Source organism: Schistocerca americana, chromosome 5 (assembly GCF_021461395.2).
Source record: "Schistocerca americana isolate TAMUIC-IGC-003095 chromosome 5, iqSchAmer2.1, whole genome shotgun sequence".
NCBI classification, from domain to species: domain Eukaryota; kingdom Metazoa; phylum Arthropoda; class Insecta; order Orthoptera; family Acrididae; genus Schistocerca; species Schistocerca americana.
Window position 1 is genome coordinate 676,110,290 of NC_060123.1, and position 72,089 is coordinate 676,182,378.

Genomic DNA, 72,089 nt, shown 5'->3' on the forward strand with positions numbered 1-72,089 from the left:
TGAGCAAGAGAACCCAGCCCTTACTACTCTTCCCGCCACTCCTTTTGTTCTTCGCCATTGTCGAGAGGGCAGGCTGTTAAATCAATTTTTCCTTCCCTCCGCAAATTTACGTTCAATAGTATCTGAATGAGCGGAAATAACGATCTTATTTTCTTTGTATTTATGCAAGACCTCGTTTACGCCTTTTTTTAAAAATAAAGAGGTTATACTAATGTCTATCTGCGTTCATCAGTTCAATGAACCACGCCTCCCACGTAAGAGCAGTTTGAAAATCCCCATTAACCCTTATGATCAGCAAATAAATAAAGTCGTTGTTTAGTCTGTCTCCGTAAGGTCGGACGGACTTCGCGCTTTTCTTTGTTGGGGTGGAGTTTGTTCTCGCGCGCCCGTTGCGACCATTGCACTTACGGAACCGCTTATAATTAAATCAGATTCTTCCCTTCCGAATAAGGGAAAAGTCATGGCTCACTGGGAGTCATGAACAAAATTCCACTTGATGTGGTGAAAGTCGTTTGCCATATTCTGAATGGGTTTTAAAGAGTGTGGTTTGTATAACTATCACTTGTACAGATTTATTTCTTGTAAGAAATTCTTCCTGCATGCTGTGCACCACTTGCGTGAAGCAGAATTTTGGTAAAACCACTCGTGGACTTGCATCACGATGATGCTCCCGCTCGTATCTTCTTAGTGATTTTGTGACAAAAAACAAAACCATTGTATTGCATCAGCCGGACATAGCGCCCAACAACTTCTTTCTGTGTCCAATGCTCAATCATCAAACCACGTCGTTTGGTCACCACAAATGACATAAAAAATGAATCGCTAAAGAAGCTGAACACCACAACAGGAAGAGATTTCCACAGGTGCTTCCAAGATTGGAAAAAGCGCTGGAACAAATGTATTGTGTCTGAGGGGGTTACTTTGAAAGAGACAGAGTTGATGTTGATGAATAAATAAAGGTTCTTTAATAGAAACAACTACTCCCATCAGTTTTCGATTACACCTCGTACGTTATGGAAAACTGGTTGATATTGCTAGGGTAAATACGTTAACTAACTGACGTTAACCCTAGGATGCATGATGCCGAAAATACACATGAATGCATATGCAGGGCCTCCAAAGCCCTGCCCTAATTTAAAATTTTCCTCTTTTCATATAATCATTCTTTGGAGTTAAATTTATTTCTGTCAAATTTATTGTCATATTGAAAGATTCCTAAGATACAGTAACAGGATCTGGTGGGCCCGATTAAATTTCATTAATTTAAAAAAAAACTCTAAGAGTGAATTTTTATTAGTTACATCCATTTACATACAACATATACAAATAATTTTATTAATTAGCTTATAAGTTGCAGTTAACATTTTATAACATTTATTACAACCAATTTCTTCACTTAAAACATACCCATTATTCACAATATTATGTATATAGGCAATATTTTGACAAAATGTTATTATTCATTGTTCATATAAAATTGCATTTTTCTTAGTTTTCAACAAGTGACAAACAAGCAGCACAAAGAACGCCACTATGTTCCTTACAAATGTTGGTTTTCCACTCAATGCATGTCATAGCACTTTTCCTGTCTTCATTATATGGACAATAATTGCATCTTCTTCTCTTTCCTGAAACAGGTAGTTGGTTCGACAATATGACATCTTTTTGAACACCACATCTTTGCATGGCATCAACGATTTTCTTTGAAAGATTAGGGATCTGAATACGAAGTTCCATTAGTGGTCTTACCATTTCCTCTGCTAAATCTCTTAGGAACAAATGCCTTTTATCACTTCTTCCACTATGGTATGTCAGATGTTGGGCGGAAATTAAAATTTCACTGTTCATTGCTGCAACGTCCATCATATTCATCCATAATGCAAATGGCCATCTTTTTGTTTGTCTCTTGCAAGTGTAATAACGAATTTTCTGGTCTATTTGATCTACTCCACCCTTCGTAGAGTTATAGAACTTTATTATATCTGGTTTCTTTTTTGCATCAGTTTCATCAATGTTTCTGTCGTGATGCATTGTGCTAATGAGAAATACAGACTCTTTCTTTTTGGGAACATAACTCACCATTGTAATGTCACCTCTAAGTGCAAACAAAGAGGAATGAATCGCTCTTGAGGCAGATGGTTTCATCTCATTAGGAATTTCTCGTTTTTTTTTTGTTTGACTGTTCCCACCACTGTAATTTGCTTATGGAGCATCTCTATTGCCAGCTGAAAGACACTAGTAAAGAAGTTGTCAACAGTAATATTTTTTAATGATCCTTCAATGCTTTTAGCAAGATCTTTCACCACATTCAATCCAATATTTTTCTCAATATGTTCATGGGGCTTACTTACCGTGTAAACAATTCTGTCTAAATCATATGCAGATGTAGCATCACATAACCAAAATATTTTTATGCCATACTTGGCTGGTTTAGAGGCATATACTGGGTGAAGCTGCATCTTCCAAGGAATGGGACTAGCTGTTTCTCAACTGTGAGCAAGTCATTGGGAATCATTCTACTTCTACACTTGTCAATAAATACGTAGTTCCCATACAGCAAACAGCTGCAAGTTTGTCATCTCCAGATCGAGCTTCACAGGTACTCCTGTCATCAAATCTAAGCATTCTCCTTATATCCACGAATCTGTTTACTGACATGGTGGCCTTATACGTAGGATTGGCCTTTTCATCCAAGAATAATGCTATAATAGGGACATTGTAACTCTTCTCAACACCAGAAAGCAGTAAAAGACCAAGAAAACCCTCCATTTCAGCAAGTGAAATGTTTTTCCACGTTTTACCACTTAAAGCAGCCACTCTTCTGCCTTCAATATTTGTGTAGTTGATGATTTCCTCTAGTATTTCCTTGGAGATGAAATGGTCTCAGGCATCCTTAGGTTTACAGGTTTTCAAACACGGGCTGGACCAGGTGACTTCTTTACGATATTATGGACAGGCGGCGTATGAAAAGTTGCAGGAGGATCTAATTTTCAAATCGTTCCATTCCGACTAATGTACGTGTCGTCTTCTATACGTTTTTGGGGTAGTTCCTTATTTTCAGACTCTGGTGAAGTAATATTATCGGAAGGACTGCCATCTGCCTCAATATTCACATCTGCAGGTTCATTCGCTGATTCTTCACTATTTGCATCTTCAAAAATATTTCCTTCCTCACAAGAATCATCATCTTCAAACCACTGAGCCACAACACTTTCAAAATTAGCTGCATTTGCACGTGTGTCAAAGTCATAGCAAAAGGCCTGTCTCTGGAACAGCAGCTTGTGCAGCACTAAACGAGTCATACTCGTAACACTATGGGGCTTGCAGCAACAAACAAACTACAGTAACAATGAGGCTGACAATAGCAGCACAGGATAACAATACTATGCAATAATAAAGCGTTTGATAGCAAAAAAGATTAATAATACACCAACATCGCCAATATGTGAAAGTAGTGTGTATTATTTTTTAGTTATACTATTACTACTACAGCTACTGCTGCTGTTGGCACTCCTGTTGCTGGAAATACCACTACAGTTATTGTTGAATTAATAACTGCTCCCAAACAAATGTTGAAGACAATATAGGCTAAAGAACATTTATAAATGTGTGAGGGCTTCTGAAGCCCTGCTTACGCATTCATGGTGTACGGGTAAACGTATCGAATTATACAAAAAACTTAAAAAGGTATCTCGTTCAGGCTTGATAGCAGGAATGTCACAGTGTTAGTGAAAGAGTACTGGAAAGCAGTTTGAAATCAAACAAAAAATTGCAGAATTTTTTTAAGAATGAAGACATACAAGGGCCTCGGAGGCTCTGTATATGCATCCTAGGGTTAATCATGTAAAACCTTCGCAAGTCCATACAGGTACAGTGGGACGTAGTGACACCATAAGGTAAGTTACAAATGACGTCGCACGGTAAGACCACGGCACCACAAGAATGACGCGTTGTCAGAAGGGATACAAGTTCCCGATTTCCTGTAGACGCAGTTGCGGTACGGATAACAGGTACTGTGCGCCACAGCGAGCGAGGGAAATGGAGCAACAACTGGAAACCTGTTCCGAAGTTGAAGCAGGCGAGACATTGCAATTCTCATGAGCGAAACATCCAAAGTGAGCATAGATTTACTGTGAAATTCTAGCGGTATACGGACCAAATTCAACGCTGCGTCTAGTTGTAGTGAAAGGATTGGCAAATTGTTCATTCAACGTGCAGGATCGTAGAACCACGTCGCGTGCCTTTAGTCAGGGAATGGGCTTGATTACAGCAAGACAAGTATCCATATAAGTATTTATTTATTTATTATATTTCAGCTCGTTACTTAAACTTAAACATAGAATTTATTCATTTCTACACACATTATTAATATCAAAGGCAAATTTTTCTTCTACACATTGGCAAAGATCCGACGATGTCTGGGAAACCAAATACCGTGAGCACAGGGACCAGAGTCCCTACTTCCCTCGGGACGGCACTAAAGGAAGGTATGCCGACAGTGGTAGTTCCAATGAGACAACACCGAACCTAGATGAGGCATCTCACCGACTTTTCAGACGAGTCCCCGTTCTCCATACAGCATCCCGATGGACGTGTATGTGTGATTGTGTGTATGGAGGCTTCAGGGGTGGCGCAAATGCGTTCTGCATCGTCGTACTGATGAAACAAGTTGCATGAGGATACGGAATGCTACTGTATACACAGTCCGATCACTTCGGGTCCGCACAGCCAGCGATTTCGACAGCAGGCGTGCCGTGTTATGGCTGATGGCCATGTTCTAGCTCTGATGTCACCGTGACGTTACCATTAAACAAGATAATGTACGATGGCATGTTATGTTGCCCGTGCTGTCTTGAACTACCTCGATATAGATGGTGCCCAAATTTTGCCCAGGTCAACCAACACGTTTTTCATACATCTCACCCATTACAACATCTTATTATGGATCAAATGAAACTCCGTGGCTCCAGAGACCTATTCCAGTCATGTCTCAAACTTCTCTGACGTACATATATATGCAAACTGAAGAGACGAATTAAAGTTTGTACCAAGGCAAAGATTACTAGGGTGGTTAACGTAGTTGTGCAAAGCCACTGTGCCATGGTCACTATGGTAAGCGGTTAGCGCTGGTGAGCGGGAGATCTGGATTCGAAACCTGGCCTTATCAAAAATTTCGTTGCTTCAGTCTACATGTATACCTAACGGATGTTTGAGACCTGAAAATATCTCTTAAGCCATATATTTTCATTTGATGAAGCGTCCATGACTGTGTTTCAGGCAGGATCCCACGTTTAGTTCGACGCTCAGGTGCTATTCCAATATATTTGGAGAGCCTTTGCAATGTTGTTCGAGTTTAGAGGGAATACGAAGTGGGCTGAGGCGTAAATGAGAATTTTGAATGAGGGCAGTCTCTGTAGGTGTGCAAAGCTAGTATGCCAAGGTGACGAATGGTTAGCGCATATGCCTAGTGATCAGGAGATCCAGGTTCGATCCCCGGCTATGGTGCAGATTTTCATTGGTCTCTTCAGTCTGCAGATATACGTCATTTTATTCTGACTTGCTGACAGACTGGCATGTCAGCAGGTAGTAGTGTTGTTCCTCCTGAATGTTCACGTGGTTGAGAGGTGAAGGCTATACACTGATAAGCCATAGCTTTATGACCACTGCCCACCCGACACTGGTTGCCACCTGTTGCCGCTGTCGGCACGTGACGCTGTAACAAAACTATATAAGTGGAAGAGACACGGACGGGGCATCACACTATCAAAGATATGCACTGAAAACGGGGAGATCCATAAAGATATGCGACTTTCACAAAGCGCAAATTATTATTACGCAGAGCCTGTGAACGAGTATCTCGTAAACGGCGAACCTGGTCGAATTTTTACGAGCTAATGTCTTGAGCATCTACTGGAAGAGTCACGAAGATAGTGAAACTACAACTAGGCGTTAAATGGTTGGACGTCCACGATTCTTCACAGAACGTGTGGTTAGGAGACATGTTTGCTCTGTAAAGCAGGATAGGCCCAGATCTGTTTCATCTCTGCCGCAAGAGCACAATGCTGGTGCACACACAGATGTTTCTGGGCACACCGTTCGTCGTGCATTCTTGAACATGGGACTCTGCAACAGACCACGCCAGAATGTTCACACGTTTACCCAACAGCATAGTGAGTTACGGTTCCAGGGGGCTCGGAACCATCGGGAATCGACCGTCGATCAATGTAATCGTGTCGGGTCTTGTGGTTAAGGGGCTCCGGAAAGGCTCAAAATCATGAAAAGTTCAATTTTTACTTTTTTGCGTTTTCTGAATCTGCAGACTATTACCTTTTAATAGATATATAATTTATTCAATTCCGAAGACTACAACTATTTTTAAATTTTTTTGAAATGTGTTCTACATGGGCGTGACCCACTGTGGCGCTGTTAAACTGCTGTCAAATGGTGTTATTATTAACGTCCGTGTTCATCAGGTACATTTTAGTGATGTGAGATAAAGTATGTGTTGTGGCTAACCTGTGATGGTTCAATATATATCGCTAGTATGATTGTCGATTGTTTCATGTTTATTTACTCTGTCGTTATCTCGAAAATATTTGTAATTAATTCTGTTTCTTGAGTCTCTGTTTTGTTGAAGTATAATAACGAGTAAAAGTAAAGTTATTAGAAATCCTCTGAAGGCTTTTAAGAAAAGGAGAAATGTTGGAAAGCCAAAGGTATGTGTTATTACTGTAAACAATAAAGACGATAACCAAGTGAGTGAACCTAACCTCTCAAGTACACCTGCCCATAGCAGTCAAAGTGGGAAAGAAAATACTTCACAGAAGAAGCTTGGTTCAATGAGTGAAAACTATAAATGTTTTATGGGCGAATCGGATGTGAATGAAATATTTGATATGTCGATTCTCAAAGGAATTTTTTCAAACTGTGTAAGATGTATTCATTGTAGTGAAGTTGGTCTGGAACTCTCCATAATAAAGCACGTAGGACTTGCTAGTGAAATACAACTGAAACGTGATAAGTGTTCATACATGACCACCTTTTGGAACAGTGTTGCAGTAACTGCAACTGAAGAAAATGGTAGCAAAATCTACGAACACAACTACGAGCGATGCTTGCTTTAGACAAGGAACGCCTTCGGGCTGCAGACAGGGCTGTAAAGAGTCTAGAAATACAAGCAAGAGTAAACAGGAGGAAGAACAAGAGGAAGCTGGAGGAGGAGTTTGCAGAGGATGAAGATAATCCATCCTATGGACCTGGAATGCACTAAAAAGTTAATCCAATCTTTGTCGCTCGATTCCCAAAACTTTTATTTTCTCATACTAATTACATGTTTTCTAAGGATCTTCCAAACATATTTGTTTCAAACTTTCAGTAAATGTTACACAGTACCTTCTGCATAATTTAACACAGCCTTTTTCCATAAAACTGTATATTTTTGAATATATAAAAAAAAAATTGCAAAAAAATGTTGTGAATTTTCATTACAATTGAAAAAAATCATCTTTAATAACTGAACTAAAATTTTGTAAAATCCCTGTGTTAAGTTGTAGCCCATATTCCAATAAATAATCTGTAGAAAGTTCAACTTCCTACCTCAAATACTTTGTGAGGAAAGATGTAATTTATAAGCGTTATTTTAACATTGCAAGTATAGGGCGTTCCGGAGCCCCTTAACTACATTTTTGCTGCACCAGGTCGCTGGTCGTCTCCACAAACGCCGTCATCGAGGTGGACAACGGCAGCTCGAAACGTGCAGCGCGCAACGGACGAAAGCTGATGAGAGCAGTATCACGATATGGACGATATGGAAGATATTCACATCCGCTTTCATGGGACCCGTGGTAGTAATCGAAGACTCTGTAGCAGCGGCAAACCACCTGCATCCCATTGTTATTGATTTCTTCCCCGGCATCGTTGTCGTCCTTCAGCAGAATAACTGTCCATGTCTCGGAGCCAGAACCGTGCTACAGCGGTTTGACGAGCATTATAGTGAACTTACACTGATGTCTCGGTGACAAAATTGGCCCGATGTAAATCCTGTTGAACCCATCTGCAGTTCTTCGGGGACCAACACCACATACGCAAATCAGCGGCCGTTTTCAGAATGAGATTTTCACTCTGCAGTGGAATGTGCGCTGATATGAAACTTCCTGGCAGATTAAAACTGTGTGCCGGACCGAGACTCGAACTCGGGATTTTTGCCTTTCGCGGGCAAGTGCTCTACCATCTGAGCTACCGAAGCACGACTCACGCCCCGTCTCGCAGCTTTACTTCTGCCAGTACCTCGTCTCCTACCTTCGAAACTTTACAGAAGCTCTTCGGCGAACATTGAAGAACTAGCATTCCTGAAAGAAAGGATATTGCGGGGACATGGCTTAGCCACAGCCTGGGGGATGTTTGCAGAATGAGATTTTCACTCTGCAGCGGAGTGTGCGCTGATATGAAACTTCCTGGCTGATTAAAACTGTGTGCCGGACCGAGGCTCGAAATCGGAACCTTTGCCTTTCGCGGGCAACTACTCTATCAACTGAGCTACCCTAGCACGACTCACTTCCCGTTTCACAGCTTTATTTCTGCCAGGTTCGCAGGAGAGCTTCTGTAAAGTTTGGAAGGGAGGAGACGAGGTACTGGCAGAAGTAAAGCTCTGAGACGGGGCGTGAGTCGTGCTTGGGTAGCTCAGATGGTGGAGCACTTGCCCGCGAAAGGCAAAGGTCCCGAGTTCGAGTCTCGGTCTGGCATACTGTTTTAATTTGCCAGGAAGTTTCAGCGGCCCTTTATTTACACGAATTAAATGACCTGTGCGTAGACATCTGATGCCATGTACCTCCGCAAACATACCAACAACGTGTGGGATCGCTGATACGCGGAAAAAGAAGCTATTAAGCAGGTGGTCAGAGCGTTCGGCTCATCAGGGTATAAAAGGCAAACTGGGAAACTACGTGGACAGACCAGAAGTCGATCCCGCCACCTTCCGGTTTGCAAGCGCGCACTCGATGAACTCTGGCAATGAACTGAAGTAGCATGGTATGACGTGGTCATATTTATTGCCTGGGCTCAGTTCTAGTAGACACCCACCCGTGTTAGCGCCGTTCTTGCTACCACAGTTGGCACCGCTGTGTAGTAAATTTCGCATCCTGGGTATCTCGAAATCGTCAGCAAAGGTAATCGCGCATTCTTCCTACAGTACCGTGTACTCTCAGTGAACACTATTTCTTCCTTTGCTATCTGTCTGAGTGTGAGACAGAAATAAAATCCGTCGACAGACAACGAGTGCGTGGCTAGACCTGAGGCAGGGGCGTACCCCCTTTAGCTGCCCGGCGCCTGCGCTTGCCACGCCACGCAACCCGCGTGACCCTGCCGCAGTGCCCACACGTGCTCTCTGGGGCGTCTCCCGCCTCAAAGCCAGATTAATGAGCCCGATAACGCGGAACGCTCTCTCTTGTTGTGAGCGCGTGTCAGCCGAGGCCGCTACCTGTAACGGTGGGGTCGCTCCTCTAATTAGTCGCGGCAACCACTTTCTCCTCTTATGCCTCACTTCGCGCTGAATACTGTACTTCGTAAAAGATACAGGGCCTGCAGAGTAGGCATCTTTTTTGATGTAAGAGAAAACACCAGAATTAGACTACCCCACCTGAGGAGCATTAATAACATCCGTATGTCTGGTGCTACCCGATACTGATAAAGGTTTCCTAAAGTATTTCGCCATTATATCGCTTTTTTCTGTATGTTCCATGTAAAAGAATAGGTCCCCAGTGGCGGGACTGCCTTTTTCAAATCATCTATACGGGGGTGTAGGTTAAAATCCCAGGAATCATACCCCACAACATTCGTCCTGGTGGGTCTTCGAAGGAAAAATCGGAATTTTATGTGACGTTCAGTAGCGTCAGAAACTGTGTGTGGTGTGTCTGATAACGTATAATTTTAATTAACATTGTGTTTATACTGGTTGCTGGTGAAGAGGAATGTTAGTTATTAGTATTTCATTAATGATCTCATTCATAAGCAGCCATATCACAGTCATCACAGTCTCTCAAGAAAGTTATAATTAAGCTTTACTTGTTTAATCAGAATCGGATGATGACTCTCGTGCGCAGCCTCGATGATTCGAAGCGATCTGCAATCCTGTGTAAATAAAATGTCTTGGTTTTCTTGCGTTGCGTAGTCAGTCGGGGAACCTCAGATCAAGCGGAAACTTTGCTTTGATAGAGTTTAACTATCCGATGAGATAATAGAGCTCTTGGATCTAATAATTGCAAGTTCGTTTCCAATTCATCGGAAGTTCCCTTTTGATTAGCAACGAAGCGACACCTCCATGCAAATTTCCAATTAGAGAATACATATATAATGAAATTCCTTACACATCTTTGATGTAAATGCTCAGTATATATTTTCTTGAGTAGCATACAATATATTTTCAATCTCTTTCTTGCAGTAATCTCGATAGCAAAATTACAATTATTCAATGCGGCTATTCGGCACGGAGAAGATCCTAGAAGACCCCCCAACACGCCAGAGAGAATATATTACAAAGAGTAATTATGCGCTCATGGAATAGTAATAGTACTGTACTACTTTGCGCATCGATTCTGCGAGTCAAGTAGGAAACGTAGTTCACTCCTAGAATTGTGCAGGGATAATTAGTAGAATATAAAGAGATATTACAAGCGTAAGACCTTTACATGCAGAAGGTCGTGATTTCGGAACTCGTTGAATGCTTTACATCTTTTTAATTTCTAAATCTTTATCGAAATGAATTTGATGACTGTTTTCATTCATTTAACTGGTTCAAATACAATTTTTTGTTTCTGTTCCTTTGTCATATCATTTTAATCATTGCCTGAATTTTTTCATTCATTTTCATTTTTATTTAGATCATTTTCTTTGCACTTGCAATTTTTGTGAATGTGAATTTAATTATATTTATCTATTATAATATTTAAATATTTGAATATGCCAATATGTTGGTTCAAAACAAAAGATCAAATAATTTATTTATAGTGACTGCACGATGGTGTCAAAAATATATTTTTCGTTATAATATGTACATTTTTTTGGTAATCGTGATACAGACATTTAAAACGTAGCCTAAATTCCTATTGCATTATGGACAAAATAACACAGATGGAGATTTAAAGGCAAGAAGACATTATGAGTGAAACAAAGTTCAGGCATTATGATGAATACAAATAATGAATGCAATGACACAGACGAAAAAATATGTTAATAAAACGAAAGAAGTGAAACCGAAATCAGTATATAATATTAATTAAAATTACACAAATAAAGATTTCAAGAGGAAAAAGACTGATAAGAATTAAGGTGGGATCGAGTAAAGAAGTTGACATGATAACTAAAACGATGTGACAAAGGATACAAATAAAAAATTACATTTAAATCAGTTGCTTGAATAAAAATAATAATCAAAGACATTTCGATCAAACTTCAAAAATGCAAATATAAACTGGTCTATTACACGATGCAACCAATCATATGCTACTACTTTTTAAAAGCTTTTGAGCATTACGCAAAATTTTGAATGCTTTTTTCGTCTATTACTTGCGGACGAGAGCCCACCAGGGTGAACGGCTGCAGGGTGTAACATGTGGGAATTTAACCTACATCACTGTATAGATTGTTTCAAAAAGTTCATTCCACCGCTAGGGACCTCTCCTTGAGAGGAGTTAATGGTAACTTTTTAATTCGATGTGACTCATTTTTGAAGATGAATCCTTAGGGACATTCAATATACATCATTAATATACTGTTCTCGCTTAGTCCATGAAGCTTTTTAAGATGGTATTCAATTCATATGATCAATTCTACATCTATACAATTATACTTCGAAAGTTGTAATTATATAATATCGAAATTGATTGTGTGAATTAACTACTATCAACAAATCAGTTATATGGATTCTCCAGCAAGAGTACATTAACTCAAAGTAATTCAATATGTAAAGTAGGCAAGCAGGAAAGGAAACCCAGAATAAATTGAAAAGGAAGTTAAAGTACAGGGAGTAGAAACAAAAACAGTAAGATTTGATGATGACACACTGATTTTATCAGGGACGGCAAAGAATTTGGAAGAGCAGTCGAAAAGAGTGGATTGTGTCTTGAGAAGTTCATTGTAGAGGCGGCTACACAGCCTGGACGATTGACTCATACCACCCCCCTCCCCAAGTTTTTACTGTACCTATTCCTGACAATGTTATTTTAAACTACAAGGTTAGTCTGAAAATACCACACAAGGACGAAAAGTATCACTGCCAATAAATAGATTTAACAGTTTCCAAAGAAGACTGTCTTATTTGGAGAAATTGATAACCGGTTGCCGTACCAGGCGCCCACCATGGAACGGAATGAATTTTAGTTGTCATGGCAACAGGTTAAAAATGAACATGAGGTGCTGCTGTAGCAGCTCAATTAACGAATGAGCCAGTAAAAAAAAGTTGAGAAGTTATAAAGGAACATCGAATGTAAAGTTAACAGTTACCAATTTGTTTCTGAATGTATTTGTCGATGTGTAGCCTTGTACGGCATCGTGGACGTTAAAAAGTTTTGACAAGAACTCAATGAATGATTTTGAAATCTGGTGCTGCAGGGGAGTGCTAAAGACTAGATGGGTACATTGAAGAACCAACGAACAAGTACTGAATCGAATTTCGGAGAAAACAATTTCGGAACCTGACTAAAAGAAGAGACCGGTTGACGGCACATTTACTCAGGCACCGAGTAATTGTAAACTGATGTGACAAAAGCCGAGCGATACCTCATAATGTCATGCTCGGGGTAGTACAGCAATTCGACGTGACATGGACTCAACAACACATTGGAAATCCTCTTCAGGAATATTGAGCCATCTTGTCGCTACAGCAGTCCATAATTCGGAAAGTGTTGCCGGTGCAGCATCTTGTGCACGAACTGACCACTTGATTATGTCCCATAAATGTGCAATCGGATTCATGTCGGGCGATCTGATTGGCCAAATCATTTGCTTGACTTGTCCAGAATGGTCTTCAAATCAATGGCGATCAATTGTGGCCCACTGACATGGCGCATTGGCGTCCGTACAAATGAAGGCGATGAACATATGGAAATGGCCCTCAAGTATTGAAGCTTAATATTTTCCAGCCAATGACCAATGATCGGTTTAGTTGGACCAGTCCATTCTAACACAGCCGACACTTTTTGGATCTGCATCTCTTGTCCAGGAGAACTTCTGTAAAGTTTGGAGGGTAGGAGACGAGGTACTGGCAGAAGTAAAGCTGTGAGGACGGGGCTTTAGTCGTGCTTGGGTAGCTCAGTTGGTAGAGCACTTGCCCGCGAAAGGCAAAGGACCCGAGTTCGAGTCGCGGTCTGGCACACAGTTTTAATCTGCCAGGAAGTTTCATATCAGCGCACACTCCGCTGTAGAGTGAAAATTTTCATTCTATAAACGTCCCCCAGGCTGTGGCTAAGCATTGTCTCCGCAATATCCTTTCTTTCCGGAGTGCTGGTTCTGCAAAGTTCGCAGGAGAGCTTCTGTAAAGTTTGGAATGCAGGAGACGAGGTACTGGCAGAAGTATAGCTGTGAGGACAGGGCGTGAGTCGTGCTTGGGTAGCTCAGTTGGTAGAGCACTTGCCCGCGAAAGGCAAAGGTCCCGAGTTCGAGTCTCGTTCCGGCATACAGTTTTAATCTGCCAGGAAGTTTCAGCTCTTGTCCTTTCTTTCCGCAGTCACACTGTTTTTTCCTTTTTACCCTCTGTGCCACCATCAGTGGGTTTTTGTTTATTGAAAGCAGTAAAAAGTGAATATTTTATGTTACAACTGATTTAACGAAATGTGCTCTAAAGAAAGTTTTTGTTAGTTTAGCTTCTTATCATGATCTTAGATTATACAGGGTGTCCCGCTCAAACCCCCCTGGTTTCAAGGACCCAGGACAGAATAACTACAGTAGATACGACTGTGAGAAATGCTCCCGGTGTAGAGCATCTCAAAGAATTTATATTCCTGCATCAGAAGTGCCAAGTATCGTCGCCAGTGTGCAGCATGGTCGTATAAAGTGAAAATGGCGACTCAACTGCAACATGCACAAGCAGAAACAAAATCGCCGATTACTGTGCAAAGAAATTATCGTCGTGTGTATGAATGTGATACACCTGATGTGAAAACAAGAATGGTATAGGAAGTTTCTGGCTACAGGAAGTATTATGAAACATTCTGTCGGTGCACGTTACTGAGTTTCAGAGGAGATAGTGGAGGACGCCAGACAAACGTTTCTCAGAAGCCCACGTAAGTCAATTCCTGAAGCATCTAGGCAAACTGATGTACCTCGATCAACATTGCATCGTGTAGTACACCAGCGTCTTCGTATGCGTGCTTACAAAGTGAAAATTCTGCAACATCTGACGCTGAGCGACAAACAACACTGACAACAATTTGCTGCGGATATGCTGCAGCGTATTGATATGGATGCCAGCATCCTGGGATGATGTTTATTCTCAGATGAGGCAATCTTTCATCTATCAGGAAGGGTTAATAGACATAATGTTCGGATTTGGGGTTCGAAAAATCCGCACATTGTCATTGAACATGTTCGTGATAGGCCTAAATTAAACGTCTGGTACCGGCCTATGCACGACAGGATTGTTGGACCGTTCTTCTTTGAGGAACAAATAGTGAATGGGTCAGTGTATCTGGACATGTTGGAGCAGTTTGTGTACCCTCAGATACAAGACTTGCAACCCAGTATCATTTTTCAACAAGATGGAGCTTCTCCGCTTTGGTCAATGGCTATTCTCAACTCCCTGGATAGGAAATTTTCCAGTCATTGGATCGGACGCGGAGGACCCATTGCCTGGCCACAACGGTCACCCAACATAAGGACGCTTGATTTCATAATGTGGGGATTTGTGAAGGACCATGTGTATGCGACCAAAGTGGACGAAATTCCTACGTTGCAACATCATATTACTAATGCGATTGCAACAGTGCCGGCCGCGGTGGCCGTGCGGTTCTGGCGCTGCAGTCCGGAACCGCGAGGCTGCTACGGTCGCAGGTTCGAATCCTGCCTCGGGCATGGGTGTGTGTGATGTCCTTAGGTTAGTTAGGTTTAAGTAGTTCTAAGTTCTAGGGGACTTATGACTTAAGATGTTGAGTCCCATAGTGCTCACAGCCATTTGAACCATTTTTGATTGCAACAGTAACAGAGGAAATGTTCCAAAGAACTTTACAAGAAACTGAAAATAGACTCTATATTCTTCATGCTACAAATGATTCCCATGTAGAGGTGTATTGATGATAAATAAATACATTTTTTGAGATGCTCTACAATTTGGTGCATTTTTCATTGTCGTATCTAGTGTTTTTTTCCCCTGGGTCTTTGAAATCAGAGAGGTTTGAGTGGGACATGCTGTATAGATTTGCAGGCCCAACTGTATAGTGTTCTACACTGGCAGTTTGTCATCAGCAAACCAAATGACATAAATGTTAATTTCATCAGCGAGTTAACATATCCCTTGATTTTTAAAACACAGACGACACACACGAGGGAGAGAAAGTATACAAATTTCAAATTCGGCGCTAAATTCTCTCGGGAATAAACGAACGCCGATAGGCTTAGGAAACACAATAACATAGTATACACCGCGTTCTGCTAAGTAAAAAGGCGTTTATAAAGAACGAAATCACACAAAGTAAATTAATACGAGGGTTGGAACTTTAACAGTGGCAACTATTTATTTACAGCTCGTACAAAATAATTACGTGTTCGAAAGTTCTACTGACCTTCAAAGTAGTCACCAGTAGTGTGTATAACCCTTTGCAGCGATGTGGAAGTCGTAGGATACTCTTAGCAGTGCGAGTTGTGTTGACAGTTCGAGCGGCGCCGTCGGTTACCCGACGAATTTGTAGCAGTTCTGAAGCGAATGCCGTGAAGTGTTTCTTTCAGTTTAGAAATCGAGTTGAACTTACGAGGGCTTAAGTCAGGGGAGTGCAGTAGATGGTATAGAACTTAGCAGACCCATCAATCAAACAAATCAGTTGCAGCTTGCACTGTACGTGCTTGAGCATTGTCCTTCAAAATGATGGTCAGGTCCTGCAGAAAGTGTCATCAGTTCTGTCTCTACGCTGTTCATTTTTGGAACGCAACCTACGACCAGCTTAGAGACAGAAGCGATGACACTTTTTGCAGGACATTACCATCATTTTGCAAGACAATGCTCAAGCACGTACAGTGCCAGCGGTTACTGATTTGTTTGACTGATGCGGCTGCTAAGTGCTATACCACCTACTTCACTCCCCTGACTTCAGCCCTTGTGAGCTCAACTAGATTTCTAAACTGAAGGTAACTCTTCACGGCATTCGCTTCACAACTGCTACAAATTCATCGGGCAATAAACCGCGCCGCTCTAACTGTCAACACAACTGGCGCTGCTAAGAGTATCCTACGACTTCAACATCGCTGGCAACGGGTTACACACAATGGTGGTGACTACTTTGAAGGTCAGTAGAAGTTTGAAACACGTATATATTTGGTACGAGCTGTAAATAAATAGTTGCCACTATTAAAGTTCCAACCCATGTATGTGTGTGCAGAGTCCTTGGAAACTAGAAGAAGAAGGATCAGTCGCAACAAAACGTAAGAAGTGACAATTATATACGCAAAGTATTTTGACACGCCAAAATCACGTTTCTTAAATATCAAGGAATGTGCTAATTCGTCGAAGAAATTGATATTTACATTGTTTGGTTTGCAGATGACGAGCTATCAGTGCAGGGCACCGTAGAGTTGATCCTCCAAAACCATAACGTAAGATCACGGCAAGAAACAAAACTAACAAAAACTTCCTTTAGGCCTCACATTGTTAAATCAGTAGTAAAATAAAATATTCGCTTTTTACCGTTTTCAATAAACAGAAACCCACTGATGATGGCACACAGGTGCTGAAACATGTTAGCGTAAAAAGGAAAAAGTGTGATTTCAAGAAAAGTCGGTACTCATATCCTATAACAGCGACACCGAAACGGAGCGCCCACCAGCTTGTCTAGTGACCAGTTGACAACCTTGATCCATGGTAGCGTGAGGTGTGCGCCACACACTAACCCTACCAGCAGCTCTTATCAACTGAAATCGGGGCTCATTTGACCGGGATACGGTTCTCCGGTCATCTAGGTCCAACCGACATGGTCACGAGCCGAGGAGGGGCGCTGCAGGCGATATCGTCCTGTTTATCAAAGACACTCGCTTCGGTCGTCCGGTGCCAGAGCCCATTAACACCAAATTTCGCCGCAGTTTCCTAACGTATACGTTCGTCGTACGTCTGACATTGATTTCTGATATAAAAATGGTTCTGAGCACTATGGGACATAACTACTGAGGTCATCAGTCCCCTAGAACTTATAACTACTTAAGCCTAACTAACCTAAGGACATCACACACATCCATGTCCGAGGCAGGATTCGAACCTGCGATCGTAGCTTACAGCTTGAACATTTAGCTATTTTTCGACATGTCGATGAGTTTTTGTAGACGCTGTGGCAGTTTTTGTATGCCCATGTCATACCAGCTCGCCGCCATGCTGTTCAGAAAGTTATGAACCTCTTCTTTCACCTCGTCGTCGGAGCTGAATCGCTGGGACCACAATTAACGCTGACAGGTACTGTGAGACTCTGAAAAAACTCAAACGGGCAACTGAGAACCGGAGAAGTGGAATGTTGAGCAAGGGCGTACACATTCTCCACGACAACGCTCGCCCACACATCGCTCGGTAAAACCGTTGCTCTCCAGCAACAGTTTCAGTGGAACGTAATCGCCCACCCACCCTATAGTCCTGACTTGGCGCCCAGTGACAATCGCTGGCCGGGGTGGCCGAGCGGTTTTAGCCGCTACAGTCTGGAAACACCTGCAACAGCTACGGCCGCAGGTTCGAATCCTGCCTCGGGTATGGATGTGTGTGATGTCCTTAGGTTAGTTAGGTTTAAATAGTTCTAAATTCTAGGGGACTGATGACCTCAGCAGTTAAGTCCCTTAGTGCTCAAAGCCATTTGAATCCAGTGACTATCACCTGTTCCCTAGGTTAAAAGAACATTTGGCCAGAAAGCTATTCAGCTCCGACGACGAGGTGAAAGAAGAGGTTCATAACTTTCTGAACAGCATGGGGGCAAGCCAGTATGACATGGGCATACGAAAACTGTCCCAGCGTCTACAAAAATGCATCGACAGAAATGGTGATTATGTCAAAAAATAGCTAAATGTTCAAGCTGTAAACTGATGTAAACCATTGTAGAAATAAACAGGTCTATGTACTGATAAAAAAATAGGAGACCTTACTTTTGGGGTTACCCTCGTATATATGGACAGTGACTTCCTGAATGTCTAGTGATCGGAACCAACGGACACGTGGGCCTGCTGACCTACTCGCCTAATCGATTTCTTTGAACTTCGCAGCCTCATATCTTGCACCTCTGCCATCTTCTCTTCAGATGTGGATGTGGGTGGTCTTCCTGATTTTGGAATATTATGAACGTTTCCGGTCTTTCGAAACTTGAAGATGATGTTCCATACGGCACTGCGGTTTGGCATCTACAATCCTGGGAACTTTGCTGCAAATGCAGCTTCTACTGCTGAGGTAAGCTTGTCTCCAATGCGAAACACATGCTCCACAAGAAACACTCTTTGTTCAATCGTCAGCATGATGACTTGGATCATAACGATGTCACACAAGACGTTGGTCAAACCCGACCTGCGAACAAATACAAATACCTGGTCAAATATGCTTCAAATATGTTAAAAAATGGAAAATATTGTATTCAAATGCCTCTGAGCACTATGGGACTTAACTTCTGAGCTCATCAGTCCCGTAGAACTTAGAACTACTTAAACCTAACTAACCTAAGCACATCACAGACATCCATGCCCGAGGCAGGATTCGAACCTGCGACTGTAGCGGTCGCGCGGTTCCAGACTAGCGCCTAGAACCGCTCGGCAACTCCGGCCGGCTGAAAATATTGTATTAATAATCAACAATCACGTCAGTAATTACATAGCGCACCACATCACGGCACTGCATAGCTAGTTTCTGAGCACCCGTTATAAGAATGAAATATATGAACATGAGAATTTAGAAGGTTTGTAACCCCTGAAAATACCATACACACGTATATTACACAATAAATATCTGACACTGTGAAGCTCAGTTTTAATTTAGCGTTTAATGATAGCGCTCTTATATCCCCTAGATTGATTAAGGAACATTCGTACGATAGAAAATAGATACATAAAATAAAAACAATATTCGAGTTTCGATGAAGGGGCACCGAAGTGTAAAGCCGAGCCGCTACCCACTGTGCCACAACTTGGATTGACTTATCACTTGCTAAAAGATGCATAAATTACGGTGGAAACTGAACGTCAGTTTCTCAGAAAATACGGATAAGCCGAGATAATTTCTCGCTTATTTTGTCCCGTCTCCTTGGGAAGTAGGCTGATGGCACTTTCGGCGTTCCCTTCGCAGGAGTTTCGTTAAGGCACTGTTGAATCAGTGCTGTATTCCATGGAGTAGCTGAAAAGCTGCCATTACTAATTGGTATTTTCACGTAAGTGGGTGGCAGTGGATTAGAGTCCCACTGCTACTGGATGCGAGTGCAGTATGCTGTGGTATCGGCTGCGCCATCGATCTCGGTGTGCGATCTCTGGACCCATTGTGTAGGGTTTGTGTGCTGCGTGGAGACGGTCGAGTCGGGCGCATCACGGATGAGGGCGCGGCTGTGCAGAGCGGGGCGGAATCTTAAAAATTAATAAGGGGAGGGTTGCACGCCACTGGCGGACGGCCGGTTCTTTAAAATTCACTCGCGCACGCAGCCACTTCCGTGAGCGCTGGAAGGCGCGGCGCTGCACGCGGAAACTCATTAAAGCGGCCCCGCATAAAGGCGGCCATTTTAAAGTCAAATTTAAAGGCGCCGCCTCCGCCGCCGCCGCCGCACCTGCCGGATCGTCCGTTCCAGGGGGGCGTGGCGCCCCTAGCTGCACGTCTTCCGCTCCAGATACTCCACTCATGAATCCAATCCCAGATGCCTGGTGCGCCACTCACCAACTGCGCCAACTGATACCACATAGCAGAGTACCGCCAGAACTCGTTCCCGATTGCTCAGTTCTCAAGTTTCAAGGCAGAAGGCTTTCACTGAATACTCTTTTCCAACAGCTCTGTAAACAGAAATGGATGCGTTTGGAGTGGTGCTGTAATCGAGAAGCTTGGACTACTGAAGAAAGACACCGAAATTTTTCGGTGACGTGTCGTTGTTCTGCACTACCCCGGATGACCATTGTCGGGGAGTATGGCGGCGAAAGGCACAATGGTTTCACTCCTGGCCCCATGGTGTGGGTTGCCATCGGGTATGACTTCAGGTCACGGCTGATAACAATTGAGGGGACTCCTACAGCAGAACGGTACTTTTTGCTCGCGCATCATGTCATTTCTGGAAACCCAGAATCTACTCTGTAGGAATCAACATGGATTCCAGAAACAGCGGTCGTGTGAGACCCAACTCGCTTTATTTGTTCATGAGACCCAGAAAATATTAGATACAGGCTCCCAGGTAGATGCCATTTTCCTTGACTTCCGGAAGGCGTTCGATACAGTCGCGTGATAATCTAAGTAAGAGCCTACGGAATATGAGACCAGCTGTGTGGCTGGATTGATGAGTTTTTAGAAAACAGAACATAGCATGTTGTTCTCAATGGAGAGACGTCTACAGACGTTAAAGTAACCTCTGGCGTGCCACAGGGGAGTGTTATGGGACCATTGCTTTCCACAATATACAGGGTCTTACAAAAAAGGTACGGCCAAACTTTCAGGAAACATTCCTCACACACAAATAAAGAAAAGATGTTATGTGGACATGTGTCCGGAAACGCTTAATTTCCGTGTTAGAGCTCATTTTAGTTTCGTCAGTATGTACTGTACTTCCTCGATTCACCGCCAGTTGGCCCAATTGAAGTAAGGTAATGCTGACTTTGGTGCTTGTGTTGACATGCGACTCATTGCCCTACAGTACTAGCATCAAGCACTTCATTACGTAGAATCAACAGGTTAGTGTTCATCACGAACGTGGTTTTGCAGTCAGTGCAATGTTTACAAATGCGGAATTGGCAGATCCCCATTTGATGTATGGATTAGCACGGGGCAATAGCCGTGGCGCGGTACGTTTGTATCGAGACAGATTTCCATAACGAAGGTGTCCCGACAGGAAGACGTTCGAAGCAATTGATTGAGGTCTTAGGGAGCACGGAACATTCCAGCCTATGACTCGCGACTGGGGAAGACCTAGAATGACGAGGACACCTGCAATGGACGAGGCAATTCTTCGTGCAGTTGACGATAACCCTAATGTCAGCGTCAGAGAAGTTGCTGCTGTACAAGATAACGTTGACCACGTCACTGTATGGAGAGTGTTACGGGAGAACCAGTTATTTTCGTACCATGTACAGTGTGTGCAGGCACTATCAGCAGCTGATTGGCCTCCACCCGTACACTTCTGCGAATGGCTCATCCATCAATGTGTCAATCCTCATTTCAGTGCAAATGTTCTCTTTACGGATGAGGCTTCATTCCAACGTTATCAAATTGTAAATTTTCACAATCAGCATGTGTGGGCTGACGAGAATCCGCACGCAGTTGTGCAATCACGTCATTAACACAAATTTTCTGTGAACTTTTGGGCAGGCATTGTTGGTGATGTCTTGATTGGGCCCCATGTTCTTCCACCTACGCTCAATGGAGCACGTTATCATGATTTCATACGGGATACTCTACCTGTGCTGCTAGAACATGTGCCTTTACAAGTACGACACAACATGTGGTTCACGCACGATGGAGCTCCTGCACATTTCAGTCGAAGTGTTCGTACGCTTCTCAACATCAGATTCGGTAACCGATGGATTGGTAGAGGCGGACCAATTCCATCGCCTCCACGCTCTCCTGACCTCAACCCTCTTGACTTTCATTTATGGGAGCATTTGGAAGCTCTTGTCTACGCAACCCCGGTACCTAGTGTAGAGACTCTTCGTGCTCGTATTGTGGACGGCTGTGATACAATACGCCATTCCACAGGGCTGCATCAGCGCATCAGGGATTCCATGCGACGGAGGGTGGATGCATGTATCCTCGCTAACGGAGGACATTTTGAACATTTCCTGTAGCAAAGTGTTTGAAGTCACGCTGGTACGTTCTGTTGCTGTGTGTTTCCATTCCATGATTAATGTGATTTGAAGAGAAGTAATAAAATGAGTTCTAACCTGGAAAGCAAGCGTTTCCGGACACATGTGCACATAACATATTTTCTTTCTTTGTGTGTGAGGAATGGTTCCTGAAAGTTTGGCCGTACCTTTTTGTAACACCCTGTATATAAATGACATAGTAGATAGAGTCGGAAGTTCCATGCGGCTTTTCGTGGATGATACTGTAGTATACTAAGAAATTGCAGCATTAGAAAATTGCAGCGAAATGCAGGAAGATCTGCAGCGGATAGGCACTCGGTGCAGGGAGTGGCAACTGCCCCTTAACATAGACAAATGTAATGTATTGCGAATACATGAAAGAAGGATCCTTTATTGAATGATTATATGATAGCGGAACAAACACTGGTAGCAGTTACTTCTGTAAAATATCTGGGAGTATGCGTACTAAACGATTTGAAGTGGAATGATCATATATACTTAATTGTTGGTAAGGCGGGTGCCAGGTTGAGATTCGTTGGGAGAGTTCTTAGAAAATGTAGACCATCAACAAAGAGGTGGCTTACAAAACACTCGTTCGACCTTTACTTGAGTGTTGCTCATCAGTGTGGGATCAGTACTAGGTCGGGTTGACAGAGGAGATAGAGAAGATCCAAAGAAGAGCGGCGCGTTTCGTCACAGGGTTATTTGGTAAACGTGATAGCGTTACGGAGATATTTAGCAAAGTCAAGTGGCAGACTCTGCAAGAGATGTGCTGTGCATCGCGGTGTAGCTTGCTGTCCAGGTTTAGAGAGGGTGCGTTTCTGGATGAGGTATCTAATATATTGCTTCCCCCTACTTATATCTCCCGAGGAGATCACGAATGTAAAATAAGAGAGATTCGAGCGCGCACGGAGGCTTTCCGGCAGTCGTTCTTCCCGCGAACCATGCGCCACTGGAACAGGAAAGGGAGATAATGACAGTGGCACGTAAAGTGCCCTCCACCACACACCGTTGGATGGCTTGCGGAGTATAAGTGTAGATGTAGATGTAGATGTATACCTTGAGTCCTCATCCGTTAACTCTCGTGCTACAGTATCCTGGTGACATTTTCCAACAGGACAATGTTCGTCCAGATATGGCACGTGCCTGTACGAACAGTCATGTGATGTTGGGGTAATCCAGTGGCCAGCAAGATCCCCAGGTGTGTTCCCGACAGACCATCCGTGAGACACGCTCGGGTATTAACTTCGCCCGCCCGAGAATCAGCATACAGGATATCCAAGCTGTGGAGGACTAGTTACAACAGGTTTGGGCCAGTTTGCCTCAGGGAGGATACAACTCCTTCATGACCCTTCCGCATCCGAATCAGCGTATCCATCAATGCAGAGGGTATATATCGTCAAATTGATAAGTGGGACCATACTGCCAAGTCCTTTGTATGTCTCGCTCGAATTTGTGCTCACTGAAATAACACACAAACGCTCAAAACCGGTGAAGTTTAAATTTGTTTCCTCTCTCTCTTCTGGGCGCTTCACTATTTTATCAGTAAATGTACATAAGTTATACTTTTCCACATAAGTCAATTCTTGTTCAAAACGAAATCTTACTGACAACGGACATATTTTTTACCTGGTGATTGCTATTAATCAATGTTTTGACTCCAGTCGGCTCAGTTGTACGGTATCTTTTCCTTACTACCAGGTAGGAAGAAAAATTTTGCCTAATTTTGCCATCCTAACCTAAATTAATATCAAATTGGTTAATGAGAACGAAACAGCAGAATCAAATGTCTTCCTTAAATGCAAGTCAGGAAATACTTAATACTGTATAGGTATATTTCTAAGGTCAGAAGAATAAAAAGATTCTTTGTTTTATTTATCAGTAAAGTAAAGTTTATAATGTTACTTCTATAAATTCACAACAAATATTCTAAGTAGCCTGATCCTGTACCTATAAACGTTTGTATTCATAGGATCATTGAGTATCGGACTCCCTGAGAATTTTCAGTCGGTGTCTTTTGGTTTCGCAGATTTTCAGCACACACTGAAGATTGTCTCTGAATTTAGGGACGTTTAATGCATAAACTGTTTTATGCGCAACTTTAGACGATGTGCGATGTCGGGAAAATGTACAGACGTTGGAAATGGTGCCTGCCTACACATCTATCTGTCAAGATGGATTTTGTTCTTAACCTGACTACAAGTTAGGTAATATTGCACATGACGTGTGGAAACAAGACGATTGGTTTAGCCCACTGTGTACCCCAAAGAGCAGAGCGCACTATTCAATTTCTCCCCCACGATAGACTTTCAGATCAAATTCCAGGTCAAAAAGGGAGATAACTGTAGTATTTGAGAACTGGAGCACCGAGGCTACAGTAACAACATACGAACTACCGATCCAGCTGCCGTATCTGTCACGCGGATAATATCGCAGTCTCTCTCTGAATTTGTTTCTATATCGCAGGAGTGGAAGATATTATGGTATCTCTGACCATGTGCCTGAAATTTATTACACCCCCTGTACCATAAACTTCAAGAACCCTTGTATTTCCTTGAGTGCACCGTACAAAAAGAGTGTATTTAGAATTAATTCTTTGTTAATAGTGTCAATATAACGTGCTTGCAGAAAATTTACATTTACCAAACAGTCACCTGAAATTTCATGCATTCACTACACATCAAATCAAAAGGTTCAAATGGCTCTGAGCACTATGGGACTCAACTGCTGAGGTCATTAGTCCCCTAGAACTTAGAACTAGTTAAACCTAACTAACCTAAGGACATCACAAACATCCATGCCCGAGGCAGGATTCGAACCTGCGACCGTAGCGGTCTTGCGGTTCCAGACTGCAGCGCCTTTAACCGCACGGCCACTTCGGCCGGCACATCAAATCCTAGCCCGAAGTGTACGTTGAGGATTTACATGCATCCATACAGGCTTGGAGTGTATGTGCGTACGTAGAGGCTTATCAAAAATTGCTGTTAGTCCTTGACTTAATATCTGCAAAATATTATTTCAATGTTTAAAAACTAAAGATTTTGTGAGGTCCATCTGTATGAACAACTATCCTTTTTTGGCTTAAGTGAACAGCCCCCACAGTTTGTGAAATTACATTTGAACCTTCGTGATACCACATAACGAGGAAACGGGTTAATCACTGAGTAGCAGGTGGACGCAGAGGCTCTTGTTTATAAAAGCAGTTCTCTCAAGTCATCCTTAGCTTGTGTTATTATGGAGGTTAATCAACAACAGTGAAGTTGACTGCTGAAGACAAGGCGATCGGAGTTAGTAGGTCATCTAAAACCGTAGAATAAGTCGAAAGTGTAGGAGAATAACGTACACGACAATCTATGGAAAAGAAGTAATATATACGACAATCGGTGGAACGAGTGAGACTAAGAGAATTCGATGTGCAGGCTAAGCTGGCGACATTTAACTGACAACGTCACAGCCAGGTCGGTTACGTATCAGCGACCTCTGAACTCTGCCAGCGGGCCTATAAATAGCGGATCGCCCGCGGAGCAACGTACGGCGGAAAGAGAACCATCGGTCGCAAGCCGTCCGTTCTCAAATGTCAAACAGTCTTGTTGCAAACAGAGACAGCACAACAAACAGCTGAAGACTTACAGCACGGCATGAACGATGGGTTGGCTGATTCTGGCGTGTGACACGACCCCTACTACGCTCTTGCAAAATGATCTCTGTGCTCAGTGGACGGTCGTACAAGAGATCTCCTGACACGTCTGTGCTCTATGTACCATCCAGGTATGAAACATCGGTATGATGTCCTGTACCAACTCCAATATGTGTATCGGCACAAGTAGAAATGTGTGTAGAAATATACATCCAACCAAGCTAAAAATACTTATCTCTATGCTCGATTACATAGGCCACGTTGATTGTTACGTGTAAAAATTATTATGCTTCTCTTATGATGCAAAATGCATTGAACAGATGGAATTGATTGCTTTCAGCTAGATAAGGTGAGCAGCCAAAACGCTGTCCCATTTGAAGATATGATCTCTACGACACGTAGATGTACCGCCTCGACGTAATCCGTAATTATATCACACATTTTTTCCATCCCCCTGTCTGTCCGTCTGTTAAGGTCCTTTTTCCCCAGGAATAGTTGTAGATATCAAGTTGAGATTTATGTCAGATACTATGGTCTACTGTACCTTGTCGGTGTAAAAAATTTTGGCTTCTGAGTCAATGTAGTCTAAAGTTACGGCCTTTTATGTCACACATTTCTTCTCGTAAAACGCACTAATAAAACGCAGTAATCAAAACCTATAGGGTACTTCCCGTTGATTCAGAATACTGAAAGCAAGGTTTGAAAGTATAAGTAATTTGTAATTATGTCTCATAATTTTTCTTTTCTTTTTTTTACATTTGTTGTCCGTCTGCCTGCTAGTGCCTCTATTAAGACCTCCTTTTCTCAGGAATGGGTGGAGGAACCAAGTTGAAAGATCTACGAAAGACTACAATCTACTGTCCTTTAGCGGTATAAAAAATATAGGCTTCTAAGTCAGTGCAATCAAAAGATACCGCTGTTTGTGGATCCTTTTTCTAAAATTAAGGGCGAAAGTATATCAGTGATAAGCTTCATTGGTGACATTGCGATCCTCAGAAAGAGAGAGAGAGAGAGAGAGAGAGAGAATTACATGAATTGTTGAGTGGATCCGCTGAACATTGAATGTGGATTGAGAGTAAACCAAAGAAAGGCGATGGTGATAAGGAGTAGTAGAAATGGAGTGAGTGTAAACCTGAGCAACCTGTTACAGTGAGGTGTGTAATGAACGTACCAAAAAGGTTCGAATTAACAGACTGTCGACGTCAGGTGTGCATGACACATGGGCCATAGGATATAGCAGAGATTACAGAAGAATTTGTATTTCCGACGTCAACAGCGTCCAGGTGGATCTTCAGTGTTGTCGAGACACAGTTTCCACAAACGTAAACCTCCGCACAGAAAGTCTGCAAGTTTTTGACCACAAGATGTCACATCGCTTCCTCAGAGCCACACGGAGCGATCAGCAGTTTACTGTGAGCAGCTCATTAAAATATAAGGAATCAGAAACCTATTTTCACGTGTCTGAACGGAGACAAATGACGTGCACAGGTTTCAGCAACCAACGGCCGACTTCGCATCCAGTGCCTTTTCTTACCTTTAGTCACTCATTGAATAACGAGCAGAATAACTAATCGTGTCCCATGTTCACGCGGTTTTTCACTGTTGTTGATGTGGTCTTCAGTCCTGAGACTGGTTTGATGCAGCTCTCAATGCTACTCTATCCTGTGCAAGTTTCTTCATCTCCCAGTACCTACTGCAACCTACATCCTTCTGAATCTGCTTAGTGTATTCATCTCTTGGTCTCCCTCTACGATTTTTACCCTCCACGCTGCCCTCCAATGCTAAATTTATGATCCCTTGATGCCTCAGAACATGTCCTACCAACCGGTCCCATCTTCTAGTCAAGTTGTGCCACAAACTCCTCTTCTCCCCAATTCTATTCAATACCTCCTCATTAGTTATGTGATCTACCCATCTAATCTTCAGCATTCTTCTGTAGCACCACATTTCGAAAGCTTCTATTCTCTTCCTGTCCAAACTATTTATCGTCCATGTTTCACTTCCATACATGGCTACACTCCATACGAATACTTTCAGAAACGACTTCCTGACACTTAAATCTATACTCGATGTTAACAAATTTCTCTTCATCAGAAACGCTTTCCATCCCATTGCCAGTCTACATTTTATATCTTCTCTACTTGGACCATCATCATTTTGCTTCCCAAATAGCAAAACTCCTTTACTACTTTAAGAGTCTCATTTCCTAATTAATTCCCTCAGCATCACCCGACTTAATTTGACTACCTTCCCTTATCCTCGTTTTCCTTTTGTTGATGTTCATCTTATATCCTCCTTTCAAGACACTGTCCATTCCGTTAGACAGAGCACTGAAAGACCTAAGTCGAAACAAGGCCCCGGGAGTAGACAACATTCCATTAGAACTACTGACGACCTTGGGAGGGCCAGTCCTGACAAAACTCTACCATCTAGTGAGCAAGATGTATGAGACAGGTGAAATACCCTCAGACTTCAAGAAGAATATAATAATTCCAATCCCAAAGAAAGCAGGTGTTGACAGATGTGAAAATTACCGAACAATCAGTTTAATAAGCCACAGCAGCGAAATACTAAAGCGAATTCTTTACAGACGAATAGAAAAACTAGTAGAAACCAACCTTGGGGAAGATCAGTTTGGATTCCGTACAAATATTGTAACACGTGAGGCAATACCGACCTTACGACTTATCTTAGAAGAAAGATTAAGGAAAGGCAAACCTACGTTTCTAGCATTTGTAGACTTAGAGAAAGCTTTTGACAATGTTGACTGGAATACTCTCTTTCAAATGCTAAAGGTGGCAAGGGTAAAACTCAGGGAGCGAAAGGCTATTTACAATTTGCACAGAAACCAGATGGCAGTTATAAGAGTCGAGGGGCGTGAAAGGGAAGCAGTGGTTGGGAAGGGAGTGAGACAGGGTTGTAGCCTCTCCCCAATGTTATTCAATCTGTATATTGAGCAAGCAGTAAAGGAAACAAAAGAAAAATTCGGAGCAGTTATTAAAATCCGTGGAGAAGGAATAAAAACTTTGAGGTTCGCCGATGACATTGTAATTCTGTCAGAGACAGCAAAGGACTTGGAAGAGCAGTTGAACGGAATGGACAGTGTCTAGTTCACACAGTAAATGAAATGGAACGTCATTCAAAATGTTTGCACCCTCTACAAAAGGGGACTGGGTAGATAAATTGGAAGTAGCTATCCACAGCAAGAAATTTGACAATGTTTCCAACGAGAAAATGGGATACAACTGAAATAGATCTTTAACTCTTTTATCGCTATTTTTAATGTGCCAGATTAAATTTTTACTATGCAATGGAGTGTGAACTCGTTTGAAACTCGCTGACAACTTAAAACTTTTCACCGGATCGGGACTGTAGCTTGGGACCTTTTCCTTCCATGGGCAAATGTTCCACCGTCTGAGCTGCCTAAGTACGAATGATGACTTACTCTCACAGCTTTACTCTTCTGGCCAGATGAGTCCCGATTTCAGTTGGTAAAAGCTAATGACAGGGTTCGAGTGCAGCAGCCTCATGGAGACGTGGATCCACGCTGTCAAATAGTCACTGTGGCAAGTCGGTGGTGGCTCTCTAATGGTGTGGGCTGTGTTCACCTGGAAATGAGTGGGTTCTCTGGACCAACTCAGTGGAGATGATTATGTTCAGCTACTTGGAGACCACTTGCAGCCACTCTTGGACTTCACGTTCCAAAACAGTAATGGAATTTTTATGGGCGACAATGCGCCATGTCACCGGGTCAGAACGGTTCGCGATTGGTTTGAAGAACATTCTGGACAGTTCGAGTGAGTTATTTGGCCACCCAGACCCCCCGAAAAGAATCCTATCAAACATTTGTACATGTACGGTCATCCTGTGTCTTTTATCGAGGCAGTGTATTTTCAATATGTTCTTTCCGTCACTGATTCTGCACATTTCTTACCAGTTTACCATGATTTTTGGCATCCTTCGGTAACTAAGTCTCAAATGCTTCGATTCTTTCCTTCTTCAGCTGTCTCACTGTCCTTCATTCAATTCCACACAATGCTGCGCCCCAGATATACGCACTCATAAATTTCTTCGTCAACTTAGCACTTACGTTTGATCCTTGTAGGCTTCTTTTTATGGGAAAATGCCGCCTTTGCCTGAGGTACTCCTCTTATATCTTCCTTGCTTCCTCCATGTGTTACTTTGCCTCCTTTCAATTTGCTACTTCATGGCCCTGATTTTGACGACCACTAATCTCATTCTACTACCCCTTACTACTTTCGCTCATTTTCACTGAGGGTAGGAATCTCATCAACGAATCGTATCACAGATATTTCAACCTTAATTTTAATCCCAATGCATAACCTTTATTTTTTTTTTCGGCGGTTCCTTCTTCGATGGACTGGGGAGATGTCAGCATCTTTTTTTATCCTTTTTAATCCGATAACATCTCTCTCGGTCTTTTGTTGGAATACATCCAACAAATAACAGAGGACGCTGGATGTAAGTGCTACTATCAGATGAAGGATTTGAAACAGGAGAGAAACTATCGAAACGCAGCATCAAACCACTCAAAGGACTTAGAAAAAACCGAACATGTGTCAGTAGGACTCGCGTTCTGGGCCGTACAACCCCAGTTGTGTACGAAAGTGTTTCTTCTGGAAACCACTTCGGCGAGTTGCGTGCCGCTAACCTACCGCAGTTATCCAACAAGGGAAAGAGACCGTACAGTTTAACGTAGAAAGCGAACCACGTATTGTTTCTGGTGACCCCTCATATCAATGAGAAGGGAAGGCTAGGCGAAACGAAGACTGAAAGACTCGTTGTCTGGTCAAGGTACAATGTCGCGACCCATGTGTTTCCCAAGCACGCGCCTTACCGCTAACCCACCAGGCCAAAGATGTATGTCGACAGTTCATCTACAGCTGTTTGCGAGTATCAAAATGTGTGATATATATGCGTTCATTGTGGTATCGATAGCTACGATGCCACGGCGTAGATTGGCACTACTACGAGACACCGACGACAGCGCCTTCTAGCCGGTGGTGTGGAGCTCTGCGAGCTCCGCTCCAGATTCAGCCCATTTGATCAAGAGCAGACGGCCTGGAAACATTGCTTCAATCTCAGCTTACTATTGAGACTATGTAGTACCTACGACGGGAATACGGTTTTGCACCTACGGCCTCTTCAGTTGTAAAGTTAAGTATGTCATTGACTAATAATTAAATGTACTTTCACGTAAAAAGCTGTACCGAGAATCTTACCTCTCCTGCTCCTGCTCACTTCCTACATGCGGCCTATCCTTCAGTTACAGGAGCAGAACCACGTGCCGCCTTCCAGGCGGGATACAAAATTCATATCTTTGATTGAACTGACTTTGAAGTTTAAATTATTTACACCGCGAAAGGACCGCAGAACTTCGCATCTGATATAAATTTCAACTTGATCCTCTACCCGTTCCTGGGGAAAAGGAATCCTTTCAGACGGCCGTATCGTTTTACTGTACTGACTAAGTAGCTTAAATTTCTGACGCCGTCAAGGAAACGTGGATTTTAGTACTGGACATAAATTTCAACTGGTTATCTGTACGTGCTCTTGAGAAAAAGTAATCTTAACAGTCGGACGAATAGATACACGGACAGAGGACGACAAGGTGATATTGTAAAGTTTCCGTTTTTAGCGATTCAGGTACGGAACCCTAGAAAATATAATTTTATTTCTTCTTCAACTTTGTGTACCAAAGGAGAAAACTTACGGCACTAATAAACACTATGAACGAAAACATCATTAGGGTGAATAAGTCTATTCTGTAGTGATATAGCCGGCCGGGGTAGCCGAGCGGTTCTAGGCGCTACAGTCTGGAACCGCGCGACCGCTACGGTCGCAGGTTCGAATCCTGCCTCGGGCATGGATGTGTGTGATGTCCTTAGGTTAGTTAGGTTTAAGTAGTTCTAAGTGCTAGGAAACTGAAGACCTTAGAAGTTAATTCCCATAGTGCTCAGAGCCATTTGAACCCATTTGAGTAACATTGGGGATTTTTATATAAATTGTGAGACTATTGCCGGCCGGAGTGCCCGAACGGTTCTAGGCGCTATAGTCTGGAACCGCGCGACCGCTACGGTCGCAGGTTCGAATCCTGCCTCTGGCATGGATGTGTGTGATGTCCTTAGGTTAGTTAGGTTTAAGTAGTTCTAAGTTCTAGGCGACTGATGACCTCAGACGTTAAGTCTCATAATGCTCAGAGCCATTTGAACCATTTTTTGTAGTTATATAATTGACCCAGTGAGCATTCTTCTGAAATCACAAATAATGTTAAAAACTCCTCTTGTCCCGTATATGTAGCACTATGAATTACGATTTGTGAAAATGTAAGTACGGAAGAGGAGGTGAACCACTTAGATCCCGGACCCCAAGTTACTCTTACACTATAGCGTAATGCTGTCAGGGTAAAGTGTTCTGTGGCCGTAACGCGCGCAGAATGGGAACGATCTTACCTAACCATAAATGATGACAGGTGGTTGTGCAGGGCACTGTATAAGAATCGGGACATTAATAAACTTTTCAATGAAATAGCCAATGTGTCGCCGCGCGGATATTCAAAGATATTAAGTCGTGGGGTTCAGTCTGAGTTGTGATGGTGTTAGGAACTTGGAAGTCTTGCCGCCCGGTCCCACGTCCGACAAACTTTGCGCGGGGTGTGGTCGCCCGTAGCATGAATGTTTAATAAGGTTAGGGTGGAGAAGGCGGGGGGGGGCTCAGCAGGCGGGGGATGCCAGCAGATGCACTTTCATTACGGTAATGAGCCGGGATCACAGCTAGACACGCGCACCATCTGGCGGCCGGCAGGGCCAACTAATTACGGGCCGATAGAAAACTGCGCGCCTAATTAAAGTCGGGAAGCCGTCTGGATGCAGGTAATTTACATCTCAATCAGTGCTCCCTAATTACTTTCCGAATGAGGCAATGACAACGGCCGCATCTCCCGCGAATGGCGCGGTATGGCTCGTGTACGTGATTGGGATACCAGCGTGCTCGATGTAGCATAACAACGTACCTCACGGTATGCTTTAAGCATTCTACGTGTTGTTTCCATAAATATGAGAACTGCCTTAAAAAACACACACACGCACACACACACACACACACTACTGAAATCTTGTCTTAGTTTTCCATGAAATTTCGATTCTTAATATTGAGGTTCTAATATGTCTTAGGCAACTGTCTAATATTGTATTGGTGTCTGAGAAGGTCACTTACAACCGTATCTCTTCCACTGTCAACTAATGATACATTGCAGTCAAATACACAATTTAAAACTTGTGATCAAATTTGCACAATGTTGTATTAGCGTCAAGCACTAAACGGTCGATGTACCATGTGTAAAACAGCTTTAAACGTTTGATTATTTTACAGATGAATTAAGGTTGTAAGACGTGTATATTTCTATTGTCTATTGTCAAACCACAATTTATGAAAGATATTTATATTTTATTAATAGGATTAAGTAGGAATAATTAAAATTTGTCATGTTGGAAATAATTTTGGTAGCAGGGAATGTCTGCACCAAAGTATTGTTGGCAGGAGAGACCGCATATTGATATAATTTTAAAAAGGGTGGGAGAGAGCGCGTATGGATACATTTTAAGAAAAGAGCGGGAAAGACCGCGCATTGATACATTTTGTAATGGTAGCAGGGATTGTCTGCACCAGAAAGCATTGTTGGCGTGAGAGACTGCAGTTTATCGTTCGTAGGAAGTCAGTAGTAAGCGAGATGTGAAGCGAGTCGGTACCAGGTCTGAAGCGAGAGGTTGAGAGGAGCGGTGTGCCTGCCAGCCACCAGCTATGGTTTTCCAAGAGATTATAAACGGATGTACAGAGACATCAGCTAACTGTTATCATAGGAGGACCTAATATTATTGAATTATGTTTTTGAGAAACTCAATACTAATGAAGGTATGTTTGCACAATGCTGGTTGTAAGATTATTGTAAAAAGTAAGTCCCATATGAACGTTTGAAAAATCATTTAATTCAGAATATAATTAATTTTTGCAAGCAATATTGCATTACTGATTATAATCCATCCCAAAAACAATCAACGTAAAACTTTAGAAAATTTTATTGTTGTCATGGAAAAGTGTAACTATGAATTACGTAACTTCAGTGAAATTAATTAAAGAATAACGTCAGATTTGCTATTAAAGAATAACGTCAGCTTTGGTAATACATGCAGCCACTTATTATGACAGCCCACCAGCAGCTAACAGAGTATATTAAAACAGAGTAAGTATATTCATGTCGCAGTTCGATGTAGCAGTCAGATGGCGATCCAGTAACAGCAAAAAAGGTGAGGAACAGTTTTGGGTTATGGCAGGTAACGACTGAGAGCCACGACGACGACACATTCAATGTTTCGTAGAAATAATCAGAAAACCACTTTTAATAAGCAGCATTTAAATTTGTATGCGAAGATTGAGAAAGTCAATTAATTTCAAAGGGAAGGCTTCATTTGTTATTATTAAACATGAGATAGAAATCCTAAGGGAAGTTTTCATAGGTTATTTTCGAAGGGAACAAAAGAGGTATAGAGGAAATGCGAAGGTTTCAACGTTTCAGTATTTTATGTAAACAACTAAGTGAGAGAAGCTTAGAAAAAGTTTGAAATTATGCTTGAAGTATCTTGCTAGTCGCTAAGTATTCTAATTATGAAACATTGGACGAAAATAGCGTGAGTAATTCGCGCTCCATTTTAACCAAAAGCTAGTTTCCCAAATATCTAAATATTTAGGACGTCATACCTCCTGATCTTTGTGTCGTAGTAAAGTGATATAATTTTGCAGAAACATAGGCTATGTAGATACTGTCCGACTAACTGAACAGACAAACAAATAATTAAAATTTCACAAAAATTGGATGATTTATTAAAGAGAAAGAGCTTAGGGACTGAGCAACTAACACTGGATCAACCTCTGATCCCGATGCAAGCTATTACCCGGCTTAGCGTCTGCTGACGGAGTTGCTGGATCCCCTCCTGATTGATATGCTGTCCAATTCTGTTGAAGCTGATTGGAAGCCACTGCCTGTAGTGCTCGAAACTTTCTCAGTCGGGGAGACATCCGGTGACCTTGCTGGCTAAGGTAGAGTTTGGCAAAGACAAGAAGAAGAAACTCTCGCCGTGATGGGCCGGGCATTATTTTCGAGGAATTTAAGGCCAAGATTTCATGCCATGAAGGGCAACAAAACGGGGCGCAGAATATCGTCAACGTACCGCTGTGCTGGGGAGTGCAGCGAATGACAACCAAATGCGTACTGGTATGAAACGAAAAGGCATTTCAGACAATCACTACTTGTATGAAGATGGTATCTGTTCTTTCAGACATGTCCAACAGAATAGATACCATCTTCACATAGTTAAGGCCAACCGGCATTGACCTTCTTCTGTGCGGATACACAAATATTGCCCGAATTCTTACGGGACTTTGTAAGAATGTCTTCCACGAGTAATGAGTGTGTTGGGAAGGGAGTCTACGAATGTAGTATGTGGACATACAAGGTGAGAATACGGGTCTCGCGGGAGGCGTGCGCGAGGTAGTCCCTGCAGTCGCACTGCCCTCGATAGCTCAGATGGACAGAGCGCCTGCCATGTAAGCAGGAGATCTTGGGTTCGAGTGCCGGTCGGTTCACACAGTTTCACCTGTCCCCGTTGATATATATCAACGCCCGTCAGCAGCTGGAGGTATTAATATATATTTCTAATTTCGCTACATAATTTCGCCGTCCACGAGAACAAGTAAAGGATTGCCTGTGACATTCTGTAGAGTTTTGAAGTATTCTACAGTAAATTAAAGAAAATATATAAATTCTCGACTACAAGCTACAATTCACAATCTAATATCCTTTCCGTCCGTCGTCAGTGTACTGGTTACGGAATTTGAATACGCCGCAAGGGGTTTCATTGCTATGCCAGTCGGCCTGCTCTTAAATGAAAATGATAGCTTTTGTACCAGACGACATTAAATACCGAAATCCATTAGCATCCTTTCTGAATATTTCGTCTAATATCCTACCATAAAAACGTATGTTTCATTTTAGTTTTAATAACACACACATCAAAAAAAGTTTTGCATCATCCCGGTTCCCAGAACTCCTGAAGATCTATGTTGACTGTAGATATTGTATCAGAGACAGTACCTGTTCAGAGATGTCACTAAACCTGCCCAAAGACGTAAACAACCATGCATGAATAGCGCCTTTTAGACGGTCTAACAGCCGATCAGTTCCACTCATTCCACCAGGAAGGAGATACACAGCTCGTGTTGTCGGTAGTTCAACCATGCCTATACGGTCAATACCGCGGTTGATCGCATCCGCATCGTTACTTAGTACCAGGAAGAGCTCTCAACAAGGGAAGTGTCCAGATTTCCCCAATAACATGCCGAATTGACCGCTCAGGATTAACATCACGTCCTCTTCACCGATGAGTATCGGATATGCCTTCAACCAGACAATCGTCGGAGACATGTTTGGAGGCAACCCGATCAAGTTGAACGCCTTAGACACACTGCCCAGCGAGTGCAGCAAGGTGGAGGTTGCCTGCTGTTTTGGGGTGGCATTACGTGGGGCCGACATACACCGCTGGTGGTCATGGAGGCGCCGTAACGGTTGTACGATACGTAAATGCCATCCTCCGACCGGAAGCATCTTGGCGAGGCATTCGTATTTATGAACGACAATACGCGTTCCCATCGTGCACTTCTTGTGAATGACTTCCTTCAGGATAACGACATCGCTCGACTAGAGTGGCCAGCGTGTTCAGCAGACGTGAACCCTATCGAACATGCCAGGAATAGATTTAAAGGGGCTGTTTATAGACGATATGACCCACCAACCACTCTGAGGGATCTACGCCGAATCGCTGCCGAGGTGTGGGACAATCTGGACCAAAAGTGCCTTGATGAACATGTGTATAGTATGCCACGACCAATACTTGCGATGCAAGAGGTTTTGCTACTGGGAATTAGACTTACCGGTGTGTACAGCAATCTGGACCACCACCTCCGAAGGTCTCGCTGTATGGTGGTACAACACACAATGTTTGACATCTTCAACTTTTGTGGTCCTGTCCTCCTCAGTTGCGCGCAATACTACGGTATATTGATAATTTTCACTTATGGACCGTCTGACAGCAACTGAATAAAACACAATTTTAGTGCCATACGCGTTTCGCCTTTATTTTCTGCAAGGCATCATCAGTGGCAGGTTGCGTAGACAGTTTCTTACATATTACGCTCCTGTTGCATTTTTGGTGTTGTTCTTCTTCCTATGAGCGCCAATTTGCTGTTTTTTCCGCATTCCACAGCACTATGCACTGAACGCTTGTTTTAATGCGGAAAAAACAGCAAATTGGCGCTCATAGGAAGAAGAACAACACCAAAAATGCAACAGGAGCGTAATATGTAAGAAACTGTCTACGCAACCTGCCACTGATGATGGCTTGCAGAAAATAAAGGCGAAACGCGTATGGCACTAAAATTGTGTTTTATTCAGTTACTGTCAGACGGTCCATAAGTGAAAATTATCAATATAACGCAATGTTTGGTTTTCATGAGCAATAATAAGGGCGGAAATGGCGTTTATTTTGATCTCTATTCCAATTTTCTGCACAGGTTCTGGAACTCTCGGAACCGAGATGATGCAAAGCTTTTCTTTGATGTGTGTATAAAAAGATGTAGGGGGGGGGGGGGGGCTTTGTGCCTTGCAACGTTTTTCAGACTTTGCCTCTAGCCATCTTTGTAATAGAAGAGTAATTATTATCTTACTGAATTTTAAAATAATGGCATTCATCTTTAATGTGCTGCAATCTTTTTATGAAATTACGAGTACAAAAATTACTCCATATGTGAAAAATTGTTCCAAGCAACAAACATTCTGGTGAAATTTGAAAGTGTTACAATCGAGAAAATCTTGTGAATATTGTATTTAACATTCTGTGTGTTACATTATTACTTTAGAAACTCTGAATAAACAGGAAGTATAATCAAATTAAGTACGAAAAACTCAATTACAAGTTATATATATTTTGAAAAAGAAACTGTTGAAAGTAATACAAATTTCCATATTTAAGAAAGGTAAAATTGCGGTGTTATTAAAGAAATTCAGTTTATTAAAAAATACCACATGTTCCATGATAGAAGACATTTTTCCTTTTCGAGGACAAGATGGTGCGTGACCGACGAAGTAACGCATAACTGCCCACACGTTTTATAACCAGTTTTCAAAATGTGTACACTTTCAGAGGTACAGTACTTTGCATACACGGATGAAATACGTTCAAGGAAAAAAATTCCCAACAACAAGAAGAAATCTGCGCGACAAGACCGAAAGCTGGCAGACACTACCTAGGAGGAAGACCGTCGTGTTCGGTGTATGGTTCTGGCGCATCGTCCTGCACCGGCAGCAGCAATTTGAACAGCAGTTGTCGCTACAGTGACACAACGAACTGTTACAAATCGGTTAGTTCAAGGACAGCTCCGAGGTAGGCGACCCGTGTAGCGTGCATTCCACCGACCTCAAACCACTGCGACTTCAGTGGTGTCTTGCGAGGTCTCATTGGATGTCAGTGCGGTGGTTGCTGTGTTTGTTGATGAAAGATGATTCTGCGTCACTGCCAGTGATGGTCATGTGTTGGTTTAGAGGTGGCCAGTTAAAGAGGCCGGCAACGAACCTGTCTGTGTGCTCTGACACACTGGATCTTCGCCGGTAGATATGGTCTGGAGTGCGATTTCGTGGATATCCCACGCACACTGACCAAATTTTCACGTCAGTCTTGCGATTCGACCTGTTGTGCTGCCTTTCATGAACAACATTCCTGGGGGTGTTTTCCAACAGGATAACGCTCGCCACGTACCGCTGTTGTAACCCAGCATGTTCCACATAGTGTCGACATGTTGCCATGGACTGCTCGATCGCCAGACCTGTCTCCAGTCGAGTACACGTGGGACATCGTTGGACCACAACTCCAGCGTCATCGATAAGCAGCAATAACTGTCCCCGTACTGACCGACCAAGTACAACATGATTGGAAGTCCATCTCACAAACTGACATTCTGCATCTGTACAACAAAATGCATGTACATTTGCGTGCTTGAATTCCACATTCTGGCAGTTACAACGGTTACTAATATACCAGCATTTCGCATTTGCAGTGGCTTATCTCGCGCTTACTTTAACCTGTGATCTTACAATGTTAATGACATAAATACGTTGCTTAGACGAACGCGTTCCCGAAATTTCATTACCCTACATTAATTATTTTTTGTGTTGCAATTTTTTTCCTTGAGTAGAAGTAATTTTTGGAATATTTCTCGTGGAGAAAGTCAGCTTTGTAGATAAAATACTTTAAAAGTGGATTAAAAATAATCCTGACTTCGAAACTTCCTCGCAGATTAAAACTGTGTTCCGGACCGAGACTCGAACTCGAGACCTTTGCCTTTCGCGAGCAAGTGCTCTACCATCTGAGCTACCCAAGCACGACTCACGCCCCGTCCTCACAGCTCTACCTCTGCCAGTACCTCGTCTCCTACCTTCCAAACTTTGCAGAAGCTCTCCTGTGAACCTTGCAGAACTAGCACTCCTGGAAGAAATGATGTTGAGGAGACATGGCTTAGCCACAGCCTGGGGGATGTTTCCAGAATGATGTTTTCACTCTGTTCCAAACTTTGCAGAAGCTCTCCTGTGAACCTTGCAGAACTAGCACTCCTGGAAGAAATGAAATTGAGGAGACATGGCTTAGCCACAGCCTGGGGGATGTTTCCAGAATGAGAGTATCACTCAGCAGTGGAGTGTGCGCTGATTTGAAACTTCTTGGCAGATTAAAACTGTGTGCCAGACCGAGGCTGGAACTCGGGACCTTTCCCTTTCGCGGGCAAGTGCTCTACCATCTGAACTACCCAAGCACGACCAACCCCCCGTCCTCACAGCTTTACTTCTGCCAGTGCCTCGTCTACTACCTTCCAAAGCAAATATCAGCGCACACTCCGCTGCAGAGTGAAAATCTCATTTTGGAGTCCTGACTTCACTTGTCTGGAATGGTAACCCGTTTCGGTCAGAATGTGACCGTCTTCAGACCATATATACTATGGTAGGCGGCAGTGGCAAATGGAACAGATCTAATTGCTCTACGAACAACAGCTGCTGAGCAAGGTTGCAAGACTTATTTTAATCAATTTTTAAAGATGAAGTATGATTCACTTCGGTGTGAAACAAATACGCTGTAGTTGCGTTTAGCTTCTAACTATGAATCGTTTGAGATTTTGTATACTTGTCGTCCAATTTGGTTCATGAGTCCAGACATATTTTCACATCGAATCGGATATAACGAAAACGGAAATTTTATACTCTTACTCTGTTTTAGATGCTCATTGGTACTTGCAAGGTTTTCGCAACTTATTGAATAAAAATATTACATTTGTACTGAATTTAGAATAAATAAGTAGATGTGAAGAAAGCTGATAAAAGCCGCGCAAAGCTCAAGGCAAAGCGGATGCGTGTTCTTAGCTTAGCTGTTACCGTCTCACCCACACCATGTTCCATTTCATGTGCGACCTCGTCCCTTCGTCGCATGCAGACCCTTGAGATTCTGTTTTAAGCTGCCCGCATAACTGACGAGGCTCCCCACTTAGTAGGAAGAGGGACTGCCAAATACAGGGAATTCCCAGCACGCTGGACTGCGGAATGCAGGCGCACAAGGAGATGCAAATTGTGGGCGGGAGGTCTGCAGGCAGCATAATCACACGCGTCAGCCGCCGCCCCCGCAAGAAGCCGGCCAGCTGGGCAGGCCGCTTCGCCTCCACCAGTGGCACAGCTCCGACCGAGGCCCCACCGCCGCCATCCACAGCTAAAAGCGGCCCGGCGATTACGGCGGTATTGGCGCAGGCCGCTACAGCCCCCAGCTATCGTCCCGGTCTCACAGAAACACAGCCGGGCGTGCCTAGTGCCTGCCCGCCGGCTCGAAATTGTTTTGCTCGGCGCCGCCGCCCGTTACACGGCGGCAGAAATTCCTCTGACATTAGCTCGCCGTAAAAGTTCCGCCCGGAAAATTGGCTGCAGTGGAATTATTCGTGCCGCTACTGCCGACTGCGCCTCCTGTTCTTTCCTTCACGTTGTCAGACGTCTTCCCATTCTGTGCGCGTAACGGCAACAGAACGCTGCTCCCGGGCTGCAAAGCACTACAGTGTAACGGCAGCATCTCGAGGTTCCTGTTGCAAGTGGCAGTACAAAAATCTCCTGTTTCGAACTTATAATTCCAAGAATGGTAATTCGTAGAACAACAGGTTTTGGGACGAGAAGGGTTGTGACATTGTTTTTAATTCCAAATCAGTTCCAATGTTCCCTAACGAATCTTTTCTATCAGCTGTAATGCGACGTGAAAAATGCATCTTCTACACCTTCGTGTTTAGATTATAATATGACACTGTATTCTACATCTACATACATACTCCGCAATCCACCATACGGTGCGTGGCGGAGGGTACCTCGTACCACAACTAGTATCTTCTCTCCCTGTTCCACTCCCAAACAGAACGAGGAAAAAATGACTGCCTATACGCCTCTGTACGAGCCCTAATCTCTTTTATCTTATCTTTGTGGTCTTTCCGCGAAATGTAAGTTGGCGGCAGTAAATCTGTACTGCAGTCAACCTCAAATGCTGGTTCTCTAAATTTCCTCAGTAGCGATTCACGAAAAGAACGCCTCCTTTCCTCCAGAGACTCCCACCCGAGTTCCCGAAGCATTTCCGCAACAGTCACGTGATGATCAAACCTACCAGTAACAAGTCTAGCAGCTCCCCTCTGAATTGCTTCTATGTCCTCCCTCAATCCGAGCTGATAGGGATCCCAAACACTCGAGCAGTACTCAAGAATAGGTCGTATTAGCGTTTTATAAGCGGTCTCCTTTACAGATGAACCACATCTTGCCAAAATTCTACCAATGAACCGAAGACGACTATCTGCCTTCCCCACAACTGCCATTACATGCTTGTCCCACCTCATATCGCTCTGCAATGCTACACCCAAATATTTAATCGACGTGACTGTGTCAAGCGCTACACTTCTAATGGAGTATTCAAACATTACAGGATTCTTTTTCCTATTCATCTGCATTAATTTACATTTATCTATATTAAGAGTTAGCTGCCATTCTTTACACCAATCACAAATCCGGTCCAAGTCATCTTGTATCCTCCTACAGTCACTCAACGACGACACCTTCCCGTACATCACAGCATCATCAGCAAACAGCCGCACATTGTTATCCACCCTATCCAAAAGATCATTTATGTAGATAGAAAACAAGAGCGGACTTACCACACTTCCCTGGGGCACTCCAGATGATACCCTCACCTCCGATGAACACTCACCATCGAGGACAACGTCAGGTCTCCAACGAAACTTCTTTTGATACTTAATTCTTTTTGATTTTCTGCCATTAATTCCATAAGAGTTCGCAGCTTCGTCTCATTTGAGGGAGAATAGAAAGAGAAGCGAAAAATTATCTACTGTAGCCTTGACCAGAAATCGTCGAAATACACTGAAGAGCCAAGAAAACCGATATACCTGCCTAATATCGTGTAGGGTCCCCGCGAGCATGCAGAATTGCCGCAAGACGATGTAACATTGACTCAACTAGTGTCTGAAGTAGTTCTGGAGGGAAATGATGTCAGGGATCCTACAGGGCTGTCCATAAATCCGTAAGAGCATGAGAGAGTGGAGAGTCCGCAGCTGGTGGTCTCGCGGTAGCGTTCTCGTTTCCCGAGCACGGGGTCCCGGGTTCGATTACCGGCGGGTCAGGGATTTTCTCTGCCTCGTGATGACTGGGTGTTGTGTGATGTCCTTAGGTTAGTCAGGTTTAAGTAGTTCTAAGTTCTATGGGACTGATGACCATAGATGTTAAGTCCCATAGTGCTCAGAGCCATTTGAACCATTTTTAGAGAGTGGAGAGCTCTTCTGAACAGCACGTTGCAAAGCACACCAGATATGCTCAATAATGTTCACGTCTGGGGAGTTTGGTACCCAACGGAAGTGTTTAACCTCACTCTGTAGTAATCCTGGACGTTTGTGGTGTCCTGTTGGTATTGCCAAAGTCACTCGGAATGTACAATGGACATGAATGAATGCAGGTCATCCGACAGGATGCTTACGTAGGTGTCATCTGTCAGAGTCGTATCTAGACGTATTACGAGTCCCACATCACTCCAACTGCACGTGCCCCACACCATTACATAGTCTTCAATAGTTTGAACAGTCCCCTGCTGACACGTAGGTCCATGGTTTCGTCAGGTTGTCTCCACACCTGTACACGTCCATCGCTCGATAAAATTTGGAATGAGACTCGTCCGACCAGGCAACATGTTTACAGTCATCAACAGTCCATTGTCGGTGTTGACGAGCCCAGGTGAGGCGTAAAGCTTTGTGTCATGCAGTCACCTAGGGTACACGAGTGGAGCTTCGGCTGCGAAAGCACATATCGATGACGTTGCGTTGAAGAGTTCGTACGCTGACACTTGTCCATGGCCTAGCATTGAAATCTGCAGATATTTGCGGAAGGCTTGGACTTCCGTCACATTGAACGATTCTCTTCAGTAGTCGTTGGTCCCGTTCTTGTATGATCTTTTTCGGGCCGCAGCGATATTGGAGATTTGATGTTTTACCGGGATCCTGATATTCACAGTACTCTCATGAAATAGTCGTACAGGATAATCCTCACTTCATTGCTACATCGGAGATCCTGTGTCACATCGCTCTTGCGCCAACTTTAACACCACGTTCAAACTCGCATAAATCTTGATAACCTGCCATTGTAGCAGCAGTAACCGATCTACACCAGACAGTTGTTGTCTAATATAGGCGTTGCCGATCGCAAAACCGTATTCTGCCTGCATAGATCTCTGTATTTGAATACGCATGTCTATACCAGAGCATTTGGCGCTTCAGTGTTAAATTTTGAGCCGGCCGAAGTGGCCGTGCGGTTAAAGGCGCTGCAGTCTGGAACCGCAAGACCGCTACGGTCGCAGGTTCGAATCCTGCCTCGGGCATGGATGTTTGTGATGTCCTTAGGTTAGTTAGGTTTAACTAGTTCTAAGTTCTAGGGGACTAATGACCTCAGCAGTTGAGTCCCATAGTGCTCAGAGCCATTTTTTTTTGTTAAATTTTGAGCTTTTCTTCGTTACCGAAGATATCATGTAACATTACGTTCAGCTAAATTCAGTGATTCGCTAAATTTTGCCGTGTTATTCTTATTAGAAATTAGAAGTTTTCCGCATCAAGACACTTTGCAATGTGTATCAGGTAATCGGAGTAAAATATTTCTCATCTGCATTCAGTTAAAGGCTCTCTTCATCACTAGAAACAGCAAATATTCTTGTGGAAATATATCTCGGTGAACTATTTTAAAACAAGAGATATCATTTCTCACTTTTATCACTTATGCTACTTTACTGCCGCGCTGGATTAGCCGAGCGGTCTCAGGCGCTGCAGTCATGGACTGTGCGGCTGGTCCCGGCGGAGGTTCGAGTCCTCCCTCGGGCATGGGTGTGTGTGTTTGACATTAGGATAATTTAGGTTAAGTTGTGTGTAAGCTTAGGACTGATGACCTTAGCAGTTAAGTCCAATAAGATTTCACACACATTTGAGATACTTTACTTTTTCTAGTACATAGAGGCGTTCGCCTCCGTACCTGAATATTAGCAACACACAGCTTACTCGTTTGTAATTGCACCAAGGGGAACGCAGGACTGATGTCCCCCTTGCAACGGATGGATCACGAAATATAGCATAACTACGGAGTTTGGAATATATTCCACGACATTAACGCGAACTCTGGTGATCAGAAATTTTACACCACTTAACGGTATCATCTGTGGCGGCCAAATATTGGTACTTCACTGAGAACTGTGTTGTCATTGTTGTGTCTAGACAAGACAGCCTAGACACAATGAGAGGAAGCCGAAAGGCAAGCGCTTAAACTCACGCAGGCTGGCGTGAGGTCTGAAACAGGATACGTAATGAATGCTATAAAGAAAAGTACGTAGCTTCTGGAATACTTAACTTTAGTCCACATTTGTAGAACATCGCTCTTGATGATACATGTTATATCCACAATATATATAAGGATTATGGCGCCTTGCTAGGTCGTAGCAATTGTAGCTGAAGGCTATGCTAACTATCGTCTCGGCAAATGAGAGCGTAGTTGTCAGTGAACCATTGCTATTAACGTCGGCTGTACAACTGGGGCGAGTGCTAGTACGTCTCTCTAGACCTGCCGTGTGGTGGCGCTCGGTCTGCTATCACTGACAGTGGCGACACGCGGGTCCGCCGTATGCTAACGGACCGCGGCCGATTTAAAGGCTACCACCTAGCAAGTGTGGTGTCTGGCGGTGACACCACAGTCATCATGGAATCGTATTATCTGTATGTTTTCCTCCTTCATTTTCATCCCACTTCATAACTTTTCTTTTATTTGCGTCATTGCTTCTGCGACGAACAGTTTGAAAGCGGGGGAGAAAGAATGTGAACTTTCTTTACTCACTTTATAATGGTTCAAATGGCTCTGAGCACTGTGGGACTCAACTGCTGTGGTCATAAGTCCCCTAGAACTTAGAACTACTTAAACCTAACTAACCTAAGGACATCGCACACATCCATGCCCGAGGCAGGATGCGAACCTGCGACCGTAGCGGTCGTGCGGTTCCAGAGTGTAGCGCCATTAACCGCTCGGCCACTCCGGCCGGCTACTCACTTTATAATCCGAGAATTTCTTTTTAGGTCATGGTTAGACTGAGTCCAATAAATAATTTGGTGTAGCTACTACTCTGCCGGCCGGAGTGGCCGCGCGGTTCTAGGCGCTACAGTGTGGAACCGAGCGCCCGCTACGGTCGCAGGTTCGAATCCTGTCTCGGGCATGGATGTGTGTGATTCCCTTAGGCTACTTAGGTTTAATTAGTTCTAAGTTCTAGGCGACTGATGACCTCAGAAGTTAAGTCGCATTGTGCTCAGAGACATTTGAGCTACTGCTCTGAGAGAATGAGGTTGACAAAGCAGATGAATTCATGTGGTGTGCCACACCAGATCAGTCATGAAGCTGATGGAAGAAAAGCTAACCTTTCCTTCTTCTTCAAATGTGAGAGAGACAGACAAATAAAGTTAGCACCACTAATAAATACCATGCACATAAAACAGTACAGAAGTTGACAGACTGTGTTGTGTAGTAATACACAATTTGTGCCGCGTCCTATCACCGAGAACTTGGCCGCGTACACGGTGTATAGGAAAGCACATGTGTTATGTGTATAATAAACTCATGATTTTATGGTGATAATAATGAAGAACTTCAAAGAGTTGGTTGTTTTTCCCAGTATTTTATGTACCTCGCGGAGATCTTACGAGCGTTGTAGGCTGTTTTTCGCACGGCACGGGATACCACTTTTCAGGATTCAGTATTCACTTGGTCAACGGCGTATCAGCGCAAGAAGCAGCTTGAGCCTCTGCCACATTTCCTGCTTCGATTAAGATTATACACTGGAAACTTATAAATATTATATGAATGTATGCAATGTCTCTGATGTTATAAAGAGACCCTCTCTGTTATGAAACTTCCTGGCAGATTAAAACTGAGTACCGGACCAAGACTCGAACTCAGGACCTTTGACTATCGCGGGCAAGTGCTTCCAGGAGTGCTAGTTCTGCAAGGTTCGCAGGAGAGCTTCTGTAAAGTTTGGAAGGTAGGAGACGAGGTACTGGTAGAATTGAAGCTGTGAGGACGGGTCGTGAGTCATACCTGGGTAGCTCAGGTGGTAGAGCACTTGCCCGCGAATCTCGGTCCGGCACACAGTTTTAATCTGCCACTCTGGTGCAGAGTGAAAATCTCATTCTAGACCCTCTCTGGCCCCGATGAAGTCAACTTTTGTTCCATTACATGTAAATTTTTTTAAATACGGGGTGGCGCAGGTAATGTGTTACCATTTTGTTTTTGAATATAAACTTTATTGTCAATACAATCTGAAAGGAACATATACTCCAATGAAGAGCCGTCCATGGAGATGTTCTAACTCAGTACATGCTCAATATGTCAATATGTCCACCATTTCGTTTCCTAACTTCCTTCAAGCGATCACTGAAGTTAGTGATTACCTTACGGCATATGTCTTTAGTAATTTCACTTCACGTTTGAAGAATAAGTCTTCTGAGCTCCATTAAATCACGTGGACGTTTCGGGAAAATTTTTTCCCTTTAGGTACCCCCAAAGAAAAAAGTCACATGGATTGAGGTCTGGACTATTGGGGGGCCAGTTTTGTCCGTCATTGAAGCAACTTGGAAACCTGAGTGAAATGATCTGCATGTCGAAATGCTGGTGTAAAAACTCCAACACACTGTTTGCAGTATGTGGCCTTGCTCCATCTTGCATGAACCACTGCGTGTTGAAGGGCAAGGCAGTAGCAAGAAGCTGTGGAATTTAATGGAGCTCAGACGACTTATTATTCAAGCTTGCAGTGAAATTAAAAAATTAGTTCAAATGGCTCTGAGCACTATGGGACTTAACATCTACGGTCATCAGTCCCCTAGAACTTAGAACTACTTAAACCTAACTGACCTAAGGACATCACACACATCCATGCCCGAGGCTGGATTCGAACCTGCGACCGTAGCAGTCGCGCGGTTCCAGACTGAGCGCCTTAACCGCGAGACCACCGCGGCCGGCACGGAAGACATGTGCCGTAGGGTAATCACTAACTTCAGTGTTCGTTTGAAGGAAGGTAGGAAACGAAATGGTGGACATATTGAGCATGTGCTGAGTTAGAACAAATCTCCATGGACGGCTCTTCATTGTAGTGTATGTTCCTTTCAGAAGCAGCAGAAACGAGAGCATTAAGGAACGTGACGTCAAAATTGCTGATCACGAAGTAGACGAAGTTAAGGAATTCTGTTACTTTCGAAACAAGATAGACCATGAGGGACAAAGCACGGAAGAGATAAAAAGCAGACTACCACAAGCAAAGAGGGAATTTCTGACCAAGATAAGCCAGCAGTATCAAAATAGGCCTTAGTCTGAGGAAGAAATTTCTGAGACTGTACATACACAATTGTGTGGTAGTGAATCTTGGCGTATGGGAAAACTGGAACAGAAGAGAATCATAGCATTTGCGACGTGCTGCTACTGAATAACGCTGAAAATCACGTGGACTGACAAGGTGAGGAATGAGGAGGTCCTCCGCATAATATGGAACACACCGAAAAAGAAGAAGGAACAGAATAATAGGACATGTGTTATGGCATCAGGGAATAATTTCCTTAGTATTAGAGAGAACTGTAGGGGGCAAAAAATAGAGGGGAAGACAGAGATTAGAAAACATACTACAAACAATTCAAGAGGTAGGTTGTAAATACTGCTCTGAGATGAAGATATAGACAAAGGATAGAAATTCGATGCAGAGCACATCAATCCACTCAGAAGAATGATGATTTCAATAATAAATAACTAAATAAACTTATTAGACAAGAGAAGAGAAAGTATGTAACTCAGCAACTGGAATCAATAGAAGCAGATTTTAAAAATTATAATTCGCATGGATTCTACAAAACTTTTGCAAACCAAATTAAAGGATATATCCCTCAAAATGTCTGTTTTCGGAAATCAGATGAGAATCTGGCACTAAGCGACGAAGAAAACTGTGAAGAATTAGGCAAATATTTTGAAACGCTACTAAACTGTCCAGAACCAACAGAAGCTCTTCCAATATCCAGCACTAAAGCCCCGCAACAGCAAGACTCTGTACCGCCAACTGAAGAAGAAATTATCAAACACATAAACAAACTCAAAAATAACAAAGCATCAGGAGAAGATGGAATTGTAGCCGAATTTCTCAAAAGTCTAGGGTCTAACTCAAGAAATGAGCTAGTTAAAATTATTCAAAACATATGGGTTACTGAAGAAATACCAGAAGATTGGAAATGTGCCCTAATACATCCGTTACATAAAAAAGGGGATAAATCGGATGTGAACAACTATAGAGGAATCTCCTTACTTGCCGTCACATACAAGATATTATCAGCTTGTCTTCTTGAAAGAACACAAAAACTGCTAGAACCCAAAATCTCAGATTTCCAAGCTGGTTTCAGACCAAACAGATCATGTCCAGAACAAATTTTAAACTTGAAATTGATTACAAGGATGAGACAAATGCGATGGAAGCCTACAGTATATGTCTTTGTCGACTTTAAAAAGGCATATGATTCCATTCACAGACCCACACTATTTAAAATTCTTGAAGAACAAGGACTGGATAAGAAGACACGGAACATCATAGAGCAGACATTAACAAATACAAAATGCAAAGTGAAATTCATGGGAAAACTTTCAAAATCATTTGAGATAAAAACTGGGGTTAGACAAGGTGATGGATTATCACCTCTGTTATTTAACTTAGTTCTGGATAGAGTCATGGCAGAACGGGAAAAAGAACTCAAAAAAGAAAAGTACTGGAAACCAATATCACTGGGAACCAAAAAAGATGACCCACAAATCCCCTACTTAGCCTACGCAGACGATCTTGCAATAATGGCAGATTCTAGTGAAATGGCAGTCAAACAGATAGAAACCTCAAAAGAGTGTGCAGGAAAAGTTGGCCTACAAATATCTTTTGAGAAAACGGTGTTTACAACAACAAATCTAGAAATTTCTAAGTTACAAACCAAATATGGAGAAATTAAGAGGGTACCATACTTTAAATATTTAGGAGAGATAATTTCTGAAAAATACTCACAACAAGAAAGAATATTAAAAGCTCGTAGGGGTCTAGGGCTGGTCCAAAACATTTACAATAAAAAATGTCTATCTATAAATACAAAAATTAAACATTATAAGTCGGTAATTAAACCAATAATGCTATATGCCAGCGAAACCTTGACACTTAAAAGGAAAACAGATATGGAAAACCTGAAGAAAGAGGAAAGGAAAATCATTAGGAAAATTCTGGGACCAAGATGGACCAAAGAGGGGTATAGATTACAGAAAAATTCTAAAATTGAAGAATATTCTAACATAGAGATAGGCATGAGGAAGAGGCGTCTAAAATTCTATGACCACATAAGGAGACTTCCCGATCACAGACTTACAAAAAAAATAGTAAGATACGTAGCATCCCTTGTTAATGGAGGAGAATGGATCAAAAATGTAAAGAAAGGTCTGGAATTAGCCAACATTACTACTGAAGACATGAACAAAAGAAACAATTTCAAACTTAAAGTCGACAAATGGGAGGTCAAACCAGAGACAAAAGCGCCGAGAACTGGATCAAAATGGAGCGAAGAAAGAAAAGCTGAATTCTCGCAAAGCATGAAGACCTGGTGGGCAAACAAGAAGAATAAGAAGCCCCAGAAGTGAACCATCTTTACTTATCGTCTTCCATGTTGGGAGCTTTACGACTAATAATAATAATAATAATAACTAAATAAAATAAAATTACGTGACTATATGGGCGAACATGAGTTGGAAACGGAGAGACCGAGTGAGATTGTAAAATGGTGTTTTCTGCCTTTTTAAAGCATTGTACTTTTTAAGCTCGTTCATCTCAGGCTGGTTTAGTTATGGCTCTAATAACCAGGCCCGCTAAGCGCACTAAATCCTCAAACACACACACACACACACACACACACACACACACACACACAGAGGCGCAACTAATGGAAGGGATTTTCGCAAATGTAAACTAATGAGTTTTTGATGGGCTGTATAGAGTGCTTGAAACTTGGTCGCTTAAGCCTACCTCCTATTCCGTTGGACCAAGCGTAAACAGCTAATATGGTTTCATTCATAGTGTTTATAGCCATTTTTAGCGTCTCTAGTACGGCGCTCAGATATAACTGAAAGCAGATTAAGTTTTGACATATGAACGTAAGAGACAATAAAGATGGGCATTAGAGTACGCATCTACCAAGGGTGGGGAAGCAATTCGGCGCTGTACTTCGCAAATAAACAATACCTCATTCGCTCTAATCGATTTACGGGAACTGTGGAAAACCTAAATCTTTAAGTCCCGAATATTACTGTCTCGGTTTAGTGGAGAGCAATTACTTCGTAGTCATCTTTTAGTCATCAAGTCACGGATGGTGTATGAGAAAAATTAGCTTATTTATAGTTGATTCGGAATAATGGGTGTATTTTTATAGTTTAAGTGAGTGCGATACTATACGGCTGCTTTAACTGCATGGAAGGAACATAAAGTATATCTTCTTAAAAACACAGTAATAAGGTACTAAAGCAGTAATGGATAAATCTAGAAGAATGGGTTTAGAGAGAATGAAAACTTAATAGCTTCGCAACCTACCTGTAAGACGTGCTAGTCAGTTCTTCCCAAATGTTGGTCACAGCCGGTAAGACAAACGAAAATTTCGTCGGCTAAATCAGAGAGTATGTTCGATACTAAACTGCTCCCCCACGTTTAAACTGTGAAGTGTTCCAAAATTTTATATTTGCACCAGCAACGATGACTGATGGACCTTGTCGCTAGGAGACTCTGGTCTTCCCATCGGCAACCAATCACGATCGAAAAGCCCAGTCTCCTCTACGGCTGGAAGGAGCTACTCCAAGATCAGGGGGTTGGATTTACTAGTTTTGCCTCCTCATAATAACGCATGGTCGTGTGCCTCATGACCGATACCTCTATATTTAGGGGACGGAACAGCGTGCCATAGTGAAGAACGTTGCAGGACTCATTGGCTGATTTATCCGCCAGTTTATTGCTACAAATTATCAATAGGCTTGAGTATTCTTTTTTTTAAACTTTTCCGTCAGTTTTGTGACCGACTTGATATTTACTGAATGCATTCCAGTCTCTATCTGCACCTACAGCTTTTACCCTCTGCAGCTCTCTGAAGTACCATGGAAGCTGTTTTGATGTCGTCGTAGAACACGTCCTTTCTTTCTTCTTCTTGTCGGCGTTTTTCACATTCTCTCCTCGTAGTCGACTGTGCGGAGAACTTCCTCATTTCTTCTCAGTTCACCTGATTCTCGACATTCGTATGTAGCACCATGTCTGAAATGCTTCGATTATCTTCTTTTCCATTTTTCCCACAGTCCACTGTCAAGAATTTTTTCATGTTTTATTTTAGCAGACTTTTCTTAGCTAGGAATGTCCTCTTTTTATTTGCTTTGTCTTGCAGCACAGGTAACGACTGGTTCCCGTCAGATCACCGAAGTTAAGCGCTGTCGGGCTTGGCTAACATTTGGGTGGATCTTCTTAGCTTTGTCGCAACCAGTAACTCCTACCATCAGAAGATGACACGGTGGTTCGTCAGTACCGTTCGGTTTCCGAGGCCTGTTCGGACGGAGTTCAGTTTTTAGTTCAGTCTGATGTTTATGGTCTCCTTGCTTCGTCCGTCACGGGTCCGTTTGCTTCAAAAGGAGACGAATATCCTAGCTTTGTCTGCTTCGTGGTCTCTAATTCTGATATCACGTTTATCGCATATATATATATATATATATATATATATATATATATATATATCTCTGTGTGTATGTGTGTGTGTGTGTGTGTGTGTGTGTGTCTGTCTGTGTGTGTGTGTGTGTGTGTGTGTGTGTGTGTGTGTGTTAGTGTATTTGTCGTCCTTCCGTATAGCTTACTGCTATTTGCAGGAGAATTTAAAACATATTTTACGTTGCCCAGCGCTGCTCCTAAGTCGACAAGCCCTAAGAACTGGTTATGCTTGTTCTGAATTCTTCCTTTCTTTAAAAGTTGTAACGTCTAGGACTGCTTCACTGATGTCTTTATTCTTTCTAAAGCCAAACTAATAGTCATCTAATTTTGTTCGTCCCCTTCGTAGTGACCTTCATAGTACTCCTTTCACCTATTCGCTCTGAGGTCATGGTTTAACAGTGGAATATCTCATGCACTTTTAATTTTGAAGCTTTTCCTTTTAGTTTCACCGAAGGCTGAGTTGATATGTAGCAAAATAATACCTCACATCTCAGTCTCCGAACACGAATCAGAGAGGCCTAAATATTGTAGATGACTTTTACAGGGCTCAGAAGTTTTCTCGATAATTGACACATCTGTGGAGAGGCCTTAGCGAACATTTTGTCCAGCCGTTACAAAGAAAGACTACCGATTCATTCACCGCCATAAAATCCAATCACATATTCGTTGAGATGGGGAAGTTACGAATACAATGACCGCAATCAATGGTTTACTGCGTGCATATTAAATGAGCTGGAAAACAACATGTAAATTTCTCCAATGAAATTAATTTTCCTCAGTATTCTGGAACGGCCAAGGTGCTAGTGAAGTATGTGCCCATCGGATGAAGTCAAAATAACTTCGATACACCACCTGCGGGTCCAGGGGTTAGAATAGGTATTCCTGCCTGTCGTAAGAGTCTCATACGTTTCGGCCTTTATGTGATGGTCCCCTGCCGGGTTTGACCTCCATTCTTCTAAATTTTCCGAAGAGCTAGCCAATTGGGGAAGGGCGCTTTACGTGGTGCATCGTGTCCATCATGCGCTGAGACCTCTCGCATCCTTCGTCGATGAAGATCTGCGCTTCCCCTCGTTCCCCAGCTATTGGGCGAGGTCACCGTGCGATATCGTTTTCTGCGCTGCCGATGATAATGGACTTGTTTGCACCCGATATCCAGCACGATAGCTAGTCCATTGTGGTGGGGCCGCCATGTACCCTGTTGGTTGTAGCCCCCTGACTATACAGGGGTCGCTCTGCTGATGCCTGCACCGTTATCTCCCCACGTATGCCAAGGGGTAGATGCCCGTCACCCTGGGGCATCGGGACTCCTGGCAGTGGCCATCCTGCCAGGTGACCTTTGCTACGGCTGGGTGTCGCCCATGGGGAGGGCCCTTGGTAGGAGTGGGTGGCATCCGGGTGGAAGACACTTGCGATGAAGCGTACTACGTCATCTCTTGCTGTTCGCCCAACGCCAGCTGTCTCCAAGCGGTCGAGGTCTAACTACAATGCGAAGAAGTATGACCCCAAATCGTTCCCCACCCTGGCCACACCATAGCAGGAACGCCTGGCTAAGGATGGCACTGAATCTTACAGGCCCCCAGTACCTCGTATGTGCGAGAGTTGATGGGGCATCATGTAGACGAAGCCTCAGTTTTTTGTGGAGCATTTAGAGGACAACTTTTGGGAGATGCAGGGTGTTGTGTACATAGTTCCGCGTAGTCAGCTCGTACACAACTTTCCCACTAGAGCGCGCCCCGCTAAGCACCGCTCTACGAGATGGGGGTGCCATAAAGACGGACCAAATTCTGCTTCCGCCGATCCGCGTATTAATATGTAACGCAGCTAATGAGATTGCTGCTAACGTAGAACCTTTTCTCCTCGCGGATCACACTCGCACAGTGATACCTGAACGCGCGAGGTATTATCACGAGTGTACAGACCTCCGATTAGTTAGTCTGCCTTAGTCTGCATTAGTCTGCATTTGTCTGTACCAGTCTATAGTCAAGTTTCAGTCTGCACCTAATAAGATTATCATATTCCTGTACATAGCCATGAAGATAAATGTATAGACACTCTGTCAAGTATCAGAGATATGTGAGAATAAGATTAACATACCAAGACCAAAGGAACTTCAGATTGTCAATTGCAAATAGCATCCAGGATCAAGTTAAGTAAGGTTTATGATTTTCATTATTTTAATAAATGTGTGTGAAAATTAATCAAGTTCTGCTTAAAGTTGGTCACCGTCAATCTGCTTCTCTAAGCGTGCATGTGGCATTTCTATCGTCTGAGCTAACGGCAGAAGATAAACACGCCACGATAAGACCACAAGACATATTGCTGACACTCGCCTACTTCGTTAGAGCGACAAGTCAACTAATCTGATGGTGTGTGTACCAAAGGTGTTACAGTACGCACACCACACAGGGATTGTTCAAAATGCGATCGGGGTCAGTCATACTCTGCCCAGTTACAGTCATTAGTCGCCTGTGATAAGCTGTGGTATGTTTGTGTTTCCATCACGCCCCATAAGAGCCTAAATGTGGTCAAGGGTATCATATTTCACAGACATCTTCTTTTGCAGTCTGATGACGAACTGCGCGCCAACTTAGAGCGACGAGGAGTTAATTTCGTCCGGCACATACATAGGGGTTCAAAGGATAATCAGGTAGCCACCGGTGCCTTCATCTTGGCCTTAGAGGGTGACACATTACCCGAGAAGGTTAAGGTGATGGTTTACCGGTGTGATGTCAAGCCATATATCCCTACCCCGATGCAGTGCTCTAAGTGCTTGAACTTCCGGCATATGTCTTCCCGCTGTACTTCCAGCGTCATATGTCGCGACTGTGGACATCCATCATATCCCAATACTTCATGTGCCCCGCCTACCATCTGTGTCAACTGTGGAGAGCACCACTCCCCTTGCTCACACCTGTGCTCAAACTCGGTAGAAACCTGCTTGGTGTGGATAGCTATTGGCCCATCATCCTCACCAACGTTGTTTGTAAGCTGCTAGAACGTATGGTGTGTCGGTGGTTGGATTGGGTCACGTGGCCTACAGGCACCATGCGAGGTCGGTTTCTGCCAGGGTCGCTCTGCCACTGATAATCTTGTGCTCCTCGAGTCTGCCATCCGAACAGCGTTTTCCAGACGCCAACACAAGATTGCCGTCTTTTTTGATTTACGAAAAGCTTACGACACGACCTGACGGTATCATATCTTGGCACATTGTATGGGAGGGGTCTATGGGGCCCGATCCCGATTTTTATCCAAAATTTCCTGTCGCTCCATACTTTCCCTCTCCAGGTTGGTGCCTCCCATAGTTGCCCCCATAACCAGGAGAATGGGACCCCGTAGGGCTCTTTATTGAGTGTATCTCTTTTTTAGTTGCCATTAACGGCCAAGCAGCAGCTTTAGAGCCGTCCGTCTCACCTTCTCTGTATGCAGACGACTTCTGCATTTCGTACTGCTGATCCAGGACTGTTGTGTTTAGGGCGGCTACCTATAAGGCGCAGTCATGGGCTCTAGCCGACAGCTTCCAGTTTTCAGACAGAAATTCGTGTGTCATGCGCTTCTGACGAAGTCGTACCATTCATCCGGAACCAGATCTTTATCTTAATGACGATTCACTGACTGAACACATACCGATTCTTAGGAATGGTTTTCGACGCCCTATTGGCTTGGCTTCCTCACCTTCGTCATCTTAAGCGGAAATGCTGGGAGCACTTCAAGGCCCTCTGATGCCTGAGAAACACCAACTGGGGTGCAGATCGCTCTAAGATGCTGCAGCTCTACAGAGCCCTTGTTCAATCCCGCCGCGACTATGGGAGTGCGGTTTGTGGTTCGGCGGCGCCCTCAGGCTTGCTTTTACCCGACCCAGTGCACCACTGTGGCGTTCGACTAGCAATGGGAGCTTTTAGGACGTGCCGGTGACCATCGTCCTGGTGGAGGCCAAAGTCCCTTCATGGACTTCAGGCGTGCACAACTGCTAGCCAGTTACATTGCACACATTTGTAGTTCTGCTGAGCATCCGAAATAACGTCTCGTTTTCCCAACCACTACGCTTAATCTCCCGCATCGGCGTTCTAGGTCAGGAATTACGATTGCGGTTCGCATCCGATCGCTTCTGTGTGAACTGGAGTCTTTACCACCTCTACTCGTGGTCCATTCACGTATACCTCCATGACGTAAACCTAGGTCGAAGCTTCGCCTGGACCTTTCGCATGGCCCTAAGGACTCAGTTAACTCCGCGGCTCTCTGTCGTCACTTCCTCTCGATTCTCGACGTGTTCTGTGTTTCTGAACTGGTTTACACCGACGGCTCGATGGCCGATGGTCGTGTTGGCTTCGCCTACGTCCACAGAGGCCATACTGAACAGCATTCCTTGCCCGATGGTTGCAGTATATTCACTGCAGAGCTGGTGGCCACTTCTCGTGGGTGAGCAGCTTACAGTCTATCTACCAGTGCTACCCTCGCAATCCTTTGGCAGCGACCATCCAGGAGTCCATCCATGCTCTGGAACGGTCCAGTCGTCCAGTCGTTCAGGGGTGTTTGTCTGGACCCCAGAACACGTAGGAATCCCAGGATATGAACTAGCCGACAGGCTGGCCAAACAGTCCACACGATAACCATTTCTGGAGATCGGCATCTTTGAGACTGACCTGCGTTCAATATTATGACGCAAGATTTTTCGGCTTTGAGAGAGGAAATGGCATAATAGTACACACAACAAACTGCGTAAAATTAAGGAGACTACGAACATGTGTAAGTCTTCCATGCGGGCCTCTCGCAGGGACTCTGTGGTTCTCTGTCGGCTGCGCATTGGCCACGCTTGGGCGACCCACGGCTGTCTCCTGCGCCGTGAAGAACCGCCTCGGTGTCGGTGCGGCGCCCGGTTGACAATGGCCCATGTATTGTTGAGCTGCCTTGCGACGTACTCTTTGGTTACCGGACTCGCTACCGTTAATTTTAGTTGGCAATGCCTCATCGGCTGATTTAGTTTTGCGTTTCATGTCTAAGGGGTGGTTTTATCATTTTATCTAAGTTTTAGCACATGCCCTTTGTCCCTCTGTGTTCCCTACCCTAGCGTTTTCAGGCTGGAGGTTTTAATGTGTCACATAGTGGCTGCCTTATCCGTTTTCTTCTCGTGATCAGTCAGCCATGGTGATCTGCTCCATTGTTTTAATTTCTTCTACTTGTTTCTTGAGCCTCTCTGTGGTTTCCTTGTCAGTTTTGTACATTTTAGTGTTTCTTGGCCTTCTGTCGTTCTTGTGGTTTTCCCTTTTCTCCAGCTTTATGTTGTATGTCTTGTTTGTTTCACTCTCACACTTGTGGTATTATTTTAATCGGACCATGGGACCGATGAGCTCGCAGTTCGGTACCTTCCTTCCTCTTTTAAACCAACCAACCAACCAACCAGTCAGCCAACCAATTTCGGTACCCGCCTAGCGTATTGTTAACAAGGAGTGCATAATTGGTTTCGCCGTTGAAGGAAAAACGTCCGTTAAAGCTGGCACCGTAGCAAAGCAGTAGCCGAGAAAGATCATTTTTCTCGGTGTGGTCTTTCAGAATGGACAACTTAAGATCCTAGAAATCGCCGCCTCCGCACGGGTTAAAAATCAGTCGGAGAGAGCAGCGCATTTTCCCCCGTAAGGTTGGCTATGCCACAGCACTCCGATAGCCCGGGGGAACAGTGAAAACATCCCAAATCTCAACCACCAAAGAAATCTAAAGCTGCTTACACAAGTTCCGATATGGGCATGATGACCATCTTCGACTGTAGGGGCCCTCTGCTCGTCGTGTTCTTCAGGCGTGGGGAAAAAATTGTGGTAAGTTCCTGTGGGGCCAAACTGCTGAGGTCACCGGTCCCTAGGTTCACACACTACTTAATCTAACTCAAATTAACTTACGCTGAGGACAACACACACACACATGCCCGAGGGAGGACTCGTATCTCCGACGGGAAGAGGGGGGGGGGGGGGCGCGAACCGTACGTAACTCGCCCTGTGAGTTTCATATCTTTGGCAATCAGAAAAAATGCGTGGACATCGGTTTCGGTCGGACGAAGAAGTGTAAGAGTAGGTGCGGCTGTGGACCTGTCAGCGGCTGACCGTGTTCCACAAACAGCAATTGATCCTCTCGTGTCCCAGTGGGATGAATGTATTTATGTCTGCGGTGACTACTTTCGAATCGGACTATTCTATGATACAGTTGTGGTGGGTGTTCGGTTTTCATGTGGCTGCTCCTTGTGAGTCAGTCTTTTAACAAATGTTCCAAATAAAACTGGTATGGTAGCAGCTATGAAGACGTGGTAAGATGCCAGGCTAACATTGATTCAGAAATCCTTTAAAACAAATTTATTAACATTTGTTACTCATCAGTTCTTTGAGAAATTTAAAATTGACCTATCAATTTTAATTTTTTTTTCATTAAAATGCTAGCCATTACAAGATTTACTCATAACTGATAATATTTACGCTGATCTAATATCAAGGGTGAAATAACAGTGATACAGTAATGTCAAATTTGAGCCCAAAGCAGTTATAACATCAGTTAAAAGTTTCATCTTAATCTCGATGACTACTTGTGATAAAAAATTTAAAAGCTCCGATGCTGTTTCATAAATGCTGCTTTATAAACGCATATAATAACCCTTAAACAAATTGATAATAACAAACTGACAGCAATTCAAACCTAAAAACAATATTCAGATAAATCCAATTTAACAAAAGCACTTGAAATACACAGCAACAAATTACAGTGGGAACCACTTATCACAAGTGTTGTACACACTATTTTTTTTTCTCGTGCCACAATCTAAAATGTGCTCATTTACTGTGCAGGAGTAACCAACAGCGTGGAAACAATCCTTCAAATGAACACTAAATTACTTCAGAATTCTTTCGCTGCTACCTCAATGGGTTTACAGAGCCGTAACCTTGCAATCAGTCGTTTGCACACTTCCTGGCTCAAATGGTTCAAATGGGTCTAAGTACCATGGGACATAACTGCTGTGGTCATCAGTCCCCAAGAACTTAGAACTACTTAAACCTAATATAATTGCGTAGGCTTCCGCGGCCAGAGTCAGTCGACATAAAAGTTTTCTGGGTTTGGTACCGCGTCATAACGTAAAAACTACTGCTGCTGGAGAAATACGAACGTTTCAGCCACGATTGCAGCGGCCTTCTTCTGGGTCTAATGGTGCGTTCTAGCTGTATAGCTAGAACGCACCATTAGAGGCAGAAGAAGGCCACTGCTATCGTGGCCGTAACGTTCGTATTTCTCCAGCAGCAGTAGTTTTACATTATGACGCGGTACTTAAACCTAACTAACCTAAGGACACCACGTACATCCATGCCCGAGGCCCGATTCGAACCTGCAACCGTAGCGGTCGCGCGGTTCCAGACTGTAGCGCCTAGAACCGCTCGGCCACTCCAGCCGGCGAACACTTCCTGGCAATACATTACACACGTCAGCAAACTGGTGTAATAAGACCTCAAACATAAATCAGTTAGCACTGGTCCCACACATGCATACAAAATAATGGCCCGCACAAAGGGAAACAAAATGACAAACTTGTAAAATGAACTGTTAAAACAAACAAATGACCTGTCACGAAAAAGTGGAACTAATGGTGCCCCACAAGGGCAGACTCAATTACAGTTTTGCAAGACGAACAGCTAAAACATACAGATTGGCAGGAACTCAATAACGAAGTGACTCAGCATTGCTTGGAATTATGCAATACTCGTGTGTCAATGTAACCAGGCCGCAGAGGATCTTCATCGGGGAACACCAGTATTGTGCAACCGGAGCGCTCTTGCATACAAAGTGGGAGCTCCTTTCCAAATCACAGGTTCCCAAACCACAAGTAGGCCGCGCTGTGACTCAGAGTGCGGCCAAGTCGTTTTCCGACACGTACACGGGTCGTTCCCAGCACTGGGCGCCGCTCGCCACCTTCCTCGTGCCGCTGCTAAAGCCCGTCCCACACGGAGCGAGATTTCCTTGCTGGCTCGCGCGACAGCTACCTTGCGGGCTCCGTCGTCTGCTAGCGGGCTACCTTGCTGGGAATCTTGTAAGATTTCCAGGATAGGTCCGGTGCTATTTTTCTTGTAAGGTTCCCTGCGTGCTACCTGCGTTGGCCAATCATGAGACGTTTCGTTTGTGGCATCAGACGCGGAAAGCTTGGGCGGGAAGCCTTTGTTGGTAGTCGCTTTTCTGCTGTTCTGAGCTGCGGTAGGAAGTTCTTATAACTATTAAATAATGGCACTGCAGTGGTCCAAGGAAGCGATTGAAGCATTGATATGTACTTATAGGGAAGAACAGTGTCTGTACGTCGCGAAAAGCGCAAACTATCATAATAAACACTTGCGTGCAGAAGCACTCGAAAGAGTTTCAAGTGCCGTGTGTCTTGTTCGACCATATACGACGAGCAAGGAGTGCTACAGCAAAATGCACAATAAAGTCGTATATAACAGTCATTATTGGTATATTTATAAAGTCAAACAGTAATGAAATGGTGATACTTTTCAAACAAAGCAGGTGTTACGCGAACTAACCTCAACTCTTTATGAAGCATGCAGAGCACACCTTTTCCAGCGTTTCTCCTCTTAATCCAGTTTTTCGTCCATTCTTTCTGTCTTCTTCTATTAGCATGCATTTCTGCATCGTTTAGCACCAAAACAGCTAATAACGCCAGTTTGATCTGAACATCTGAACCTGAAGCAGCCATCTTCGTTCTATACAACATGCAGCCGATCACAACACAACTAGCTGCCGATCTTGCACCGTGGGAGAGCTTCGGCATGGAAGACAGCCGGCTCCTTTCCCTGCAAGCGGGCAGGCATGCACGCCATCTCGCAAACTTGCGGCGAATCTCGCTCCGTGTGAGACGGGCTTAACTCAAGTGGACAAGAAACGTCGACATCCGCACCGCACTCCACGAGACCACTATACAAGAGATGCCCTTAGGGACGAAGTTCGACAATTAGAATCGGTAGGAACGGTAAACCCTGCAAGAAGGCACAAGTATGGAGTACCGAAGTCAATAACGTTTCAACCCCCACAGGAAATCTGTCATAACACGAGGAAGCAGTCACACGTAACAGCCTTGACACATTTCATCCTCCACAGGAGATAGACATCACCCATTGCGTGCCCAGGCCTAACTACTGAATGTGTAATAAATAAAGTGTTTTCCTTTTATCCTTACATCCCATCCTAGAAGAATAAGTCATCAAGGATGATCAGTCCACACTACACACTATATTTAAAAAAAAAAAAGCTTAACTCAAGACTCCCGTCGCTGCCCGTCACACGCCGCCTCGCGGACCACAACCGTCTCTGGCAAAGAGATTCTACACAACCAGCGATTGCAGCGCAGAGGTACGAAATTGAAATAGTCCAAAACTTTGCGGAAGGTTTCGACGCGTGGCACAAAAACCGTGAAATTGAAGAGATTACTACGGGATTTGTTCCTTACTACACATTTATGCAGAAAAGTGCTCAAAGGAATCAAGAAACACGGTGATCCCCTATTCGTGCCAATATCCAGTTTCCTCATTCCACTGCTTGTGATGGACAGTTCTCACATGTTACGGAATCCATCACGATTAAACAAGCCAAATTCTGGCAGCTCGTATTCCCTGCCGCTTGTATCAGCTCCAGCTCGTGGCCGCCCAGCGGAGGCGGCGCCAGCTGCCGTATAGCCCCTATTGGGGGAGGGGGTGGTGGAGTATCGCGCGCTGAGTGCCGCGCCGCCTCCGTGTGAGCTGAGCTGCGCCACTGTAGGTTGTCCCGGGGTGTGAGTGCAGGCGGCGGCGCGCGTGTCGTGCGCTCGTGTGTGTCGTGGCGGGGGCGGGGGCGGCAGTACGTGTGTCGGCTGCCGCGGGGACCAAGTGGCTGCGCACGTGATCCGCCTGCCAGCGCGGCGGCGCCACCTCTCAAAGGAGTCCCCGTCACTCCCCCCAGCCCCTCAAAAAGTTCCACACTTCCACCCGGCTCAGCAGAGGTCGCGCCAGGCGTACACGTCTCCCAGACTTCACTCCGTAGAGCTCTCCTGCATTCCTCTGGTGCCGAGCAGTTACCGATCATACGTTGGAACGCCCTATCCCGACAATATTGAATTTAGTGACTTGGCTTCCCTGTATTTCACGAACCACTGTAGCCATTGGCATGAAACTTTTACAGGGCATTAAACTGTATGATCTGAGTCTACTGAACTGCAATAACTGCATTTCAGCCACAGCTTTCGGAAAAATTTAATTACACCCTTAAAATTTTGTGTACTTTTTACATCTACATCTACATCTATACTCCGCAAGCCACCCAACGGCGTGTGGCAGAGGGCACTTTACGTGCCACTGTCATTACCTCCCTTTCCTATTCCAGTCACGTATGGTTCGCGGGAAGAACGACTGCCGGAAAGCCTCCGTGCGCGCTCGAATCTCTCTAATTTTACATTCGTAATCTCCTCGGGAGGTATAAGTAGGGGGAAGCAATATATTCGATACCTCATCCAGAAAACACCCTCTCGAAACCTGGACAGGAAGCTACACCGCGATGCAGAGCGCCTCTCTTGCAGAGTCTGCCACTTGAGTTTGCTAAACATCGCCGTAACGCTATCACGCTTACCAAATAACCCTGTGACGAAACGCACCGCTCTTCTTTGGATCTTCTCTATCTCCTCTTTCAACCCGACCTGGTACGGATCCCACACTGATGAGCAATACTCAAGTATAGGTCGAACGAATGTTTTGTAAGCCACCTCCTTTTTTGATGGACTACATTTTCTAAGGACTCTCCCAATGGATCTCAACTTGGCACCCGCCTTACCAACAGTTAATCTGCTTTTCATCTCTAAAATGGTATAACAGATGTAAACGTGACGTCGCATGTGACCATGTGACGATATGGCGTACATTCAATAACATATGTTACACTTCATGCTGTTCAAAGTGCCTTATGTATACCTTGACGATACTTTTTAGTGGATTAATCACATCCGGAGCTGGAAACTTGCTGATAAAACCGATAAAATGAACATTACATACCAGCTCTGGCCCACGTAGCTACCCGCGGTTTAATATCTGTTTATCACAAATCACCCAGGTACGTATTTATTCCAATCTTCTGTTAGTCCTTCTCTTCCTTTCCTCCTTTGTGTCATCTCTTGCAACTCCTCTCTCTGTCCACCTCCTCCCCCTTCCCCCCACTCTCTATCCAGCTCCTCCTACTCACGCCTTCTGTCCGTTTTCTCCTCCCCCTACCTGCGTCCATCTGCTCCTTTCCCCTCTGTGTCTGTCTATCTCCTCCTAACCTCTTCTCTCTAATTATTGTTACCCCCATCCCAATACGAGGCTGGTAATTTTAACCCCCACACTATTTATTTCCAAGTCGTAATTAATATGGGTACCAAATTTTGTTAAAATCGTAACAGGGCTCTGCCCGTGCACACCCATGTCGAATATATTTTACCTATGTTTAACATATTTCACACCTATTTGCACAAATATTTCACCTCTATGTCCAGCGAGTTTCGCCCTGCAGTTTCATTTTCACCGTATCTACCGAGCTATGTGTCGTACAATGACATAATTTCGCTGGTATATTCAGTGGTATACATGTATGCTGTCTCCAAAAGCTTCACGAACACAGTCAGCAGCAGAGAAGTAATAAATTAAAACAACGGGTTTCAAGCGACAGTTTTACTGCATTACATATATGTATATACCTAATATTATTTTGTAGTCGTTGTCACGGAGAAAAAATTTCATAACAGACTGATATTGTCTATAGACTTCGTTGTGAGTCACAAAATGCTCTCACTCTAAAATGTTGGATGAATTAAGTGTGGGCAATCACGAGTCGTCAGCTACACTCCTTTCTCACCCCTACCCTAAGCCCTTCGATAGTTAAGTATGTGTAAGGTAGCCTGTGTGTTAATTCAAGGTATAAGCTATCTCCATTAAATCTTTCATCCATATCCGTCCACCCGTTTCAGGGTGAAGAAATAATTCACTAACTAACGTACGCACGCGCACACATACAGGCGCGCGTACAAAGACACACACACACACACACAAACACTTTTGAATTTATAACATACATAAGAAATTAAGCAATTATGACGTAACAAACATTTTGTCACACATTCTCTTGCTATAAGTCAACCATTGAAAAACTCCCTGAGACATGTTGTAACGTCGTCTCTAGCGTTAGTAATTGTCTCGATTCACAGAGGAAGATAGACCACATGTTTCTGCAGGTATGCTGCATACAGCAGAAGCCACTCGTTGATGATCAGATCCCACAGAGATGCCAAGTTCCGGAGATACTGCGTGATAGCTTTCCCCCGGTTACGAATAATCCCACACATTTTCTGTCGGATTAAGATCATGTGATTCAGCGGGCCAGTCGGGCTGCGATACAGCGTCTGACTTCTTTACATAAGGGACATGTGAACACGGTTGCTTCATCTCGGAAGGCAGGAACCTCCGCAGCTTACGCACAATGAAGATGTAGGAGATAGGGGAAAGACTTGGTCATTAGCTATGTTGAAATAAAAATCGAGGTTCCTGTTCAAGGTAACCTGAACCAGTTGATCCAAGGAGTGGTACGGAAAAATCCTAAAGTCATTACTCATTTCCCCTCTACACAATGCGGGTTGAACGTGTCATTGGGTCGTTGGTGCACTCGACGTCTCTCCTCTATTGGACAAAGCAAAATCGAGATTCTTTGGACCACCCCATAGACTTCTTGTCAGCTGCTGTTCAGCTTCTGTGATCTTTGACACACTGATGACGTGCAGTCTTACGAGTCGCTGTGAGAAACAGGCTTATGTGAAGTCAACTGCATCCAATTCCCTTCGCTCGAAATGAGGTTGCGGTGGATTTGCATTTAGTGCCGGCAGGAGTTCCTTTCGATATTAAAACCGACTGTTATTGACAAGCTGTGACACTTCAGGCATACAAACCCATCTGCTGCGTTTACAGAATACACTGCTTGCTCATTCCAAATTTCTCGTAGTAGTATTAACTAATCATTTCCTCTTGAGGCACATGAGTTTGTTTTTCGTTGCGTTTGGGGAGGTTAACTGTTGGACCCGCATAAAGTACAGTCAGACGCGTTTTTTTTAGGCCCTTCCTGAAACACTGCTGTAATCAGTTACAAGTAATCCAAACGGTGTACAGGAGCAACCAGTCACAAACCGCTTTTAGATTACTGTATTCAGAAAGTACCATTATCGGTTTCGAAATGATACAATTCTACATCAGACGGCTTCCTTGATTTCGGCAAAACACATCTTCTTTTTTATTTTTATTTTAATTATGAATAGCCTCAGTTGCACCGTTTACCTAGAATTTACCTAGGTTTCAGTCGGGATAACCGAACCTTCTTCAGAATAACACTATCTGCTGTTTGTCCATAGTGGACATCGTCAAGCTAAAACTACAAATCCATAAATTATCGTCAAACTGTAAAACTTATCTGGCACTGCCTTGGCCCCACTTCGCGACCGCGATGCGGCAGCCACGAGTGTTGTACTAGAACTGGACAAACAATTCTTATTCTGAAGAAGGTTGGGCTATCCCGAGTGAAACCTAGGTAAATTCTAGGTAAACAGTACAACTGAGGCTGTTCATAATTACAATTAATATTTATACAGTTGCTGACAGGGCCGCGAAATGTTGAAGATATTTACATCTTTTTATCTTTTATGGTTTACAGCAGAGTTGCCCTAGGGTAAACAGCAACTGACAGTTTCAAACGCGTCTAATTGTGTTATAAAGCATATTAAATGAAATCTCCATCTGAAATATTCCTTATTACAATTTTTTCCAACGACTCTTATTCCTATTGTCGTTGCCGTTCATTTACTTTGAGTTTTCATTATCAAACCCTCTCGCTGGGCAACAGAACAAATCACCAGTGCATATCAAATATTTTGACTCACTTACAATACATGGAAAAAAAATACAGTATGTTCACAAAGTAGGTGAGTGGCAAATGTGCTACGATGCAGTGATTACAAACGTGTGACCTGTCGGGAAAGGAAGTTCAAAAATGGTTCAAATGGCTCTGAGCACTATGGGACTTAACATCTATGGTCATCAGTACCCTAGAACTTAGAACTACTTAAACCTAACTAACCTAAGGACAGCACACAACACCCAGTCATAGCGAGGCAGAGAAAATCCCTGACCCCGCCGGGAATCGAACCCGGGAACACGTGCGCGGGAAGCGAGAACGCTACCGCACGACCACGAGCTGCTGACAAAGGAAGTGCATATTGAAGTAGGAAGAGCATATTCAAGTGCTGTTGGATTGACAACGTATTTTACATTAAATGCAAGGCCTGAAATACAGTGAAATAAAGGAGATTTAGCGAATTATCCTAAGGAAACTCACCAGCAGCACGAAAGCCAGCTGATGGTGTATCAATTCGAAATCAGTAACGGTAGTTTTTGAACACAGTAGGCTAAAACGGATTTTTGGTTGGCTGCTGCTGTACATCAACTATTTGTTTCTAATTACAGACAGGATTTCCTATCATGTCTTTTTTTTTTTTTTTTTTTTTTTTTGTAAAATGGAACAAATAGTTCCAATATTTTGGGCTGAATAGCCTATATTAATTAAGATAACACTTGGCTTTCCCCGTAACCTATGTTACGGTGATGTAATACCTAGTGGCCATCACATCAAACGCGGCAGGTGGTCTGGTGAGCTCTCCCTGTGACTGGGGGCAGTCCTCCCTCTCTCCTTCCCTCCCTCCCTCCCTCCCTCCCTCCCTCCCTCCCACCCTCATGGTGAGGGGCAGGCTGCCCTTCACGGCCGCCCCCACCAGACGATCAGAGACTCATCAGCGAGTCGTGGAGCGCGACCCGCTTCGTTCCAGCGTCTCTCCTAATGAGGCAGATTCAGCTGGCTTTCCCCCCCACAAAGAACCTGCCGCAGCATCACAGAGACAAATGCACAAAGGCATTATCTGCTCTCGAGGGAGGAACTCGCACTCTTTTTTCAGCGGCGTTCCTGCAGATGTTTCACCTTCTTTACTGGGATTCATAGAACACCAGAGACTGAAATCTAACACGATATTCTGAAAATGTTGCGCTCCCGAAGCGACAGCGAGTAGTAAAAACATTCATTATATGTAACCTGAAGGCTGAGGGGGCTCTTGGACTCTTGATGGCAGCTGCATTGGGATTTGAGGCGGAATCAGCGGCGACGAGCGAAAATGCCTGCCGGACCGGGATTCGAACACGTGATCTGCTTGCTAGGTAGTTGCGTTAACAACTACACCACCCGGACACAGTGTTTATCACAAATGCTCGAACTATCTCGGCCAACTATCGTCAGTGCCTGTCCATATTCATATCCTCAACGCTCGCTACTTCGAGATTCCCGCAGAAGGTCAGACGCAACTGTGCATCCACACTGAAGAAGGTGGGTTCGTTGCCCATCGAGATGAATCACTTAAATGAATGCCTGGTGTTTGTTCTTTCGGACATGCTGGAGGGAATTGACGCCATGAATCAAATCCATAAGAGTAAGAGGGGCTCCAGATCTCTTCTGAACAGCACGTTCCAAGGCATCCCAGATATGCTCAATAATGTTCATGTCTCGGGAGTTTGGTGGTTAGCGGAAGTGTCTGAACTCAGAAGAGTGTTCCCAGAACTACTGCGTGGCAATTCTGAACGTGTGGGATGTCGCATTGTCCTGGTGGAATTGTCGAAGTCAGTCGCAATGCACAATGGACACGAATGGATGCAAGTGATCAGATAGCATCCTTTCGTATGTGTCACTTGTCAGAGTCGTATTTAGACGTATCAGGGGTCCCATATCACTCCAACTGCACACACGCCACATCATTACAGTGTCTCCGCCAGCTTGAACAGTCACCTGCTGACATGCAGGGTCCATGGATTCATTAGGTTCTCTCCATACCCATACACGTCCATCGATTCGATACAATTTGAAACGAGACTCCATCCCAATTATCCACAGTCCAATGTCGGTGTTGACGGGCCAAGGCGGGGCGAAAATGTTCGTGTCGTGGAGTCACCAAGAGAACACGAGTGCGGCTTCGGCTCCGAAAGCCCATATCAATGATGTTTCGTTGAATGGTTCGCACGCTGACACTTGTTGATGGCTCAGCAATGAAATTTGCAGCAATTTGCGGAACGGTTGCACTTCTGTCACGTTGAACGATTCTGCTCAGTCGTCGTATCAGTCGTCGTTGGCCTCGTTCTTGCAGGTTCTTTTTCCGGTCGCAATGATATCGGATACTTGACGTTTTAGCGGATTCCTGATATTCACCAAACATTCGTGAAATGGTCGTACGGGAAAATCCCCACTTCATCGCTACCTCGGAAGTACTGTGTCCCATCACTCGTGCACCCACTATAACATGTTCGAAACCACTTAAACCTTGACAACCTGTCATTTTAGCAGATGTTACCGATCTAACAACCGCGTCTTGTACTTGTTTTCTTATACAGGGGTTGCCGGCTGCAGCGCCGTGTTCTGCCTGTTTACACATCTCTCTGCATTTGAATAAAATGCCTATGCCAGTCTCTGTGGCGCTTCAGTGTAAAAGCGTTCAGTCGGAGAGTACAGCCTCGCATCGTCACGCTTCTTGGCCGATATACTGGTACATATCGCCAGGAATTAATGACTGAGAAGGATGAATATACCAGTCTGAGGTAAGAAATATTGATCTGGAAACGACTGAGTCTTAAGTTATGAAGCCAAACTTCCTGTGCTACAACACTGCCAGTAGGGTACCAGCAGCAAAAAATCATTGTTTGTATATTATGCCTATAATAAAGTAATTTATTTTATGCTGTGACTATCGTCACCAAGAGCTATACTGCACGCTAAGATTTAGCCTCAGTTTGCCAAGGCGGATACACGGCTACTAAGTGAACATAAGTAAATCAGTGTCACCATATTTATATCGAGTACAGTAAAAGTAGCTCCTGCTCCTTTGAATCGCAGCAACATAAACCTCGTAAGTCCACCAGTGATGACTTCTACCAGAGCTTCACAACAAACGCGCTCGATGTGAGCAGTAGAGCGCGATCACAGAGCACGCTATGACCACTGTCGGCATAGGGCAGAAATCATGTGGGGGGGGGGGGGGGGGGGGGGGGAGGAGTGAGGGGACAGAACAGCTGCCGTCGCATGTTCGTGACTCAATTTAAATCCGCGGCCAGCTGCATGAAAATCACTACCTAAACCGCTATTGCTACAAATGAAACAAATAAACGAAAATATACACATGATATATCGTTTGATCAACATGTTTCTTAATGTACTTCGTGGGTATTATACAAAAATGCAGTCATTAAAGTGTACGATTTTCGGTTCTCTTGTACTTTTCCCTGCCTCACTTCTGTTTTGATTTGAATGGTTCCGACATCTCTCCTATAAACTTCGCATCGGATGTTGCATTTGTTAGTGTTTCCTGGATCAGCTTTCTGGATTTGTTCAAAATGTTCAAATGTGTGTGAAATCTCATGGGACTTAACTGCTAAGATCATCAGTCTCTAAGCCTAAATTATCCTAAGGACAAACACACACACCCTTGCCCGAGGGAGGACTCGTACCTCCGCCGGGACCAGCCGCACAGTCCATGACTGCTGCGCCTAAGACCGCTCGGCTAATCCCGCTCTGGATTTGTTTCCCACCTTTATTTCTTTCCGGGCGCTGAGGAGTGTCTATCTATGGAGTCGTAGGCCTTCGTCAAGTCGACGAATGTTATTGTGGTGTTTCTAGACTTTTTTGTTGTTAATATTCTTCTCAGGCACCAGATCTGTTCACTGCATGACCTTCCTTTTCTGTACCCTCCTTGGTATTCTCTTATCTGTGAGTCTATTTGTGACTCTAGCTGATTTAATAGGGCTTTCTATAGAATTTTGTATGTCACAGGCAGTAGTGAAATTGCTCTGTAGTTACTGCGGTCTGTTTTGTCTCCTTTCGTGTGGGGTGTAGGAGGAGGTAATATCGCTGGCTTTCATCCTTCTGGTACCTTCTCTGTTTCCCAATGTTTTTGATGATTCTGTATGTTTTGCTGTGATGTACTCGTGGTCTAATTTCCATATTCCCGCAATCAGTCAATCTTCTCCAGGTGTTCTGTTATTTTTCAATGATTTTATTATTTTCACGATCTCCTCTTGTGCTGCTGGTTTGGAATCGAGGTTAGGTTCCGGCTTCTCGAGCAGCATCAGCTGCTTCGGCTTGTCGCAGTTTATAGTGTGTCGAAATATCACGCCAATATTTCACATTTCTTTTTCTAGTTTGTCTCTAGTGTGTTCTGCCTTTTCTTTTGAAGCATAAGCTCGGTGGTTGGTATCCTGTCATATTTTCTCTGAATTTTCTTTAAGAATTTCGTGTGTTGTTTCTGTTGGAGTCCTCTTCTATCTCTTTTAAGCTATTGTTTTCGTAATCTCTTTCATTCTCTAGGGATGATTTTCGAATTGGTCTTCTGTATCCTGTTGAATTCTTCCGGTTCCTCGGCTGTTCTATGAATGTTAAATTTTTTCCAGGATGTTGTATGGCTGTGTCACATGTTACCTTCCACAGTCTGTGTATCCTTTTTCTCTGTGGTTGCCCCAATTTTATCAGTTCCTTAATTTTTTCTGACAGTTCTGTGCAGAATTTACTGTCGATATTATTAATTTTTTTCTGTTGTTTCTCCCTTGTTTAGTTCTAGGTGCTTTGGGTCTGTTCGGAAATTCCTGTTGGTTCTCTTAATTAGTCTAGTGGGTATAAATATCACGTTAATTTGGAGCAGATGGTGATCGGATTCGAAAAATCCTGTTCTTGATCTTACATTCATAATTACTCTGGTGTTTTTCATGGATATAGCATTGAGGTCTATCTGAAATTCTTCTAGGGCGTTGTTGGGGTATTTCCAAGTCTTCTTTAACTAAACAAACAGTTGAGGAATAAGCACATGGATAAATTTATAAACGAGAATATTGACTACTAAAACCTAAGCTGCACTGGCCAGCGAATGTTTAATAGAGACGAAAGTAGCATCGGATGCGCCCAAAGGAACCACAGTACAACCTCTAGTGTTTTCCATATACAAAAATGATTTATTAGACACGCTGAGCAGCACTACACGGTAGTTCGCTGACGAAGCAGTATGTAGAGGAAAGTATCGTTGTTGAACAGTGGAAAGGATTTGAAGTGTAAGACTTGGACCAAATATCCGCTTAGTGTAATGAATGGCAGCATTTATTAAGAAAGTGGAAGGACTGTACAGTATCTGGTTACGCCAACAGTTGTGAACATCTTGAGCTCATCAAATCATACAAGTATTTAGAGGCAATACTAGGTGGTTATAACTAAAGTGCAACTACTCACGAAGGACCAGTGTGGGCTGTAATTATTGCACGACAATCTTGGTAGATATGCTAATGAGCTAAAACGGAACCGATTTAAGCTTAAAAAAGTCACAATTCTGGCCACCAGTTGCAAATCTGGCGCTGTGAATGTAACAGAGATATATAGAAATGTTTCCATATACGGTGGATTAGTATCGGGACAAGGGCAGAAAATGTCAAATAACTGAGAAAAGATTCGTGTTGGCTTTATTATTAACTGCCGCTTACGCAATTTGTTCAATACGAGCACCGGAGACGTCGACGAGATGCTGTACAGCGCCAGATTTGCACAGTGTTGGCCAGAATTGGAACTAATTTTTTTTCAGGATACAATTTATAGAGACCGAAACTATATCCCGGAGACCAGAACAGAGCTGA